The sequence below is a fragment of the Helianthus annuus genome, chromosome 12 (assembly GCF_002127325.2).
Source record: "Helianthus annuus cultivar XRQ/B chromosome 12, HanXRQr2.0-SUNRISE, whole genome shotgun sequence".
Taxonomy (NCBI): Eukaryota; Viridiplantae; Streptophyta; class Magnoliopsida; order Asterales; family Asteraceae; genus Helianthus; species Helianthus annuus.
In genome coordinates, this window is record NC_035444.2 from 83,316,595 (window position 1) to 83,388,683 (window position 72,089).

The 72,089-nt window shown below is 37.2% G+C and overlaps 4 protein-coding genes across 4 annotated transcripts; all 4 read left to right on the forward strand.

Moving 5' to 3' along the window:
- Window positions 1-15,500: 15,500 nt before the first annotated feature.
- LOC118485073 (protein FAR1-RELATED SEQUENCE 5-like) lies at window positions 15,501-16,937 on the forward strand. Its single transcript, XM_035981314.1, has 4 exons — window positions 15,501-15,618; window positions 15,707-15,802; window positions 16,063-16,699; window positions 16,928-16,937. The coding sequence occupies exons 1-4, from the start codon at window positions 15,501-15,503 to the stop codon at window positions 16,935-16,937; spliced, it is 861 nt and encodes a 286-aa protein (XP_035837207.1).
- A 459-nt stretch (window positions 16,938-17,396) lies between these two features.
- Window positions 17,397-18,518, forward strand: LOC110893186 (protein FAR1-RELATED SEQUENCE 5-like). The gene is made up of 2 exons (XM_022140305.2): window positions 17,397-17,756; window positions 17,850-18,518. The coding sequence occupies exons 1-2, from the start codon at window positions 17,397-17,399 to the stop codon at window positions 18,516-18,518; spliced, it is 1,029 nt and encodes a 342-aa protein (XP_021995997.2).
- Window positions 18,519-30,233: 11,715 nt separating this feature from the next.
- Window positions 30,234-34,852, forward strand: LOC110895455. Its single transcript, XM_022142774.2, has 5 exons — window positions 30,234-30,604; window positions 30,690-30,734; window positions 30,872-31,132; window positions 31,375-31,595; window positions 34,530-34,852. Exons 1-5 carry the CDS (start codon window positions 30,385-30,387, stop codon window positions 34,668-34,670), a joined length of 888 nt encoding a protein of 295 aa, XP_021998466.1. The 5' UTR covers window positions 30,234-30,384; the 3' UTR covers window positions 34,671-34,852.
- A 20,248-nt stretch (window positions 34,853-55,100) lies between these two features.
- Window positions 55,101-55,598, forward strand: LOC110893187 (GATA zinc finger domain-containing protein 14-like). The gene has a single exon (XM_022140306.1). The coding sequence runs from the start codon at window positions 55,101-55,103 to the stop codon at window positions 55,596-55,598; it is 498 nt and encodes a 165-aa protein (XP_021995998.1).
- The last annotated feature ends 16,491 nt before the right edge of the window (window positions 55,599-72,089 follow it).

Consider the following 72,089-nt stretch of genomic DNA (forward strand, 5'->3'; position numbering starts at 1 on the left):
TAAGAGAATCATATCAGTGCATGGTCAAGCCAAAACACTCTCTTTGTTCAGTTAGTTAACATTAAGATAAGCATCCTATAACAATTATCGATATTGTTGTCCACATAAGCTCAACTTATCAGATGTAATCATGGCAAGGGGATACGTTGAGGTATGATTTATACTTACCGACCGGTGTTCATCCACATCACGACACATTCCCGTATCAAGGTATGCACGAGGATTCATCTTACCTGTGAGTATACCGATTATCATCTGTTTGACCGTATATGATGTGAGATTCTCACTTATTTTGATTTGAAAACAAGCCCTATGTGATAGAATCACTTATTGATGAGGAACTTGATTTTCATATGCATGAGGGCACAGGAGCAAGTCCGTGAACAGGTCAGTACTTCCGTACAGCAGAGAGACGAACTTGACTCCCGGATAAATGTGATATTTTATCACTTATTTGTTTAGACATGTGATTGTTTATCACTTATTGAGGTCGAATGCAGTATGTACACGTATGTATAGTATCATGGAAGATCTAGACTTGCGTCCCCGTTATTTTTCGGTAAAAGATACAACCATGATACCCAGACGATAAGCAGCATAAAGACCGAATATCTCAGAACCTCGGCAATCTCTCAAACGAAATTTCGGTACTAAGACCATATGCCAATGAATGGTTCCCACCTGGTCTTCAGTCGATTTAAGATTTATATCACCCTGCACACTTTAAAATGATTGTGAGCCTACCGATACATCTTATATAGAGCTGCTTATCGTTTTTCATTTAAGGGTTAAAGAGGTTTGGATAGACCACTGATGTACTATCATTTTCTCTTTTGCTCGCCAGGAAACTCATTTTTGTTTTTCTATTGTTTTTGTGTTTTTGAAATTTTTCGATGTTTTTGGATTTTCAGATTTTTGGATTTACTCCCCCTAAAATCAATAAACTAAGACAAATTTAAAACACAAAGGTATTTACAAAAATGATTTTCCGATGTTGGTTTACTCTTGCTTGACCTTAATGCCGTTTACCAATAATAAAAAGTCAAATCTTGATTTGTCAAACGCTTTGGTAAATAGGTCGGCACGTTGGTCATCGGTGTGGACCTTAACAACATCGATTAGCCTTTTATCAAAGCAATCACGTATGAAGTGATATTTGATATCGATGTGTTTGGTCTTTGAGTGTTGCACAGGATTTCTAGTGATCTGTAATGCAGCAGAATTATCAACGTAAATAGGAGTAGTTAGGAATTCAAAACCGTAGTCGCATAATTGTTGTTGGATCCAAAGGACTTGGGAGCAACAACTTGAGGCAACAATGTATTCAGCTTCGCTTGTTGAAGTAGCGACACACGTTTGCTTCTTGCACTGCCATGTGACTAGGCGATTTCCTAAAAACTGACATCCAGCCGTTGTGGATTTGCCGTCGATTTTGCATCCACCAAAATCAAAATCACTGAAAGCGATCAAGTCAAAGTTATTATCCCTAGGGTACCATAGACCGGTGTCAGGACAACCCTTCAAATAACGAAAAATCCTTTTCACAGCTGCAAGATGTGAGGCCTTCGGGTTAACTTGATATCTGGCAAGCAGGCGTGTTGGGTACATTATATCTGGCCTTGATGCTGTGAGGTACATAAGAGATCCGATCATTGCGCGGTAATATGAGGGGTTAACAGCTTCACCCTTCAAGTCTGGAGTAATTCCGTGATTTTGTGGCAATGGGGTACCAACGGGCGTTGCATCAGACATCTGGAACCGGCTCAAGATGTCGCCAACATATTTAGTCTGATGAATGAATATCCCAGACTCCGTTTGTTGTACTTGTAGGCCCAAAAAGAAGGTCATTGCCCCCATAGCACTCATCTCGAATTTATCCTGCATAATGCGCTCGAAATTCCTACACAAGACATCATTAGTAGAACCAAAAATAATATCATCGACGTATACCTGTACCAGAAGAAGATCTCCATCTTGTTCTTCGATGAAAAGAGTACAGTCGATAAGACCCCTTCGAAAACCGTTCTCCAGCAAGTAATTAGATAAGGTTGCATACCAAGCTCGCGGTGCTTGATGAAGACCATAGAGAGCTTTGTTGAGCAACCAAACCCGATCGGGATGAATAGGATCTTCAAAACCTGGAGGCTGTTCGACGTACACTTCTTCTTTAACCACACCATGTAAGAATGCACTTTTGACGTCCATCTGGTAAACCTTGAATCCTTTGAATGAGGCATAAGCCAGAAAGATCCGAATTGCTTCCAGACGTGCAACAGGTGCATACACTTCGTTGTAGTCGATCCCTTCAATCTGACGAAAACCTTGAACGACTAAACGTGCTTTGTTCCGGATAACAACTCCGCCGTCATCCTTTTTGCATTTAAACACCCAACGGGTACCAATCTTCTTGTAACCAGCAGGTTTCTCTACGAGTTTCCAGACACCTAGCTTCTGGAATTGTTGCAGTTCTTCCTGCATTGCTTCCACCCAGGAATCATCTTTCAATGCCTCCTTCCAAGATCTAGGCTCTTCTTGGCTAACATAGCAGGCGAAAGACCAATCATTTTGTTGTCCCGATTCTCGTATCTCAGCATACAAGCCAGCATTTTCGTTATTTCTGATTTGATTCCTTGTCCTTACACCACTGAGAACATCACCTATAATATTCTGCTGAGGATGAATGTTATGAATTCGGGTTTCAGGAACCGGAGGAATTTCAACATTGGTCCTCAAGTTATTGATATTTAAATTCCCGATATCATTCTGAAGCTGTTGAGTTGTAGAAGATGATGCATTTTCTTCTTGGACAATTGGCGCAGACACTGGATCCGTTGCTTCTGAAGTACCTTGAACCGGACGCGGTGCTTCACCATCATTTGCATCAACATACTCCTCATCTTCCGATGACAAATTGTAGTCGACAGCATTATTAAACACCTCATTTGAAACGAGATTGTTGACAGAAGAAGATACTTGTGAGTCAACAATGATTGGGCGAACTAACTGAGAGCCAGTCGCATTCTCGCTTTCAGACAACATTTGAGCAATTGCATTGTCATCATCAAATGTCGGCAGATTGAATGAGTCGAAAAGACCATCATAATCGAACATCCATGGATCTCCAGAAGGCTTCGGTGGATTAGAATATCTTTGAACTTTTACTTCACCCCACTCTTCAATCTTCTTGGTAGTCAGGTTCCATACTCGCAGATTAGGAGTAGCATACCCAAGAAAGTAACCTTCGATAGCTTTGGCACCAAACTTCCCGTCAGGCTCAATCATGGTACATGGTGCACCAAAAGGTTCTAGATATTCCAAGTCAGGCGTCTTCTTGTGTAGGAGTTCAAAGCACGTTTTGCCATGTCTTTTCACTGTGAGAACCCTGTTTAACGTGTAGCAAGCCGAGGCAACAGCTTCAGTCCAGAATCGAACTGGAAGCTGAGACTCAACCAACATGGTTCTTGCAGTCTCAATTAAGGTTCTGTTCTTTCTTTCAGTGACTCCGTTTTGTTGTGGCGTGTACCGAGTGCTGTATTCATGAAGGATTCCTTTTGCAGTGCAAAATTCATCCATAACCCTGTTTTTGAACTCGGTTCCGTTGTCGCTTCGAATTCGCCTCACCTTTAGATTATAAAGATTTTCCAACAAGGTGATCAAATTCTTTAGAATTTCTGGAGTTTCGCTCTTGTGGACCATGAAAGCAACCCATGAAAATCTTGAATAGTCATCAGTGACTACCAAGCAGAAAACCTCCCCATGCACACTCTTGTGTTTGATTGGGCCGAAAAGGTCCATATGCAGACGTTCGAGTGGCATGTTTACAGTGTTAACCTTCTTCAATGGATGTGATTTCTTGATCTGCTTCCCATTCTGACACGGCACACAGACATCTTGAAGTTGAAAATTCTTCACATTGACACCTCTCACCAGATTGTTTTTGACAAGGTGATTCATTTTTCTGAGGTGAATATGACCCATCCGTCTGTGCCAAGAGATCGTCTCCTTTTCAGTGGCTTTTGAAATAAAGCAAGTAACTTGTTTGGACTTAGTTATTGCTTGGCTCATATCGAGGACATACAAATCATTAACTCTTGGTGCTGATAAGAGAATCCATTCTTCGGGAATCTTGAATCCTGGCTTCAGCACATAACAACCGGCATCATCAAAATGCACGGTGAACTTCTTGTCGCAGATCTGAGAAACACTCAGGAGATTGTGATCCAACTGTTGCACATAATTGATTTTGTCGAAACTCACAACTCCATTTGAGATCATTCCCTCGCCGGTGATATACCCTCCTTTGTCTCCAGCAAATGCGACATATCCTCCTCTTATACTTCGCACATCGAAAAGAAGACGATAGTCGCCCGTCATGTGCCTGGAAGCCCCACTATCAACAATCCAATGACTATTAATAGTTCCTCCTAGAGCCGCCTGCACATGCAACTAACTTATCAGTTTGAGAGGGGGACCCAAGCCTTTGTGGACTTGGGTCGTCCTTGATCATCAAGGAAAGTGATTTCAATCACTTGATGATTAGGAAAAAGAACCTGTGGTGCTTCCCCTGATTGAATTACCTGCTTTTGCTTCCAAGTTGTTTGTCTTTTACCAGTATTTGAATTTATTGTTTTAGCATTTACTGGTTTTACAGTTTCAGGTTTTGCTTGTACAGGTTTTTCTTCTTTGACCTCTGATTTTAAGGCCTTTTCAATTACCTTTTGATTCTTTTGCTTTAACTTCTTTTCCCTTTCTTTCAAGACACGTGGGTCTTGTTTCGGGGAAACTGATCGTTTTTGGTAATCGATTTCTTGGGGAGCACTCGTTTTTGACTTCAGCTTTTGCACGTGTGGGCAATATCTTACAATATGCCCGACTGTGCCACATTCAAAACATGTTCTCCGCTCTACAAACTTCGGAGAAAAATGTTGATGACCAGACGGAGAACCAGACAATGAACTTTGTGATCTAGACGTGCTTGGACCTAAATCACATCCGTTGGTGTGTTGGGTGTAATTATTCTGATCATTTCGTTTTAAAATTCTAACTTGTTTTACAAAATCAACGTTAGATTTATCCTGAAATGTTTCAAGTTTGTCTGAACCCGTGGATCCAACAAAGTTCATTTTCGGTTCTCGTTTCTTAACAGGAGCTCTTTTGTTTTGCACCTTTTGTTGTTGAACCTTAGGTTGCTCAACCTTTGATTGTTGAATTTTAGGTTGTGCAGCCTTAGGTTGAGTAGCCTTAGACTGTTCAACTTTAGGTTGTTGAACCTTTGGTTGTTCAGTCTTAGGCTGCTGAACTTTAGGTGCTTGAACATTCTTGTTCTGAGCCTTCTTTCCCTGTACCTTACCCTTTCCGGAGTTGACTTGTTGTTTTCGCTCAATTGGTAGTTTTTTGTTTCCGTATTGTTTTCTAATTTGTTCACACGGAATTGGATCTCATTGAGTGACGGTAACTTTGCCACTTTTGTTCCCCAAAAACTTATCAGTGCATCCTTCAAAAATTTGCTCAATTAAATCTTGATTTACATTTTTAATTGGAAAATCTTTGTTAGAGTAGATTTTGCTATCTCCTTTGAGCGTGTACAACAAATTATTCCCTTCAAGGCTAGATACAAGGGACTCCATTGCTTTTGACATTTCAGTCTTACTCGGTTTCACTGGTGGATCACACAGGATGTGATTCTCGATTGGAATATCTGTTGTAACCGAGTTAGACTGTTGTTTCACAATTTCTTCCGATTCATCGTCCGAAGAATCAGCATCCTCAACAATGGGAGGACTCTGTTCCTTAACACACGATGAATCTGTCACATTCTCAGATTCTGATTTTCTAGAGGATGATGTACCAGTTGTGAACCCGAGGCCTGCTGCAAAATCATCTAGACCAAGTGGCACAGTAGGTTCAAAACGGGGCATACCCTCGTCATCAGGCAATTTGGAGTAATTGTGATTCATTGGGGGAGGACATGATTTGAATCCAATACATTTTGCATCCCCCTTTTTCTTTTGAACGTCAATGATGTGATCCAATACATAGCAGGAATTGGAATAGCTTTCCAGTTTCTGCTTAATTGTCTCACATTCACATCGAGTTGTTGCTAACTCTATCATTCGCTTTTCAATTGTGTCAATAAGATTATTGTTAGCATGTTGTTTTCGCAAAACAGCTTTTTGTAATTCTGAAACATCATGTCTTAATGACGCAATTGTTGCTTTAAATTCCTTTTCATTTCTGGTTAAAAACAAGTTAGCTTCGGTTGCTTTAGAAAGATCTACAATCAATTCTTGATTGTGTTTGTGTGTGATTTCAAACTGACTTTCCTTTTCAGCATATTTTAAACACTTTGCACATTCAATAGGAACAGAAATAAAGTCAGAATTAGTATCACATACCTGAGAAGTCTGACCTTCTACGTGAGCCATAAAGGCTGTATGAAAAGAAAAGGATCCATCTTCAGAGAAGAACTGAGCAAGCTTCTCGGAAGTTCCAGCAGATTTCTGGCAGAGAATAGATCTCCTCTTGCATAATGCTTCAGCTTCAGCCAAAAGCTCATCAACTTCCAAATCTAAAGCATCACTTGATAAATCACCAGCATCAAGTGATTCCCCATCCATGCTCCCACTATAACCCGAACTATCTTCATCTTCTGAAGATTCACCAGCAGACACGGGTTCTACTACCTTCTCAATCACTTTAGCATAACATGCTGTTCCACCATTTCCTCCTTCTCCAAGCTGAAGGTTCCAGTTGCAGATTTCATCAGCTTGAACAACCAATCCTCTGTGGGGATTAGTGTTTGTGGATCCAGATGCATTTCCAGCAACGGGAACTATTGATCTGACAGAATTGTTGTTCAGTTGTTGTTGTTGTGGCTGTCCTTGATTCCTGAAGGGATTCTGATTTCCTTGCTTAGGTGGCTTCTGACACTCCCGCTTGAAGTGACCCTTTTCACCACAATTGAAGCAAGTGACAGCATTCTTATCAAAACCATACTTGGTGTTGTTATTGCTATCCAAGTTGGTTCTCCCCGTCTTTTCCATAAACTCCTTTGCTCTTCGAATTGCACTAGCAAGAGCCCATTTGATATCCATCATTTCAAACTCTTCTCTACCCACTTGCTGATAATCTTCATTGGTTAGATTGATATTCCCAATCTGACCTGCGACCAATCCACAATAAGCACTAACCAAGGTGTTCAACATCTCCATATGCTCCTTGGCTATTTCGACACTGACTTTGGAAAAGTTGGAAGTGTCTAATTTGACTGTGTTCGGATTGGAAGTGGCTTGAAAGTTTGAAGACTTCCATAAAACCCTTGCTGTTGCGGTTGTTGCTGCTGAGCTCTACTTGGGTCTAAGAAAGGCGGTGGTGTGAATTGCTGAGCTGTCGGTTGAACATACTGTTGTTGAGAAGAAGAATCTGGTCTTGAATACATCATCGTGTATGCTGAAGGATCAAACTGATTTGTTGTGGAAAGTCCGGTGTTTGAGATGAAAGCTGTTTGAAGCTTCGCGTGTTGAGAGGCTGGTTTTTCTCCACTGATACCTCCTGCAATCCCATAGTACATCTCTGGATTTTGAGGAGTTAGTGTTCTTTTTGCCTTAAGCTTTTCTTCTACATCCTTGTTCTCCAATTTTTGAATTAACTCATAAACGGTGATTGTGTCTAGAACACCATTTTGTTTGAGAATTTCAAGAAAACTGCTCCACTTTGCTGGTAAGCTATCAGCGGATCTCTGCACCATTTCTTGTGGAGTGGCAGTGACTCTAAAAGCAAACATCTCGCTCAACAAGTGATGGAACCTTGTAGATAACTCTGCCAAAGTCTCATTCTCCATACACGTGAATCCTTCAAACTCTTTCTTCAGTAATTCTTGCTTGATCTTTCTAGATTGAGCATTTCCTTCACATCGTAACGTGAGCATATCCCACAAGCTTTTAGTAGTCGTGCAGTAAACAAACTGGTGGTAAATGTCTCTGTGAAGAGCTTGTGTGAGAATCATGAATGCTCTCTTTTCTAACTCAAATTTCTTCTTATCATCATCAGACATAGTGCTGTAAGTTGTTGGATTAGATCCTGCAACTTCCAAATCATTGTCAAATGCGGTGAAGAAGCACATCCATAGATCTTGACCTTGCCCCTGAACATAAGTTCTCAGCCTTTCTTTCCACCATCCCCAATCATTGATGTGATTTAGCTTTGGCGGTTTTGTGCTTGTACCAGTTTCACTGTCGTTCTGCATCATTGCTTGAATGCTGCTGCTTTGATTTGTGACCAATGCCCATTGATTTGCAGTTATCATTGCAGTTTGAGGTGGGGCAATAGCCCGCATCCATGCAGTTTTGTTGAAATCTGACGCAGATTGCGTAGCTGATGATTGCGTAGCTGATGATTGTGGAGTCAAAGTTGTTTGAGTCCACGCGGTTGGATCCCACTGACCGTTTGTTCCCATTTTATAAAAATTAATATATTAAGTGAAAACTGATTTAAAATTTGAAAAACAAGTTTTCCCTTTTTAAAAATTTAATTTTCACAAACTATGTTAATATCTCGAATGAAAACAACCAGCCGAAGGATCCCTGATCAAAAGACCTGAAAAACACAAACTTGTTAAACTTAAACAGACTAGGATCGAAGGATCAATAATTGTTCGAAGGATCAACAGTGTTCGAAAGATCACTGTTGAATTTCGAACAATGATTTCGAAAGATTCTCCAATCGAAAGATCCTTATCTTTCGAATAAGAACTGTAGATCGAAAGATATATCCTCCGAAAAGATTCCTTGGATCGAAGGATAAGTCACAGACTTCGAAGGATGTTCGAAGGATGATTATCTATCGAACCTCCTTTGATCGAAAGATGATCATTTGACTTCGAAGGATATCCTTCGATCTGTACTGACACAGTTGACAAAAAGTGACAGGTTGGTGAAAAGGTGATGGGTTGGTAGAAAGCTTTCGGCAGAAGGTATGTTCAGACCATACCTTTTACCAAACCAGATTTGACCCAATAAAATATTACTTAAAAAGGAAGGTTCTTATCCAGAAAACCGGTCACCGGAGTAAGCCGAAATTTGGCCGGAAAAAACCAAACTTCTTAAAAACAAGTTTTTAAGTTACCCAACCCGTCCTTTAACACACCCGGTTAGTTTAGAACACGTTTTTACGTCTAGAAATGCGAGAAAAACACTAAAAACGGGTGCTAAACCATGTGAGTTTTTGTTCAAACACTCCAAAGTCTTGTATAAACTCGGTTTTTAACAAGGAAAAGAGCCACGGCTCTGATACCACTTGTAGGTCCCCCGGAGGTTGAGGTTAAACCTTATCCTTGTTATGTTTAACACACTAGCAAGTGCGGAATCCAAGCTAGAATGCAAACCGGTAGTTTATATGAGAACACAAGCTACAAAGAGAAAGGTAGACACACGAGATATCGAAGTTTTCTCTTGTATTTCAGTGGACACGGTTACAGCCCTTGACCAAACGGAAAATACGCACTCTACAAGACTAAGTTCACTCACACTTTCTCTCACACGCACAATGAAGTGAACACATTACATGAGTATATATACCCATCACAGCTCGTCTGGTCGAAGGATCGGATAGACTGATCGAAAGATCATCTATCGATCTGAAACCTATCGAAGGATCCACATATACCTCGAAGGATGATATCCTTCGAGGTCCATCAACATCCATCGAAGGTTTATCTTTCGAGCTCATCGAAGGATCTAAACAATCCTTCGATGACTCATCCTTCGACACAAACATGTTACAACCATGTTCTAACTGTTTGGCCAAGTCAAACCAGGAGGATGGTTGACTTGGTCAAACTTACATCAAACACACATATTAACAAACCTAAGACGTAACCTAAACTAACAAAAGACATCGTTTTGTATCATGACAAAATACAGACAAAGTACAGACACAAGTGCACCAACAAAATTGTTAAGAGTGTTCCCCGATTCCCCACTTTTTTAGTGTTCCCCAATGAACCTCACACTATATATATATATATATATATATATATATATATATATATATATATATATATATATATATAATTGCGCTAAAATAAGAACCACCTCGAGTTGTAAGAACCGTGAGAACTTTTTGATCCGGGGCGAGGTGGACCAAATTTTTTTAATAAACGTAGATGCGTGTATTATAAACACATTTGTAAAAAAAAATTCAAAAAAAAAATGTCGTGTGTGTAGTTTTGAGCACCACAAGTTTGTGTTTACGGGTACCGTAAATTTTCCGGTAAGATTTACGGTAACCGTAAACACAAACTTGTGGTGCTCAAAACTACACACACGACATTTTTTTTTGAATTTTTTTTTTTACAAATGTGTTTATAATACACGCATCTACGTTTATGAAAAAAAAACTTGCTCCACCTCACCCCGTACGGTGTAGTTCTCACGGTTCTTACAACTCGAGGTGGTTCTCATTTTAGCGGTCCCCTATATATATATATATATATATATATATATATATATATATATATATATATGAACAAGATCAGGAGAGAACCCCTCAAAGTGTGAGAACGGTGAGAACGATTCTCAGCCACAAGATCTTAGTGGTTTGTGGCTAAGATTGATGCGGTGACATTTTTGTAAATAATAGGGGCATTGGAACTTCCAGGAGGGGTAAAATAAGAAGATCCAAACAAAGGTGCACATGCCATCCCCCCCCCCCCCCAATCATATTTAAATGACAATAACTTTTTTATATTTGATTATTTTTCGAAAAAAAATTACACCATAAAACTTAGCGTTTTTTTATCTTTCCAACGAGTATACTATTGATATACTTTTCGAAAAAAATTAACTGGGTTTTATAGCGTTTTTGTAAACCGGGTGTTTTATGGCGTTTTAGACTAGTTATTTTCACGGCGTTTTTCTGGACTAGGTGTTTTTATGGCATTTTAACTAGTTATTTTCATGGCGTTTTTCTAAACTAAGTGTTTTATGGCGTTTTCAACTAAGTTTTTTCATGGCGTTTTTCTGAACTGGGTGTTTTATGTCGTTTTTTCAGTACAAATTATGATTTTTATGAGCTCAAAAGATATTAATTTAGGCGGTTAGACAAAAAAAATGGTTTTTTGAGCTATATGGCTCAAAAAATGGTTTTTTGAGCTGTTGTAAATTATAGCTTAAAAAAATAGTTTTTTTTTTTGGCGTGGCGTTTTAATTGTGAGCTTATGGCGTTTTTTGAGCTGGCGTTTTAACTTGGAGCTTATGGCGTTTTTTGAGCTATATGGCTAAAAAAATGGTTTTTTTGAGCTGTTCTAAATTATAGCTTAAAAAATAGCTTGTTATGGCTTTTAATAAGCTAGCTAAAAAATGGTTTTTTGAGCTGTTATAAATTATAGCTAAAAAAAATAGTTTTTTTTTTTTTGGTGTTGCGTTTTAACTTGGAGCTTATGATGTTTTTGAGCTATATGGCTCAAAAATGGTTTTTTTGAGCTGTTGTAAATTATAGCTCAAAAAATAGCTTTTTTGGCGTGGCGTTTATGGTGTTTTTAAGCTATATGGCTCAAAAAATGGTTTTTTTAGAGTTGTAAATTATAGCTCAAAAAAATAGCTTTTTTTTGTTATGGCGTTTTATTTGAACACACAGTTCACGTGAGTAGTGTAATTTAACATCAATGTCACATGTCACAACCAAAATTGAACTCACCGTTCTCACACTTCACCGTTCTCTCTAAATCCTGACCCTGTATATATATATATATATATATATATATATAGGAGAAGGATCCGTTAGGAACCACCCTTTATTTTGAGAATCGCGAGAACCAGTGTGAACACAAACAGTAATACCTAAAAAAATCTAAAAAACACCCAATTTTTTTTTTTTTTTTGGAAAATCGCTATATTTCGTTTATAATAAAAAAATTCAAAAAAAAAATTTCGAGTCACAGTTATCCATACACATGTGCATTTGTATCATTTATTTGACAAATTCCGTAATTCATTACAAATATTAGACAATTGTACTTCCATTTACACTACCACGTGTAATACACTACTTTTTACGTTAACAAAATAAGAAATGCACATGTGCATCTATATGTATCAACATGAAATAAGGTGTGTTGGTACATTACTTTCTCTTTCATCTATCATTCCATCCATAATACACAAACATGCACATGTGCATTTTTGTCATTTCTTTGACAAATTCTGTAATTCATTACAAATATTAGACAATTACACTTTCATTTACACTACCATGTGTAATACAATACTTTTTACATTACCAATATTAGAAATGCACATGTGCATCTATATGTATGAACATGAAATAAGGTGTTTTGGTACACTACTTTGAATACCTTTTCCCCTTCATCTATCATACCATCCATAATACACTACCATTACATCCCACCATCCATAATACAAAACCATTACCTCATACCATCCATAATACAATACCATTACCAATATTTTCACCTTATTACATGTATGTAAACACCATTTATACCATCCAATCAACATATTACATCATAAATTGACAACTGTAACCAAATCATCAACCACTAGATATAACTAACCAAAAAACATGTATATGGGCCTACTTCTCCATTCAAAATCACATACTTTTTGTACCAAAATCACAAACTTTTTGTATCAAAACACGTTATATCATAGTTATAGCTAATGATGCACATGTGCATTTTGAATATTGGTACCTGATAACGTATTACCGAATTTGTTGAAGTAATGATACATATGCACATGTGCATGAATAACTGTTACTCGAAAAAAAAAGTTTTTTTCTTGGTAAAGAAATATAGCGATTTTTTTTAAACATTAAAAAAATTGAGTGCTTTTTTGATTTTTTTTAGATTTTATTTTGTGTTCATATTGGTTCTCACGGTTCTATATATATATATATATATATATACACACACATATAGGGGGCCGCTAAAATGAAAACCATGCCCAGTTGTAAGAACTGAAAGAACCACTTTCCAACCATTAGATCTTCAAGATAGATGGATGAGATCAAAAGTAAATTAAACTAATATTAAATACTTTTTGTCTTATTATTTTTTAATATTTTAATGCAAAAGGCTAGTTTAGTAAATTTTTTCTTTTTTGTCTTCTTGTCTTTATTGTTTTTTATTATTTTTTCGTATTATTACATTACTTTTTTTTTTAAATATTTTAATGCAAAAGGCTAGTTTAGTAAACCATACCCCGCTTTTACACGCCATTTTTTAGGCCCAGTTTTTACGCACATTTTTGCGTCCGGTTTTTTACACGTCGTTTTTTTATGCCCGGTTTTACACACTGTTTTTTTACCGCGCCGTTGTTCACGTCCCGTATTCACGCCCCTTATTTACGCATCGTTTTATCACCCGGTTTTTTTACAAGCCATTTTTTTATGCCCTGTTGTTATGCGCTGTTTTTTTTTTCAAAAAACAATTTTTGTCAGGATTTTTTTTACAAAAAACGTTTTTACGAGCCGGTTTTTTTACGAGCCGGTTTTTACGCCCCATTTGTTACGCCGTTTTTACGCCCCGTTTTATGCCCCCGTATTCATGCCCCGTATTTACGCGTCGGTTTATAACCCGTTTTTTACGAGCCTTTTTTACGCCCCGTTTTTACGCACGGTTTTTTACACCCCGTTTTTTACGTGCAGTTTCTTTACGCGCTGTCTTTGCGCCCCGTTTTTTCACCCCGTACTTGCGCGTCGTTTTTTTACACACACGTTTTAAATTTTTTTTTACGATTTTAAACTTTTTTGTACGAAAACTTTTTTTACGTTTTTAAACTTTCTTTTTACAAAAAAAAATTACAAAAAAATTTTTTTTTACAATTTTTTTTACAAAAACTTTTTAACAAAGAACAAAAATTTATACGAATTTTTTTTACGGTTTTAACCTTTTTTTTACAAAAATGTTTTTTTACACACACGTTTTTTACGGTTTTAAACTTTTTTTTTACATAAACTTTTTTACCAAAAATTGTTTACAATTTTTTTTTCATAAAAACTTTTTTTACAAAAGATAAAAACTTATACGAAGATTTTTTTACGGTTTTAACCTTTTTTTTACAAAAATCTTTTTTTACACACACGTTTTTAAACTTTTTTTACATTTTTTACGAATACTTTTTTTACAGTTTAATTTTATTTTACAAAAACTTTTTTACAATTTTTTTACAGAAACTTTTTTTATAAAGTAACAAAAAGAGGAGAAAGAAATGTGAATAGAGAGAAATTGAAGAAAGAGAAATTGAAAAAAGTTTAAAAGAGACTTTAATGAGAAAAGAGAGATGATTTGATGATTTTGATTAAATGACTATATTACCCTTTTGGTTGTCATTATCTGATTCGTGGAGGGTGGTTCTCGCAATTAGGGTTGGTTTTCATTTTAGCGGCCCCCATATATATATATATATATATATATATATATATATATATATATATATATATATATATATATATATATATATATATATATATATATATATATATATATATATATATATATATATATATATATATATATATAGGGGACCGCTAAAATGAGAATCATCTCGAGTTGTAAGAACCGTGAGAACTACACCGTATGGGGCGAGGTGGACCAAATTTTTTCTTCATAAACGTAGATGTGTGTATTATAAACACATTTGTAAAAAAAAATTCAAAAAAAAATGTCGTGTGTGTAGTTTTGAGCACCACAAGTTTGTGTTTACGGGTACAGGCCCGTAAACACAAACTTGTGGTGCTCAAAACTACACACGTGACATTTTGAAATTTTTTTTACAAATGTGTTTATAATACACGCATCTACGTTTATGAAAAAAATTTGGTACACCTCGCCCCGTACGTTATAGTTCTCACGGTTCTTACAACTCGAGGTGGTTCTCATTTTAGCGGTCCCCTATATATATATATATATATATATATATATATAGGATAATGCTTAGTAAGAAACCCTATATTCTTAGAAAACTTAGCAAACTATAATAGTGGCCATCATTTAGCCACGTAGCCCTCCCACAGTTATTGTTACTTTTTGCTTCAAGGTTATATATGTAATTTCGTTAGGCAAGATATTATAACCCATTTGAATTGACATCAGCATTTAATACACATCAGCCCCCATCAACTCATTTGTACCATGCACCCACCCCCATACTTCTTTTACAATTTCTCATTTTATATATTCTTCAATAGAACTACATAGTCATCTTCTACTCCCCTGTTCATTTCTCCATTAATATCCATGGAGACAAATCCACCAACCTCAGAATTAATGTCGTCGGTCCATACTTTCCCCAACCGGTTCTTTTGCAGCGACTTCCAAAATGATGAGGAATTTAATGCTCCAGGTTTGTCCATATATGTAATTTAACTGTTCTCGAAGTTCTGTTTTTTTTTTGTCTTTTACAACTTTTTAATCTAATAATCCAAACTATACTGCATGGCCATGTTCACTTTTTCCATTCGAAGCTTCTGTATACACTTATATGCATGTTGATTGTTCTCGGTCATCTGAAGCCCCTGTTAGATCCCCGGATGTTGTGATATCCAACAATTTCATGAACAGCGCGTTTAATGATGACCAGGTTATGGATAATGTAGAAGGTTTGTTTTTTCTATACACTCAGTTTGTTTTTTTCTTCCCCAGATATGGCATTGTTCAAACATATTCCATAATGTTCACATGTAGCAGGGGAAGATTCGCATATGCAGGCCATGACTGTTGCTGTTTCTGGATCATCTCTTGGTCCTTCTATGTTTGCTGAATCATCACGCGGCCAGTTAGACGGTTGTACAATGCACAATGGGAGCCCACTTTATTCTCATATCACAGATTTCTAACCTTTTGTCATGCCATGTATAGCAGATTCCTAACCTTTACGTTTTATGATGCAGGGCCATCGAATCCATACTTTGTTTTTGATACCCCTTAGGGAACCCGTTACTGGATTCCTAACGTCGCTGATAAGTTCATACCAGTGTGTGGGAAATCTTATCCAACTTTTGCGGATGTTCTTTCCATGTATGAACTTTATGCGTTTGAAGCAGGTTTTTCTGTAAAAAAAGGGCAAACTAAAGTCTGGAATGGAATTCCCACACACAAGTATCTTCGATGCTCAAAATATGGAAAACCACAACCAAAGAGGACTTTCGACACCCTAGATGAATCTTCTGTTAAGCACCGGAGGACCAACTTCACATGGTGTGACTGTAAGGCAAGCATGCTAGTCTCGATCTCGAACGATTCATACACAGTTCTGAGTTTCAATGATATTCATAATCATGAACTTGTTGAGAGTTACAACCGTGATCTTGGCAAGATATCATGGAAGCTGTCATTCTCCACGAAACAATTTATTCACAATATGAGTCTAAACCGCATCGGACCAATGAGAGCTTATAGATGTCTTGTAGCTTTAAAAGGAGGGCATCACAATGTCAATGGGACTCCGGTGGATTTTAAAAACTTTAGCCACCAGTTGCGAATTTTTATTGGTGAACGCGACGCACAAGTTTTCCTTGAACGCCTGCGTGAGCGTTTTGACAACCTACCCAACTTCTACTTTGATTACACTGTATCAAATGGAAAGTTGTCTTCTGTATTCTGGGCTGATGAGATTTCAAAGCTAAACTACAAAGCTTTTGGCGATGTCCTCGCGTTTGACGCAACTTACAGCACAAACAGGTTAGCCCCCCCCCCCCCCCATTAACATATGTTAGGCCTGATCCCCAAGTATACAACCTTAACCCCAAAAAGTTTTACATATTGTTAACGTCAAATCAATTTTTTGTTCATAGGTACAAGATGGTTTTTATGCCATTCACTGGTATGGATCATCATTTCCAATGTGTTACATTTGGAGCGGGTTTGATATCAACCGAGTCCATTGAATCTTATGTGTGGTTGCTTAAGGCTTTCTTGAAGGCACACGGTACTCAACCAACTCTCGTGCTCAGTGATCAAGACCCATCCATGCTACAAGCTGTTCCCATGGTCTTTACCGAATCACGACACCGTCTATGCATGTGGCATATAATGAAAAAACTACCCTCCAAGGTTAGCTTGATTTGTTAGCCCTTAACATGTGTTATTCAACATGACACAAATTTTATATGTCTTCTCACACTGTTTTAATCTAACTCGTGTTAGTAACTATTAACTTTTTCAGATCTCTGCCGACGTGCTCGATAACACTGATCTTCGGTCCTGCATTCACCGGTTGGTTTGGAATGTTTATATCAAACCTGAAACGTTTGAGTCCCGCTGGAATGACCTCCTACAAACATTTGGGCATCAAGACCACAGCTGGTTGAACGACATGTACAACATCAAACATCTCTGGGTACCAGCCTACTTCAGGGAACTGCCCATGTGTTGCTTAATGAAGACCACCTCCCGCTACGAAAGCTCTAACGCTGCCTTCAAGGTCAACTCAACAAGCGCAAACACCCTTGTACAATTTATGATGTGCTTTGAAAATAGGGTAGACAGCCAACGATATCGTCAACGTGTATCGGAGTACAAAACCTCATCCACAATGTTCACTGGCAATACTGATTTAGCGATAGAACAGCACGCGTTCGCCATTTACAAAAACGCTGTTTTCGCGCAAGTTCAAAAAGAGATAATTAAAGGGAAGTTTTTATGCTACATCACAAACCAAACCGAGCCCAGCAATTCCAGTCTTCTGATAGACGTCACTCATTTGGATAAAAGGAACAACATCACAAACGTCTATCAGGTAACACATGTTAGGCAATTTCATTATTACCAATCCTCTAACATATGTTAGATCTAAAGGGCTTTTCTTTTTTGCTGTCTATGTTCAAAACAGGTTACGTATAACACTGTAGACCAATCCGCGAGTTGCTCATGTAGGAATTTCACACGTATCGGATATGTGTGTCGCCATGTCTTTTGCGTCTATCGATTGAAAAATGTTGAAAGGATTCCACCACAATACATAAACGATAGGTGGCGTCGAGATGCCCTCCCCAAACAGGTTTTTTCAATTTCCAGTCGATACGGAGTCAACCCACACGCACCGTCCATTATGCGGAATGAAATCCTCGACCTCGTTACTGAATGCGTTTATGTGGCCAGAACCGATGAGGATGCGTTGGCAAAATTGGTTGACCAACTCAGGGATTTCAAGATCAATGTGCTTTCCAAGCAACCATTGTCTACACCTCAAAATGAATCAAACGAGTGTCAAATGGAAGAAATAGTTGGACAGCCAATCAACATTCCAGTCGAAGTTGTTAATCCAGAAGTTGCACGCAATAAAGGATGTGGTACTCATACTCGCATTTCTGGGCCCGGTGAGAAGGCAAAGGCAAAACCACCAAAACTTCCAAAGCAGCTTCGTTTATGCAAGCGTTGTGGTCTGTATGTCGACGACCACGACTCACGCAACTGCCTTAAGGTGGCTGCAATGAAAGCAGCAAAGGCAGCTGCTGAACAACAAAGGCAGACCGCCACTGGCGACTCACCCTCTGATTAAAATCTCTATTATCGTTTTCTAGTACTATGTAATGGGAGACTCTCTTCATTTTGGCCTTCTTACACACATGTAATAGTCTTTTGACATCATCCTTCTCTTCTCTGTTACGTGTGTAAGAAGGTGGAACTATTTGGATCCCATTAACCATAAATAGGATTGTAAGAAACTCTATGGCCTTGGCCACTTTTGTGTTTGTAGGACCGAAGATCTTTGGGGACCTCTGTTTGCTATTAATGGGCTTATGTTAATATTATCTGCATTTTGATAACTGTGTTTTTGTGTTTTATTTTTTTACAATGGCATAAAAACAGCTGCTTAACACATGTTAGTCCCCATAATGCTTGGGTCTTTTCACTTGAAAAGGATCAAAACAATCTGTGTTAACCACACAAAAACAGCATATATATTAAACCACGTCAGGTTATAGAATAAGCCTTCACCTCTAGCCAACTTAAACACACATTCTACTAATAGGTCACACAAAAATAAAACAGTTGCTTAACACATGTTAGTCCCCATAATGCTTGGGTCTTTTCACTTGAAAGGATCAAAACAATCTGTGTTAACCACACAAAAACAACATATATATTAAACCACGTCAGGTTATAGAATTAGCCTTCACCTCTAGCCAACTTAAACACACATTCTACTAATAGGTTACACAAAAATTAAAAAAAAAACACATAATAAAATACCTACAAAACGACATTGGTATGTCGTTTTGTTACAACATAGGGTCATCAGGTTAACACATCTTCAACCATTTTCAACATACTAACTACCCATTGTTATCCTCCATTTGTAACAAGCTTTTCATCATGGTGTGGGAAATTCCTCATCATGAAAGTACAGAGGAGAGGGGCTGCGCTCACTCTCCCATGGGTCATGGTAACACCAGGACTGGATTGTTTCGGGTGAGTATGGACACAACGGGCAACCACATAATTCATGGTCTGGATCCGTCAGCAACCTAACCAACTCATCTGGTAGCCCCTTCAACTTTTCAGCTTCTGGAACAACGTGTTCCCTACGGCGTGACGTTTCTTGCGACACACCAGCTACATCAGTTACATTTTTGGTTCCGCTTTCTGAGGCATCGTCACCAGAAGCTACTCCAGTTTTCCCGTCTTCTCGATTCTTGCGAGACACTTTTCTTTCGTAGCACACCCCGTACCGGCCCTCACATGCTTCCTTCCCCTTTTGCATCCGCTTCTCCATGCCTGGTTGGGTAGCCGTAACCTTACCTTTACACGGGTCCATCACGTTACAAGACTTTGGAACCGTTAACAGTTTATGGTTAAGTGAAGTGGTGAAGTATTACAGAATATGACTTTGGTTCTTCACTACAATACTTATAGAGGTTTTCCCTGGGTACATTTAATATAGGTCCTTGTGACTTGACTTTGATGTGACAATAAGGTGCCAAAAAGCAATGGTTCCTTTTCCCAATAAAGTTGTTTTATAGACACCAACCCCTATGTTTGTAGTCTTCTGCCACCAACTTTCCCCAATTTCCAATATTCGTACTACATTTTTAGAAAGAGTGTTCCCCTTGGAAGCAGCATTTTCTCATTTTCTATAATGTTACACGTACCTTTATATAATTTCAAACAACCTCTAATAAAATATTATCAACTACGTCAATCAACTAGATTAATAGTATTCTAACACATCCAACAACACATCAATATTCTTTAGAGTATAGAATTACCAACTAACTAAACATCAGATTGTATATAGATAGTCTATCCCCCAAAAAGACATCGTGACCATGCCATACCCAACAAAACACCCACCCCGCAATAAGTTTAAAGCAACATCCCCAAATCCATCAAAGTACATTACATGTCTCCAAAAACAAAGCTGGCGCAATTAATGCACAATGTTGCTACAGTAACTTCCATTTCACCCCCCTAACACGTGTTACTCTATTCGGCAATCCTGCTTGATTTTTGGCAGCAGCACATTCACCTCCGAACATAAGATGTGCGCAGCATACCTCTTTCTCAACTTTCGCACCTCCGCCATCTTCCTCGCCCCATTCATGCTGAACCCACAGTTAAAACTTTTGTTTTTCCCCATGTAGCACTCCATGTGCCGCATCAAGAAGACTCCACAATCAGTTGTGTTTGCGGTGGTCGCCCAAGGAACCGGCATACGCTGGATGTTGCAGTACTCTATGTCATCGGCTCGCGGATTCCCAACCTCCCGAAGATATTGCACAAACATATCTTTCTGAATACACATATACAGACCATGGTCAATAAAAAAGCAGATCCTCAATATTATCGCACTGATTTGTTCAACAATTGTCAGTTTAGTAACTTACGATCTTATACGCTGTGTCCTTGTGTAGGTAGTAGACACTATCTTCTATCAACTGACCTTGTCGGGCTTTGTCATTATCAACGACATAAATCCCGGGGTCGCGTAACTCAAACACTAGCAAGTAAAAGTGTTTGTGCTCCAATATCGGGAAGAAAACAATGTCTTGATTTCGAAAGTCAGGAACATTTTCACCGCTGTTAACCGCACCTTTTATTCCAAGCCGAAACTTGTGCATCCGCGCCTCGACTCCGCCTTCCTCAGATGTTAGCATCCACGGAAACTTTAAGCACAACAGAGAAATTAATAAGGTCAAAAAAGTCACCACAATGTAATCTCTATATACATGACACTCACCACAACTTTAGTACCAAAGAATTGCCTACTGTAAGCCTCCCGTGATTTCCGTTTCTATTGGAAGTTTAGCACCTCCGCCCAACAGTCGATAATACCATCTGAGACCTCATTACCAACGTTTAAACTCTTGAACATAGCCCGAGACGCTTCTACATGGGTAGGGCTTCTAAACAGCAACTCCCTGCTGTCAGATGTACAAATTATACATTAAATTGCATACTTTAACACATGTTATTTATTATTTTACTAAATTTTGGTACGGTGACCCCCTACTTACACAACCATGTGTATCGGACTATCTACATCAACCACCGACGACAAACCCTGTTCCCTCCTGCGGAAAAAATCAAAATATAACGAATTATCTAGTGTGGAACTTGGTTGATGGTTTACCCTATTATTATAAAACAATAAACCACGTTGCAGTTCTACTTACACGTTTGCCTCCATTGCCCGCTTCCTACGAGAATGCCCATTTAAAAGGTGCAATGGGCTTTCATCAGCGTATATATACTCCCACAGATTTACCTCTTTCTTAGTTATTGGCTGACCCATGTCAACAGACCTTATATAGTAAGGTGATCTGTTTGGTTCCGCTGCCACTTTCTCTCTGAAAGGGAGCTTCCTTTTTTGGGCCCCCAACTCAGCCAACATACGCACATGGTTTGCAAGCGGAATATTGTCCTCCACCTCATTCATATCACCCCCACAAAATTCCAGACCAGTTTGCCCTTTGTGGATTGCAATTGCCGGGTCATAGGAGCTAACTGTTTCTACCATTATAACCATACTCAAGTCTGTGGTAGCCTCCATATCGCCTAACACATATAAAATAAATAACTCACGTAACGCAGTAAAGAATACAACACTTTTCACAGTAAATGAATGTGTTTCAGCTCACCTGAATGCTCCAGCACTGTTTCTGTCCGAGCAATATCATCCATCTTCCCACTTGTGCAACCTGCACGTTTAATGCAAATAAGTATATTATATATGACTCCTACTAACCCATCAATACTAAGTTTTTTTAATGCTCTATCGTACCGAGGTCCTGTGACACGTCCAATTCACCCCCAATTTGTGTCATTCCAAGACTCCAATTGGGGCCATCTAAATTCCGTTCATCAAAAACCGTATCGCCTTCGCACACTGTGTATATGATTAACACATGTTAACTCACTATATGATACAGGTAGGGAAGCAGTTAACACATGTTAGAGCATGAAAGTCTTTACCGTTCTTTTCCGCAGGCCACACCTCTTCAGCCGCTTTCCCTTTTCCCTCGACATCCTGGGCCTTATCGAAACCTGCGCATGTGACAGAGTCTACCACCGCGCTACTGCACCCTTGCATATTTACATCAGTTGCATGCATCCCATCATGCTCAATCTTACCTTCTTCAGCTGAATAAAACAATCTTATCAAATCTCATGCACAACTTAGTACCAGAAGCTGCATAAATAATTACCGTTAAAATCACGGTCACACTCATCAACAACCCCCTTGCCTTTGCCATCCAGAACCACATGTTCGTCCTTATCATTAACAGCACTTTCCACAGATGCAAACACGACGCCACCACTCTCTTCTTTTCTTCCATCAGATGCAGCCCTAACTTCATTCTCAATCTTACTATCTGTAGTTGCATAAACATTTTTCGAATAAATTAGACATGGCTAAACAAATAAAACGGTTTTCGCAGATTACCTTCATTCTCATTCCCTTCAACCTGTTTGCTATCCTTAACCTCCATCTCGACCATTTTGGCCACCTCTTGATCACAAACAAACCGTGCTTCGTGAATCTCATCGTTTTTTGCGTCATTCGCTTCTAGATCGGTGTTCTGGTGATCATTGTCATTCGCAGCCACTTTATTGTCTGTATCCACTCTATGTTCATCTTTACTAACAAACTGCATGTCCGAACCACGGTAATCTGTCAAAACAAGATGCCCCATGTTAAAACAAATAAAGTAATACAGCACACTTTTAAAGTCAGACATTCTGAAAGGGTACGGGAACTACCACGTGCACCATGCACTTCTGCTGCTTTAATACGCAGTATTGCACGCATTAAACCCAGCGGCTTATGCACTTCTTCAGCATCACTTTTATCCACGCTTCCTGCTCCTTTATTTTCTTCGGCACCACCAATACTACAGTCACCTCCACTTGAATTACCAGCATCATGAACACTCTTATCACCTTCGACGACTTCATTTGTTTTTTGCCCAAATTCACTAAACCCCAGTTCTCTCTCTTCCAGTTGCTTCTTAGTCTTGTTGAACCCTATAACATCACAGAAATATTAAATGGGTTTCAGACACGTACGCATATTAGAGGGTAATAAATTTTAACGAGCAACAAACTACGCGTTTACTTCTAAATCTAAATGTATGATTAAACTGGTAACACATGTTACAGCTTACCTGATTCGGTGCCATCATCCGTTTTTTCCCGATCAATCTTTATATTTGTCTTCGGGCAACTCGGAACCACATAGCTTGCTTTCATTTCAGGAGCATCCTTTAACTTTTTCAGACGGGGAGATCTCCTTACCCGCAACGACATACCACCTTCTTCCAGCTCTCCGGTACACTCAGTTCCATCAGCAACTACGCTTGATTCCCCTGCACCATCTGGTGCAACCACAACAGACGGTTATTCTATACGATAATTATCACTTTAACATGTGTTAGACTAAACATTTCATTCCATAACATATAGTAAAGGTACATAAACTCTTTTCGCGCTATAAACGTACTCTTAAAATGGTAATACATGTAACACTTTACCTTTTTCTTTGCCACCATACGTGTATTGTCCACCAAACTTCATACTTGTCTTTCTTCTTTTTGGGGTCACAAACCCTTCTTCTGTCTCACTAACATGCTTTAACTTCCCGAGCCTTGCAGATCTCCTCACCTGACCCGACTTTCCACCATCTTCCATCTTTTCAGCATAGTCTTCTCCACCATCATCTATGATTGATTGGCCCCCAACATCAGCTGCAACCCCAAAAAAAATATGTCAATCAACTCAGGTTGCCACACCGTCAAATGTGTTACAGTGATCACTTTAAGAATGATAACCAACACAACAGGTATAACATTTAACACGTGGTTCCGTGTTCATTTCATAAACATTGTCAGCACACCTTCTTGGGCATCAAAGTCTATTGCTGAAGATCCTACTGCTTTCAATCTACTTTTACTGATTTTCTTGTTTTGCCGGATAAGCGACTTCCTGTACAAGCTCGCTATTGGTGACCCATCTGAAAAATCGTCGTCCATGCCATCCCCCACGAAATCGTTTGTACAACGATAAATGGATTCCAAATTATTAAACTAAATAACACAAAGAATAACAGTTACTAACCAGCGTTCTCTCCTTCGTTGATGTGAAACCTTTCATCATTTCTCAAATCTCCCAAGACCGAATTGATCTTGTGTGACGCTAAATCTACCGCGTTATCGTGATCCTCACTTTCACTAACTTTCTTCTCAAACATACTTTCAAACGTTGCCTTCAACGTTTGTACTTCTTCGTCTTCATTGCTCTCCACCAATAGCGATTCTAATATACCCTCAATTTTGACTTTGTTCTTCTTTGTCACATTTATTAACTGTCGTACTATCGTCAACCTCTCCTGTTCAAAACAGTTTTCCAACATTTTCATAATAAGAATATATACTAATTGTAAAAAACACATGTTAGAGCATATAACTTTACCTATTTACTTGCCCAGTGTTCCACGTTATAGTTTCTGGGACGTGTTAATCCTTTAAACCGTCCTAGTCCAAACCCACCAGCAAGGATTTCAAGCCTTTCTCTCTCTCTCAGTCTTTTCAAGTTCCAAAAAGCTAAAGGACACACCGCACTGTCTACCTCCATCCCCGTGCACTCAATGCTATCAACGTACAACAACTACAAGAAACAACTATCCGTTCAGCCCGGAAATAATCAACTATTCTAACACATGTTAATTATCTAAAATAATTAAAAGTACAATTACCATGAGAATCGTTAGAGGACCGACGAAGAAACTTTGTGGGTCAAGCCGATTCCAGGTATCTTTGCAAGTTCTCAGCTTTTCTACAACAAGGTCACACCAGTCTATTGTTGCAAACTCCATTTCTTCATCCAGATACTCTAAGATTTCTTCCCGTAAACAACTTTGTTTATGACAATCAACCAGCACTGCCACAAAACACATTACAAAATCCATCCTGAAATCAAAACTGTCTTCGCCATCGGACTCATCTATCATTTTCACCATCTTTGTCTGAGGCACCATTACCCCCGGGTATCTCGCCCTCCAATCCGCAATGGCATCAGTAAGCATCGGCAGCTTACCAATCGAACTAAACTTTTGTCCACCAGTCGGAATCCCTAATAACTTATGTATCACTTTCCTGTTCACCTTGATATCACCGGCAGGCGTACATATCACCATCTTATCGGGATTAAAATTGTCCACAACAAAATAACCTAACTTAGCCGGCAAACCATCAACGCTGAAAGTTAGCAAACGACCAAAGCCCATTTGCCTGACTGCGTCACGTTGTTGTTCTGTCAATGCCCGTACACACTTATAAAACTGCAGTGGTGCAGATCTTGTCCTTATGCCTGGAAATTCATCCTTTTTTGCTCGCTTACGGGCTTTCTGAACCTTTTCCGGTTTGTTACCAACTACCTTTGGTTTCCCTGCTTTATCTTTCCCATTGTCCTCCGAACCCTTCTTCTTTTTGGTCCTTAACGTACCACCCTTCGATGTATCCGTCACTTCTGCCCTACGTACTGAAATAACATTTTATACGAAACAACAACAACCCAAACAATTAGTCTACTTTACAACCACCGATGACAACATGTAACAATTTTTCATTCGTAACATCCAAATTTTTGAAGGGCTTAAAAAATAACTAACCACGGTTTTTTCGCATTACATTGCCAGAATTATCATCGGCGCTGTTTCTTTCCCCTGCTGATTATCACATGTTAGTGAATTTTCAAGGTCATGCCCAATTAACACATGTTAATCAAAGCCATCAATATTTAACTAACCACGTTTTCTTTTGCTTCCACACCCATAACTATCCCCGACAATGCTGATCTTCCCTACAGTTTCAAACATGTTTACTCAGATTTAACTGGATACGCAATTAGCCAATATTATAACAAAAGGAACTTACCACTGTGCTTTTTGTTATGTCCCCGTTTGCTTTCCACATTACCTTCATTTAGCACCGATAGATTCGTAACGAAAACGATTAGCCCAACAAGACATTATACATATTATAAACAATATTACTGGTTAACCGTTACCTGTTTTCCGTCTTTTCCCATGGCTTGGTGACACACTGTCGGTATCATCATACACTGCAAGGCATCCAACAAAATACTGTTATGCACAATTTCTTATCCAACACACTATCCATATACAGGTCACCTTGAACTATGTTAAGTGTTCAGAGACATAAAAATTCTAACCTAACTCCCGTTGGGTCGGACCAAAGTCAGATTGTTGTTTGGAAGGTCCTCGCTTGGGTTCGTCGGATATAATCACAACGCTAGGGCTCTCAGACCTTTTTTGCCCTAACCTGTGTTTCGAAGTCCTACATATATAAAAGAAAACAAACTCAGTTGCCATTTTCCGATAAATCGGTTGAACAAAACCACCTTTTACATGACCGATTAAAACAAACTAACCTTTTAATTGAAGTCTGAATCTTCCTTAATCGTTTCAGCTTCACCGACGACGACAAGATTATGAACGACTTCCTCATTCTCCAAGCTGGACACTATCGGCTTCTGTGTTAGGGTTCCGGAAGTAGCTTCTCAATGTTTCTTTTTGGACGAGAGAGAAACATGAACAGATGATAAATGAGTATAATGGTCAAGAAGAAAATTTTTTGAATTGTCTTTGGAGTTGTTGATTAGACGGCTACTGCATGGCAGTGCTTTTTGTTTTCCAATGTGTATGTTGCCTTCCGAAAATGCCCTTCGATGGTACTAAATGGCAGTACTTTTTATTTCTTTTTAATTTTATTCATACCAAAATAATCATAGCCATTGATCAAGTTTGATGTAAGCTAATCAATGGTTCACAATGGGTTTCCTTAGTTTTCTTAAAAAGATAGGGTTTCTTATATAACCAAGCCCTATATATATATATATATATATATATATATATATATATATATATATATATATATATATATATATACACACACATATCCCCCTAACCCCCCCAAGCTAAAATGCTAAAAACTAAACCCCCAAAAAACCTAAAAAATCTAAAAAAATCAAAAAAAAATAAAAAAAAAATCTAAATTTTTTTTTTATTTTTTTACTATTTTTTATGTTCAAATCGCTACTTTTAGTAGCCAAAAAAAAAAATTTTTATTTTAAAAAAAAAATTTAAAAAAAAAATTTTTTTTTGATACTAAAAGTAGCGATTTTTATATAAAACATAGTAAAAAAATAAAAAAAAAATTTGGGTGTTTTTTAGATTTTTTAGGTATTACTGTTTGTGTTCACACTGGTTCTCGCAATAAAGGGTGGTTCCTAACGGATCTTTGTCCTATATATATATATAGGGAGGAGCTCATACGAGAACCACCCTTATTGTGAGAACCTTGAGAACCAATGTGAACACAAACTAAAATAGCTAAAAAACCTAAAAAAAACCTAAAAAAACCTAACCCCCAACCCCCCCCCCCCAAAAACCTAAACCCCCCACCCCCCCCCCCACCCAAAAAAAACCTAACCCCCCCCCAAGCTAAAAAAACCTAAAAAAAACCTAAAAAACCTAAAAAAAACTAACCCTCACCCCCCCCCCCCAAAAACCTAACCCCCCCCCCCCCCAAAAAAAAACCTAACCCCCCCCCCCCCCCCCAAAAACCTAAACCCCCCCAAGCTAAAAAAACCTAAAAAAAACTAAAAAAAACCTAACCCCCACCCCCCCCCCAAAAAAACCTAAACCCCCCTCCCCCACCCCCCAAAAACCTAACCCCCCCCCCCCCCCACCCAAGCTAAAATGCTAAAAACTAAACCCCCAAAAAACCTAAAAAAATCTAAAAAAAATCTAAAAAAATCTAAAAAAATCAAAAAAAAAATCTAAAAAATTTTTTTTGATTTTTTTAATATTTTTTAGGTTAAAATCGCTACTTTTCGAAGCAAAAAAAAAAATTTTGTTTTTTTTAAAAAAAAAAATTAAAAAAAATTTTTTTTTTTTTTTTGATTCGAAAAGTAGCGATTTTAACCTAAAAAATATTAAAAAAATCAAAAAAAAAATTTTATGTGATTTTTAGCTATTTTTAGGCATTTTTGGTGTGTTCACATTGGTTCTCGCGGTTCTCACAATAAGAGGTGGTTCTCGCATGATCTTCTCCCTATATATATATATATATATATATATGGGGGGCGCTAAAATGAAAACCAACCCTAGTTGCGAGAACTGCGAGAACCACCCTCCACGAATCAGATAATGACAACCAAAAGGGTAATATAGTCATTTAATCAAAACCATCAAATCATCTAATGCCAGTCATATGGCATTTTGTACTTTTTGTTCTTGAAGAAGACTTGGATGAGGAGAAGAGATCAATGACACTGAAGAGTGGGATGATGATAAAGATGAAGATCAACATGAAGAAAAAGCGAAAAACCCACCCACACGTCATAGATCTATGTCCCCAAACATCCACAAAAAAAACCACTTCAACAGACGGGCAGGGAAAATAATCAAACCGATGGGTTTGTTAAGTTTTACATAAAACGCCATATTTTGGTGTCAGTTCTTGTACTATTAAAGAACAGAGAGACTGATGGCAGTGAATATTGTGAAGAGAGATTCGATTAGGATTTTTAATTTATTTTCTTCGCTTGTATTTTTTTTTTACTGTGGCTGAAATATAATCCAACAATTGTAAAACGCAGATAACCCAAACGCCAAAATGTTTATAAAAAATATTAGAACAATCGGCCATCTTGTTTAAAACCCCTTGAAAAACGTCATTCAAATAGATTTCCTGCCTCTGGGTTCCAATGGCATACGATGTGAATAAACGCCAAAATGTTGATACAATGAAACCATTAAAACGCCATAAATTATTGAATTTGGTTAACGCCAAAAATCTTAAAAACCAAAAATTAAAACAATATCGGGAAAAGCGGAACTTGAAAAGCAGAAGATGAAAGGACAAAAAAACCCACCCGCCCTTCTGTAAGCCGGGTGACACGTGTTGGGCCTGGAAGCGTTTTTACTGTTCTCATACTTTTGAGTGTTTTCTCCCAATCCCGTTTCTATCTATCTATATGTATATATATATATATATATATATATATATATATATATATATATATGTGTGTATATATTCCAAGTTTAGAATTATTTATACCAAAATTTTTGATGGTTTTTAGGTCACAAATCCCAACAAATCTAACAAAATTAAATGATCAGTTGAAACAAATTTGTAACCAAACAAAAAACAAAAGTATCGTCCGTGCTACAAATTAAATTATTAGTTTCTTACGCATGAGAGATATGCATTTTCATTGAGCGTTGATTATCAGTTGAGCAAATTTGGCGAAACCAAGTGCGGTCAACTTGTGACGGAGGACAAGAGTACTTGGTGATGCCTTCAATATTATTTCATCTCATATTAGATTAGATTGTTACTTTCAAAACTTTATATTTAATATCATTTTACTTATATTTTAGAAAATAGAAAATATTCCAGATCTATAATTTCCATGTTATTACATTAATTAAATATAGTAGAAAAAACAAAGCGAGTCTTTTTGCTTATACTGATATTAAATTATATTATAACAGTAAACAAATGAATAATTCTAAATATTAATTTACTTATAGTTTTTAAAAATAAATAGATATTCTAGTCGTTTGTCATATTTATTACATTAAATTAAAAAAAAAAAAAAAAACAACAACACAAGTCAATGAGATTATATTGATATTGAATTATAGCTTTACATATAAAAATAATTTAATACTATTCATGACAGAGATGAATTAATGATTTTGGGCTTCTTATGCCATCATCGATATCCGACTAAGATTCAAATAAATGTCACCTTGTCACTTATAAAATGAGCCTTTATCTCATTTGAGGTACATAATAACCTTACACAATCCCAACCTTTTCTCCTCAGCTCCCATGCTCATGGAAACCAATTATTCTTTGAATTCTCAAAGAAAACAAGATCAAGATTTGAAAGATTGGGGTGTCAAAGCCCGAATGATTAGCCGCGATAACACCATGTCAAGACGATTCTCAGCTTCTCATATTACAAGTTTTCGAGACGAGGCATCCAAGTCGTTTCGCTACAACTTCACCATTTCGAGCACTGCATCCTCACCCGGATACACCTTGAAAGGTAAAGTGCAACCACTTGTTTTATTAATATTTCTAAGTGAACCAGAGTTTACTTGATCACTGATCATTGAATTTCCTCTATGCAGACGAAATCGACCCATCTACCTACTCATTCACCAGCGCGCTCAAAGGTGGAGGTCTTTCTTTGGAATCAAATCGATTTATATAAGCGCGATAACAACGACTAACTTGTTTTATAAACAAGTATATATATACATATATATGTGTGCCATAATGCATAATTGATTTGTTTTTTAAAAACATGTAGCATTGCAATTGAGATCAATAAACACATGGGAGTACTTGTCACCAGATGGATTAACGCTGAACTCGAAATGGAATGAAGCGGAAAGATATATATGCAATCCGCTCTCCGGTGAAGTTCCAATGGAGTGTTTATCGGCGAAAACACTGATGAATGGTCGATCATTCCGAAACATAACCAATAGAATGACCATGTCCGCACCTTTAATTCATCATTCTTCAAGAATCCAACCTCAAAAACTTGCTAATATTCATCCAATTCAAGGTTATAAGTTCAAACATACTTGTTTTTGTTTTTACTAGGATCAGTTTTGCAATTCAAAAGGGGGTTGTGACGCAGCTTGTTGCCCGTTTACCTGCCATTTTTTGTAATTTGTTATTTTGGCTTTTTAATAAAAATGTTACAAACCAAAAAAAAAGTTTATGAATATATTTTTCGAATAAAATGTCGATTTTTGGTTTTATGTTTATGTTGCTTAAATAAAGTTGTTCATGGGGAAATAATAGATGAACATGAGGCCAAGGAAAATAAGGTTGAAGGGAGGTTAGTGACTACGATGATGATGAAACGGGACGTCGGAATTCAGAGCAGCGTAAGCGAAGGTAGCCTGAGCCCCGCTTCTACGCCTTCGATTCAAGAGAGGTCGATCAAGTTCGATTTGAACTTGGATTCTTCGACTTCAAGCTCCAAGTCAGAATCAGATTCAAAATCAAAAATGGAATTCAAGGTACATTACAGAACTTAATTGTTATGTTTTTGTCTATATGCAATTTTAAAAAATATATGGATTCAAAGTTGCTAGTGAAATGAATGATGTAGTTTGAATTCAAATTTTCTAAGGTTTCGAATATTATTTATGAAAATTATTGTTGATTTTGAACTCATATGGTTGATAGCAACGTGTAGTATTCTTTATTTTCTTCTTTTTTTTTTGTATGAATTGAATGTTGGATGTATTAGTGAATATTTTAAAGTGTCAATTCATGTTTAATTGGTTGGATATATTAGTGAATATTTTAAAGTGTCAATTCATGTTTAATTGATTATTGTTGCATTAGTATTACAAAAATTGAATTAAAACTTATCAAACATATCGAACTTGTAAAATATCATAAACTAGGTATTCATCATTTGTAAATTAAGAACAAAAATAAATTGTTATTGTAGAAGAAAACAAAATAAAAATTTGTAGGACCCATTATTTTTAAAATCTAGAGGGTAAACTCGAAAGGAATCATGCATGGTAAGTTTCTGCAGTGTGGTACATTCAACAGCTTGAAAAGTTTTGTTATTACTATCATTGTTATTATATTATAATGCTATTATTTAAAATACATATTTATTTTTATTAATTTGTGTAAAAATATGAACCTTTAAAACTGTTTATCATTTTTTTCATCCAACACTTAATTAATAAATTTATTACACATATCCAAACATTCACTCACTTTATAACACAAAAGTTAATACTTGATTACATATCTTGTCTAGCCCCTTGCTAGTTTTTTTTTTTTTTTTTTTTTTTTTTTTTTTTTTTTTTTGCATCGTTTGCTTTGTTGTTTATAAAAAAGAAACAAAACTTAGTTACATATTGTATTAACTGTAGTTTTAAAAATTACCTGTATTTAACTAATATCAATGATATACTATATTATAATATAATATAATGTTTTCATTATTGTCTTAATTTCTATGCTATTTATACAACAAACCTACGTGTTATATGGTGAGTTAAGAAACAAAAAATAAAAACTCAAGCTATATCAAGTAAATCTCAATTGATCGTATAGTCTTATTTTAGAATGGGGTTTATAAATAAAAACGATAAAAGTTTTATTTTTATGTATGGAAACAGCTTTATGAAAAGTAGACCTAGATATGACATACTTTGGGGAAGAAGAACAATACATGAAACAAAAGGGTTCAATCAAGAATTCAGAAGATAGTTAAACGTTATGGCATCTTTTCTCCCTCTTTTCACTTTCACTTATCATTGCTTTTTATAGCTTACATCTTACTTTTTCTTAAAATATTAACCTTCTCGTAAATTTGCTCAAGCCGATTGATATATATATATATATATATATATATATATATATATATATATATATATATATATATATATATATATATATATATATATATATATATATATATATATATATATATATAGAGAGAGAGAGAGAGAGAGAGAGAGAGAGAGAGAAGATCATGCGAGAACCACCTCTTATTGTGAGAACCGCGGGAACCAATGTGAACACACAAAAAATGCCTAAAAATAGCTAAAAATCACACAAAAATTTTTTTTTTGAAATTTTTAATATTTTTTATAAAAAAATCGCTACTTTTCGAAGCCAAAAATTTTTTGGCTTCTAAAAGTAGCGATTTTAACATGAAAAATATTAAAAAAATTCAAAAAAAAAATTTTTAGATTTTTTTTAGATTTTTTTAGATTTTTTAAAGTTTTTTGGGGTTTAGTTTTTAGCATTTTAGCTTGAGGGTGGGGGGGGGGGGGGTTTAGGTTTTTGGGGGGTGGGGGAGGGGGGTTTAGGTTTTTTTTTTTTTTTTTTTTTGGGGGGGGGGGGTGGGGGTTATGTTTTTTTAGCTATTTTAGGTTGTGTTCACATTGGTTCTCAAGGTTCTCACAATAAGGATGGTTCTCGCATGAGCCCCTCCCTATATATATATATATATATATATATATATATATATATATATATATATATATATATATATATATATATATATGGGTGGAGTTCTAGAGTGAACACTAGTGTATTTGCAAACTGAGTGAACAAATCCTGGCCATTGATCTACACACGTGTATGGCTAGGATCTCATCATCAAATCGTAAAATACCTTAGTGTATTTCAACATCTAATCCTGACCATTGATCTACACATGTGTATGGCCAGGATTAGTTCACTCAGTTCGCAAGCTACACCAGTATTCACTCTTAAACCTAATATATATATATATATATATATATATATATATATATATATATATATATATATATATATATATATTTATATATATATATATATATATTCTTAAAATCTAGTTGTATGATATTGGCCAATATCAACATCAAATGTTGATATTTCCCACTATTAATAGCTGTCTCGGTACCACCTTCATCTTCGATTGAACTCTTTCTAATATATTTCGCTTAATTTGAATGATTTTTGTAGTTTGTTTTCTATTTTTAGGCATCTTCCATTTTATGTATTATATGTTTACATACTTATTAACTTAATAATAGAGTTAATTACATAGTTAGTCCCTTTGGTTTGCACAAAATAACATACTTAGGTATTGACAGTTTAAAATTATCTTCTAGGGTATTAACTTTTCATTTTGTAACGTTTGGAAGTATTAACTTCTAGGGTATTAACATAGTTAGTTCCTGTGGTTTGCACAAAGTAACATACTTTGGTACTAGTACCAAAGTATGTTACTTTGTGCAAACCACAAAGACTAACTATGTAATTAACTCCTTAATAATATTTATAAAGTTATAACTATGTAAATTCAACATATTATAACAAATAATTCAGACATATAATGTGGTAACAACTTGTGGTTTATATATTTAAGATAAATATTTCGGCCAAATGAAAAGCATGTGAATATATTGAGTTGTACCTTTCATGTACAGGAAGAAGATGTGGGGGGAGAAGAACAAACAAAAGAAGATGATGGAGATGAAAGGAAGAGATATGGTTGCATGTGCAAGCAAAAGAGTGGATGCTTGTCCTTGAAGAATTTCTGGCCAAGAAAAAATAAAAAAAGTTATTAGAATTTTAATTAGTATTTAAGGAAATAATTAATGTGTGATGAAAGAATGGTATGGATGTGAGGTTTGATCGACTGTATCGGTACCGTCATCATAGTGTTATGATTTTCCATAGCCTAATGAAAATTGTAATAAATTTTGTTTTAGTATATTTTGAGAAAATTTTATTATTCTGTTTTCATTTATTTAACACCATATTTTTTTCCGAAATTGTGGGTTTTATAAGTGTCAATATAATTAAATAGTTATCAGTATTTTTATTGTATATTTTTAATCGATTTGGTACTTATATTGCTTTAATGGACACTATATCATGGTAAGTCATGAATGTTTGGACATCTTAAATTGTTAACATGATGGTTTTGTATTCTTTACGAAGACATTATTCTCAGATTCATCACTACTATCATGATATATGTGATTACATATAATCTGTAATCACAAACATATTTATAGCATATGTATTGTTATTGTATGTTTGAAATTTTGTCTGGATTTACCAGTTAATTGTTTCTTACAGCGAAGAACCCTATCGGTAACGATGGTGATTGCGTTAGGCACATATCTTATTTAAAAGTAATATTTACTAAAAGTCCAGAACAATTGCTTTGTAAGGTTGGTTGGTTTCTAAAAGAACTTTCGCATGGCCAACTATATGTGGCATTGTCTAGAGTAAAAAGTAAAAGTATCCTTAAGCTATTGATACTTGATAAAGATGGTCAAATTACAAACAAAACTACAAATGTCGTGTATAAAGAAATGTTTAGAGATTAATATACCGTGTATTGATTTTATATTGTTTGATTTAATAAGAATAATTCATTTATGTAAATTGGTTTTCACATTATAAATGTAAATCCTAAAATCTATGTAATACGCAGGTCTACAAACTAGTTTCTTTATATAGGGTGTGTTTGAGATTGCTTTTTCAACCTGATTTTTTTATTATTGTGTTTTGAAATCGCAAAAAAAAAAAAAAATCTATTTTGAGTGTTTGGTAAAAAAATTAATAAAAACTGATTTTTTACGTTTTGTAAAGACCAAAACGTGATAATCCAAAAGTAGGTCACCCCTTATTGCAGAAAAACGTAATAATCCAAAAATTGATTTTTTACGTTTTGTAGATATCAAAATATATATATTTGCCAAACACTCAAATAGTTGATTATGTGATTATTGTGATATCAAACAACATAATCAAATTCTAACACTATCTTTCTGGCAGCACGTTTTTTTTAAAGCTAATTATCTTATTCTGATTATTTAAAACGCATAATCTATTTTCAAAACTCAACGCTAAACACCCTACAGTATTCTTAATTTTAAATTAAGGATTTGATATTGTATTAAGAAAAGTGTTTGGTTCAATTAACAGGCATGCACTTTTAATATAAAGATAACATTTAGTAACATAAAATTGTTAAAAATCAAATTTTAAGAAAGCAGTATATATTTATGGTTAAAATGGTCATGCAACTGTCAAGTTGGGTGTTTCGTTCTTTTGGCCTTATTCATTCGAAATTTGAATTATAAGGATCAAATTAACAAAAAGGTATAAATCAACGAAAACAGTCTTTTCTAAAAAATAAGTTTGCTACATTGTTTAACTTCAAAAATGAGATAAAATTAACTTTTGACTGAATTTTAACTCTTTCTAGTGGAAATTTTTTTGTGTTGAATCGGAAATTGAGTAAGTATTAGTTTGGTTTATTTCTGTATTTGTATGCTATCAACAATCGGTAGAGAAAACCAAAAAAAAAAAAAACAAATTGTGATATGCCCTGATTGACACATGTATTACATTGATCGAAAACCATAAAAACGATTATAATAAATGGTTAGTACTAATGGTGTTCGGTCGGAAGTGGTTCGGTTCGTCATGCACCGGTATGCTACCCGCACTCGCTATAGTGTACGATACAAATAAAAAGTTCTACTTTGAATACAATTACGATTTTAACATTGTTCAGCCAGAATCGGTTCGGCCTCCTTACACGACGGAAACTCAGTCAGTTTGAGTTTCGCTTCACTATGGTATCTACACTTGCTGGAACAACTGAAAGAGAAAAAAGAATACTGATATCGATTCCGATATGATATTACTGATGACGGTATCGATGTTGTTAGATCAGAATTGGTTTAGGTCGTCATGGTAGAGGAATAACACAGTCACTCGTATAGCTTACGATACCAAACAAAATACTCTATTTTGAATACAACTACGTTTATAGCGAAAATTTTCCTAGAATGTAAGAGAAAATAAATAAACATGTTGGCGATGGGCTTTCCATCGGTATTAGTTCGATTCATTAAGTATTGTACCATGCCACCACTCGGTATAATACCTGAAAGATAAACAATTGTTGGGACAATTTCTTATAGTAAGAATTTTAGAAAGCATTACATTATATTATATTATTAGAATAACTAAAATGGGTAAACATCTTCTATTTATAAAAAAATGTGAGATAGTTTTGATAACATGTATGTTTGTGGCCTAGGGGTGATTATCGAATTGAATAACGAATTTTCGAATTACTCGAATTAAAATTTTCAAATATTTTTTATTTTTGTTTGAATTTGAATTCGATTAAAAACTGGCTAATTCGATTCGAAATAGTATTTGAATAAAACCTCTGATTCATATTTGATTCGAATTCTATTAAAATTTCGAATTTGAATCGAATTCGATTAATTTCGAATTTGAATAAATTTGTTTTGTTTCAAATTCATTAAAAATATGTAACAACTATCAAAATCATAACTTTAACACCAAATATAGATTTTGAAGTAGATATAAATCACAATATCACATTAAAAAGTTTACAACAAGTGTGGTGATGCGTGATAGTGGCGGGTACGACGATGGGGATGGGGGATGGTGGTTGGTGCGCTGATAAAGGATGCAGAGCTGTGATGGGAGATGGGGAATGGTGGTTGGGAAGCGTCGCTATGGCCGAGGTGTGTTGGTGGCGTCGTTATCTCAGTAGGTTAAGTTATAGTGGTGGTTGATGCAAATAAGTTAGGTTAGAATTGATAAATTGAAGATAAGTTTAACTTATGGGCTATTTGCACTTGGTAATGTGCTCCTTTAAGACTTAGAATAAATTTATAGATGTTGGATATGAGAGTGTGTGTAGGGTGTGTTTTTCAAATAAAACAGTTAATCAAATTGGAAATTCAATCAAACACTAATAAACAAACACATTAATCTAACACTACTAGATTTGTAATTGATTGCAAAATGATTTCACTGAAGTCATACGATGTAATACAATCACAAGGTACAGTTTGTACTCCCTCTCACCAGGTGAACACTTTCTCACTTAGTTCTTTTGCGCTCAGGCTCTAAGTGATGGTTATTACAATTACAATGAAGAACTATATATAGGAGGAGTGAACTGCTGGTGACGTCATCATGAAAGCGACCCTTAACAGCTTCATTAAATGATTTAATTGCCAGCAGCTATGAAAACTGCTGGATCGTTACACTGTTGCATTGAACGACTACTTCTGATGTGGGTTAGTGTGAACATCTAGATTTCACAAAACTAGTGGTTGTAGACCAGCACTTCTGGAATTCTAGAATTTCTATCTTTGACTTGTTAACTTGGTCTTCTAGTCTTCAGTCTTTGACTTTGGTTGACATGACTGTTGACTTGTGTAACCATAGCAACATTTCAAGTTTTCTAACCTTTGATCATTTTCGTATTTTTTAAAATACTATTTCTTATTTACGTGTATCGGTATTGTACGTTAATGCAAAATGATATACACAACATTTCCGATACAAAATCTAAGTTATACATGCTTTGATACCATTCACATAACTTAAATGACAAGTTAGAAAGGTTAAAAAGGTCAAAAAACTAATAATACAACTCCAGGGGCCAAAACTGTAAAAAATCAAAGTTTTGTATTTCTGAAGGCCTTATGAACCGTAAGGCCTAACTCCTAAGGTCTGTAAGGGGTGCCCAATGTGTAGAATTGTGTTGGCAGCAACCTTGTTCTCTAAGTATTGCCACCTTGCACGAATTTTGCCACCTTAAATATGATCTTGATACATGTTGAACACTAATCAACATTTAATCCTCAATTAGTATAAATAGGTTCCTTGTTCTTGAGTTTCATTCACACCTTTCATACTCTTCTCCTTTAAAACACTCTTGGAGCTTGCTTCTGGATCTGAAGCCTCCATTTCTGAGTTCTTAGCACTAGTAAGGGTTCTTTCATGCTAATTTCAGTTTTGTAGTTAGTTTTTACTTGAAAGTCAATGCAGTTTGACTTTTTCTTTAACTTTCGGTTCTGACCATTTTAGTTAAGTCAAAGTTCAATTAATTTATGTTATGTGGTCATTATATCATAGGGTATAGTTCCCTGCAATTATACCCTGTGATCATCACGTTAAGTGAGTCAAATGACGAGTCAAACATAATTTTTTAAAAGTTAAACGCAGCTTTGTGCATTTTGCAACAAATGCGTTTTCAAGTATTAAAACCAAAAGTTTTGACACCAAATTAGTTTGTTTAACATCATAAAATATATTTTGATGTGTCGGACCATCATAAGACCCATTTGACCATCTGGACCCGTATTTACGCATACGACCTGTTAAAATGGAGCAAAACCATTTTCACAAGTCGTAACGGGTTAAAACACTTCCAAAACAGAATGTAAGGATTAATAAATCATAGTACATGAGATCCTTCGCTTGTTTGATTATAAACCACATTCTATCTGATCTTCCGTAAAAACCATAAATATACACTAACTATATAATTATTCAAATTGTTATGAAAACTTGAGCTACTCAGGCACGCTTAAAGTACATAATCAATAACCAAAGATAGTCCTCACTTTTCCATTTTCAAAATGTTTTAAGGTGATTCATATATGCCTACTACTTTTCCAAAATTTACAACGCCTATTACATATGGTTTATATATACGATATGCTTTCCATTTTGTATGAAACTTGGTGATGCGTCATCCACAACACAAATACGTTCTTTAACTTTGGCCAAGCCGACCGGTAGTATGTTATGACACTATAGGATGGACAACCCATTCCCGTTTCCTAGGTTTGTTTGGAAGTTTGCTTAGGGAATGACAGAAACTGTGCAATTTTTGACGAACCCTTCTTGGGTTTCTCCAACGAGTCACCAAAGGCTTGAATGTATTTCTAAATGGCCACACTCGTTTATACAAAATCACAAATTTTTTCAACATATAAACCATACAATTCAAGTTTAAACAATTTATTATCATACAATCTTGACAAAGAAACATTTTTGACATATTCATGGCTACAAACATATTTGACATACATTTGGCTACAAGGTTTATTTTACTTATCGGCTCTTGTAGTCGGACAATGTATTGCAATACCAAATTCATAGCCATGAATTTGACCACAAAACCTATGTTACTCACCAACTTTATTGTTGACATTATATTTTCACATATGTTTCAGGTACTAATGCATGATACTTAAGTATGCTACACATAGGAACAGACTCGGGCCTTAGTTTGCTTAAATCTAAAAACAATTACTTGTAATCGTTTGTGTTTTGAAAACAATGTAATGCATTGTTTAATATAATGAAACTTTAAGCTAGTACCATGCGTTGTGAATAATTTGTAATGTCACTCCCAGATGTTTCCGCCACAAGTTCCACGTGGTCGGGGTGTGTTATAGATTGGTATAAGATCCATGGTTATAGGGAATTAGGTTATTAAAAATGCTTTTAACCAAGTGTCACACCCCGACCACGTAAAACATCAAATCGTGGCGGAAACGTCGGGGAGTGTTGTAACAGAATTATTGTTTCACAACCATGGCATTTAAAGTTATATTTTATTTATCAACAAAAGAGATACATTGTCTTAAAACAACTGAAACATAGAGTACATAACATGTTTTAACTAGTCTAGCTTCATTTTATAGTCACTAAGGCCCAAGTCCACCCTAGCGTATCACGATCAAGCTATGCATTAGCTCCTGAAACACATGTGAAAATAAAGTACGTCAGCATAAAAATGCCTGTGAGTAACATAGGTTTTTGTGAAAATAGGATTCATGACTTAGGTTTTAGAAAAGGGTTGTTTAACAAAGTCAGTCATGATCCTTGTAACATGTTTTGTTTTATAAATCATTTGAAAAGCGATGATAAAGTAGATGATATGTGAAAGAGTAATGTAAGGTTAAATGAATAACTAAGTAAAATGAGTTTGTATATAACGAACAGTTTTGTAAAACAATGCCTTGTGAAAAATAAGTTATTTGTAAAAATGTATAAGTCCACATTGAATGATTTAAATAACGCTACGACATGTAATATAATACAAGCACTTATATATATAGGAAGTACCAGCGGCGTATCCACCATGTTTGTATCACATTACACACGTCTCGTTACTTAAATCACTTACCCAAACAAACCACCAATGTAAGTTGCCCATGTCTAAACCATTTGTCCAATGTTATTGTGAAAGCCATGTCAAAATGTGTATATCAATATCAAAAATGTCAATGTTAATTATCAATCATGTAATGTGTAATCAAAATGTCATGTATGGTTGGTGAAATATGTATCAACTAAACCATAGGCAAAAATGCACAAAACAATGTATTGAAGTAAAACATGGTTTAAATCAACGCTATGTTTTGTGGGAAACGCATGCTATAATGAATACAGACATTTATGCGGTATTGTGAAAATGCATACATCCAAGCCTTGCAACTGTGGTGATAAACCTTTAAACAAATTAAAGGTCTATCTGTCTAAATGTTTTAATCGAATTCGGTCATTCCTTCCATCCAAACATACCCAGGATGTCAGGAACGGGAGTTGTCAATTCCTATGGTACCATTACCTACTAACGAGCGGCGTGATCAATGTTAATGAATGTATATGGTCCCACTTAAACAAACCAAATGTCATACCCAAGATGTAAGCATGTAAAACAATGCACTAAGTATGATGAACATACATAGCGTGAAATGTCATGTAAAACAAATGCACTATGATGTGCGTGAAGTGTGTTATATTTTTTATGTATATTTAAGCCCCTTTTTACACTTTTAGCCAAGTTTTAAATTTATAAAACACGATATTTACTAACACTAAACACACATATGGGCAAGTGCACCCATCGTGGACGTAGTATAGTGTTGGTAAGATACCGAGGCCGTCCAAGGACACAAGAGCTTTTAATACCGGTTTATCCTCAACGTCTAATCAAATCAAAAAGTGAGAAAAATGTTTTAAACTAAGAAAAATAAAAACTAACTAAATGCTGAAAATAAAAATAAAATAAAAACAGATAGACAAGATGAATCACTTGGATCCGACACGTGTATTAGTATAACCTTTGATTATTTTCGCACTTTTGCACTTGTTTAAGAGATTATCTTAGTTATTGTAGTAGGCCCCTCTTTTGAAGGCGACGTTACCCTCAACCCAGTAGTTTGAGTCAGCAAGGATACAATCCTAAAGGGTCGGATTATTGAAAGATAATGAACTAAGTTATTAATGCAAATTGTGGTAGGCCCCGCTTTTGGCGGTGACGTTACCCTCGGCTAAGTAGTCTGAGTCAGCAGGGATACAGTCCTAAATAGCCGGGTTATAGTATTAATAGTAGTTAACTTATGAGGGGGTCAAAGAGTTTGGATCCCCGCCATCCAATACCTATGGGCATTGAAGGATATCCTACTAAATTTGACCCAGGTCCCAAGCAGGACCTCTAAACGCTGAACAAGGGCAAGACCCTTACCAAACCATTCCCTTAACCCCCGACCAGGTAGCCAACATACCTCCATATAGACCGTGGAGATATGAATGGTGAAAATCTTTTATCTTATATAGACAGTAAAATAATGCCTAGACACCACGGACAAATGATAAGGAAAGATCACCTTCAACATAAGTAACTAGTTATTAAAGTCATTAATACAAAACCAAATAAAAAGTGCAAAAGATTAAAAATAAAAAGTATTATACTAAACACTTGTCTTCACCAAGTGATGTAAGAGACTTAGGCAAACATGGCCTTGATTGTCAAGAACTCTTACGATCAATCTTGGATCCCGAGACGACTCACACACTCTACGATGGACAATGGATGATGGTGGTGGATGATGGTGTTATGGTGGTGGTGGGTGGTGGATGAAGTGTGAGAGAGGTGGTGTGCCAAGGGATGAGAGAGAATGAAGCCAAGCTTTTCTATTTATAGGCTGAACAGAAGGCTGGACACGGCCCCGTGTCCGCTGGACACGGCCCCGTGCCCGTCTGACATTCTCTCACTTCATTAATTGTAATTGCGAATTACAATTAATGCGCCTGCTGTACTTTCACCACGCCCCCGTGCTCGCTGGACACGGCCCCGTGGTGGGCAATGGAAGCTTCTACTGGTTTGTCTTTTCTGCTGCTTCCTGGGCACGCCCCCGTGTTCGCTGGACACGGGGCGTGTTCAGACTCTGTTTCTTCTCCTTTGCCTTGGGAGGTGCCGTTGAGGGTCCGGGCAGTCCACTTTATGGTAGAATTAGTTGTCTTTTTGCTTCTTTTGTGATTTTGAGCTCATTTCATCCTGAAAATACAAAAGGAAGACAAAAACACTCTTTTTCCAACATTAGTACTTAAAAAGGGTTAGTTTTATGCCTTAATTGATGTGATTTATATGTTGCATTTTACACACATCAAATACCCCCACACTTGAACTTTTGCTTGTCCTCAAGCAAAACTCTTTAAATGTGGCTTACACTCCCAAATGGAATAGGTAGAAGAGAAAGTTTTTGGCTTGTCATAGAGTGTCGGGAATCCAAGGTCTTTGTAAGTTTTATTTTTATTTATTTACAATCCTATTCGTTATGATTTATTTTGAACGTTTCATAAGATAAATTACTTATTTGGCATAGCATGCCTTATTAAAATTCCATTTATATACAAGTTCACATACCTCACGGGAGATCACTCAACACTCGACCGAAGGTGTATATTTTAGTGAATCACTCGAGAGCGGCACGGAACTTACGCCTTCCATAGGCTTGCCAAGCAATCAATCCTCCTCCTTTTTAACTTTTTACATTTGTAAATATCAAGAGGACTTTTGGGGTGAAGGGTTAGGCTTGGGTTAAAGGTGGGTGGTTGGTTAGTGGTTAGTAAAAAGGGCGAAAATCGTAACAAGCGTCGGTTTTCGTGAAGTACCTTGTTTTTAGTGACTTTTTATTTTGAAGTATTTCTCCAAACAAGCTTTTATAGCTTTTGTTTGTTTTTGACTTCATCATCATTTTTTTTTTCGTCACATAAAAAGGTGAGTTTACGAAAAAGCGAGCTTGTTACTAAAATAAAGGGTGAAAAAAAATAAAAAGGTTTTTGGTGGGTAAAAAGGGTTTTGGGGTAATGAAATGAAAGGTTTAGGCTCAAAGGGGCTATCTAGGGGGATTTTGGGTAGGTAAAAAAAATGAAAAATAATGGTTTTGAAAGAAAAATGGTTAGTCCTAATGCCTCCATCATTTACTTACTTGGGTTTAAGTTGGTAAGGACCGGGAATGTATCGTCGTGGCAAGTTCTAGATTTGTAAGAACCGAGCGGCTATTCACACAAGAAACGAAAAAATGAGCATTTAATCTAAATATGTGTATTTTTATGCTCAATAAAGGCTCAAAACTCACTTTTGTGGGAATGGGTTTTTAATGTGACCAAGTATATATAATCGAATTTTTAACTAGACTTGTTATACCGTTTCATAATTTTCTTATGTTGGTTCTTTTTTTATCACGATGCTATCGGTTGTAAACTTGTAAAAATATAACCTTTTTAGAACTTGTTATTCCCAACTTAAACTAAGACAAGTAAATAAAAAAAAATGAAAAAGTTTTTGAAAAAAATTTGGGGTGTTTAGCGGTTCCAATAGAGTTTTGTGTAAGGCTTGTGTTTAGGATTTTGCAAAATTTCAAGGTTTAGCATCCCCCCCACACTTAAATTACACATTGTCCTCAATGTGTCCAAAAATAAAGTTTTTGGTTGATTAGAATGTATAAAAGTGGGTTAAAAAGCAAAGATTTATGTTACTGGCATCCTGGACACGGCCCCGTGTTGACCGGGCACGGCCCCGTGGTCAAGTGCCAGTAACAAAAATTACAGAATTGAAACAGAAGCCTGGACACGGGGGCGTGTCCGCTGAACACGGCCCGTGTCCAGTTACCTGAACTGGGTGATTTTCTGCAGGGGCTCAGCACGGGGCCGTGTTGGTTGGGCACGGCCCGTGTTGAGCCTTCTGTGATGGAGAGTTTTGTCGGGTTGCTCTGTTCTTCGTGCATGGTTCCATTTTTCTCGTTCCCTTTTTCATCCATTACCACCATGAGTGTGTTTTATTCTCAAAACAACCATCAATCTTAAAAACCATCATAACATTGCTAATAGAGAGACATTACATAAAGATAAAAATTACATAAATATTAAACTTATGGAGTTCTAGCCCTATGTTTTATTTTAATTTAGCAAAATTTCCAAGAAGCTACTAATCTTGGTTAGATAAGGCTTTGTAGAACTCCTCCTTTCGGGTGTGGTTCTCCTCATATGTCGGCAAGCCACTCCTCTACCTCCCTTGGAAGGAGAAAAGAGGGCTCGTTCGCATTAGTTTGAGGAGTTTCAACTTCCGCTGGAACTTCTTGTGGGTTTTCCATAGGAGGTTCTGCGGGAAAGTCTCCCCACCCGGTAGGGTTGTTAACACCGAGTGCCAAGTTCCAGTCTTGTTGTGGAAGGACTGGTTCCATAGGAGGTGCTACCAAAATGTTTAACCTTTGGTGCAAAAGGTTAATCTCTTGGAAGCTGCTTTCAAGTCCCATTGTAAGATCGTTAATACGGTCAATGAGGACCTCCTCTACTGACGTCATTTCGTCGAGAGCTTCCCTCAGTGCTATCACGTAGTGCACAAGTGTAGCTTCAACGGAGGGCCTCCTTCCCCTTCGGCTGTTTGAGGAATGAACGGATGATGTTTCGCTGTTTTCACTCGCCATTCTACGAAAAATAAACCAAAAGCAGTTTATATGACGAAACAGTTTCTGGACACGGCCCCGTGCTCATTGAGCACGGCCCCGTGTTCATCTTTCTGCAGAATTTTGGAGCAAGGAATCTTGGGTTTTTAAGTTATTTTCTGAGTTTATGCAAGCTTTTTGACAGTAAATAACTCTAAACAATGTTACATAACATGTTTTTACCAAGATTCTATGATCAAAACTCATTGTTCCCTACCACAAAGATTGAAAATTCAAACTTTTCATGGTAGTTCTTGAAGAAAGATGAAGAAGAAGGAAATGTCTAGAAGAGGAAAGGACAAGATGGGTTGTTGGAAACTTCTTTTAGACTTACCTAGGATTGTTTGAGAGAAGATTCCTTCAAATCTCTGTCCCCAAGTTGGTCCAAATGTGCAGGATTTTCGGCTGCATTTATAGAAAACGACAGCCTGCTGGACACGGCCCCGTGTCCGCTGGACACGGCCCCGTGTGCAGATAAAATTCTGACACAGTTTGTCCGTATTCTGACGTTCTGATCAGAAGGGAATCTTTTGGTGGACACGGGGGCGTGTTGGCCGGGCACGGCCCCGTATCGGAAAGCTGTTTTATGAAGTTTTGTCTTTACTAAGGAGCTAATCTATATCGGGTGGCTCTTGACTTGTTGGAACAACCCCAAAGTGCCTAAGATACCTTAATTGTCCTATACTAAGGCGAGAACGCAAGAGGTTGTCGGTGAGGGTGATTCCTATTTTCATTCTAGGTGGACAAGTCCAACCCTTTCCCGGGCTCTCGTTAAAGAAGGTGTATGCCGAATCGCTCAGGTCTATGTATGCATCGAACGAAGTCGATGGGGAGTCCTTCACGGCACAATCGGCACAGGGACGACTATCGTCCGCGTCTTTTCTAGGTAAGAAGGTATTTTCGGGAGCAACGAGGTTGTCGGAATGCGGTTCCAACATTTCCTCATGGTCATCATCTTGGGATGGATCTAAAAAATCCTTCCTAAGTTCTTTTGACCAATTGAGAAGTAGTTCTTCTAGTTGAAATAACTCGTCAAGGAGCATTTCTCCTAGAATATCTGGCTGGGCGCATTCGAGGGAGAAATAGTGCTTATTTTTACTTTCGCCCCTCTTAAGGTTACAAGGAATCGGTGGGTCTATATAGTGGGGTCTATAAGTGAGGAAAAAACATTTTAATTCCTCATGTTCGCCTCCACATATTCGACACCACAAACCATAAGAGTGCCGAAAGTAAAAAGAATTACTATCACTCATGTTTGTGTCAGAAATTACCAACCGCCGGGATCTAACGGTTCTGTTTTCAGCAACTGAATCTTGGGCACGGGGGCGTGTTGAGTGGACACGGCCCCGTGTTCAGCCTACTGTCTGACTTAAAACAGGATTGCCAGTTCCAATGATTGAGCACGGGGCGTGTTCAGCGGGCACGGCCCCGTGTTGAGCTCTGCAGAAGCTAAAAATCTAAAAAAAATTCCTAAAAATTAAAGAAAAATAAAAATATGTTTAGGCCGTTGATTCCTAACTTTCTTAAAATCCTTGTGTCCCCGGCAACGACGCCAAAAACTTGATGTGCGTGAAGTGTGTTATATTTTTGATGTATATTTAAGCCCCTTTTTACACTTTTAGCCAAGTTTTAAATTTATAAAACACGATATTTACTAACACTAAACACACATATGGGCAAGTGCACCCATCGTGGACGTAGTATAGTGTTGGTAAGATACCGAGGTCGTCCAAGGACACAAGAGCTTTTAATACCGGTTTATCCTCAACGTCTAATCAAATCAAAAAGTGAGAAAAATGTTTTAAACTAAGAAAAATAAAAACTAACTAAATGCTGAAAATAAAAATAAAATAAAAACAGATAGACAAGATGAATCACTTGGATCCACACGTGTATTAGTATAACCTTTGATTATTTTCGCACTTTTGCACTTGTTTAAGAGATTATCTTAGTTATTGTAGTAGGCCCCTCTTTTGAAGGCGACGTTACCCTCAACCCAGTAGTTTGAGTCAGCAAGGATACAATCCTAAAGGGTCGGATTATTGAAAGATAATGAATTAAGTTATTAATGCAAATTGTGGTAGGCCCCGCTTTTGGCGGTGACGTTACCCTCGGCTAAGTAGTCTGAGTCAGCAGGGATACAGTCCTAAATAGCCGGGTTATAGTATTAATAGTAGTTAACTTATGAGGGGGTCAAAGAGTTTGGATCCCCGCCATCCAATACCTATGGGCATTGAAGGAGATCCTACTAAATTTGACCCAGGTCCCAAGCAGGACCTCTAAACGCTGAACAAGGGCAAGACCCTTACCAAACCGTTCCCTTAACCCCCGACCAGGTAGCCAACATACCTCCATATAGACCGTGGAGATATGAATGGTGAAAATCTTTTATTTTATATAGACAGTAAAATAATGCCAAGACACCACGGACAAATGATAAGGAAAGATCACCTTCAACATAAGTAACTAGTTATTAAAGTCATTAATACAAAACCAAATAAAAAGTGCAAAAGATTAAAAATAAAAAGTATTATACTAAACACTTGTCTTCACCAAGTGATGTAAGAGACTTAGGCAAACATGGCCTTGATTGTCAAGAACTCCTACGATCAATCTTGGATCCCGAGACGACTCACACACTCTACGATGGACAATGGATGATGGTGGTGGATGATGGTGTTATGGTGGTGGTGGGTGGTGGATGAAGTGTGAGAGAGGTGGTGTGCCAAGGGATGAGAGAGAATGAAGCCAAGCTCCTCTATTTATAGGCTGAACAGAAGGCTGCACACGGCCCCGTGTCCGCTGGACACGGCTCCGTGCCCGTCTGACATTCTCTCACTTCATTAATTGTAATTGCGAATTACAATTAATGCGCCTGCTGTACTTTCACCACGCCCCCGTGCTCGCTGGACACGGCCCCGTGGTGGGCAATGGAAGCTTCTACTGGTTTGTCTTTTCTGCTGCTTCCTGGGCACGCCCCCGTGTTCGCTGGACACGGGGCGTGTTCAGACTCTGTTTCTTCTCCTTTGCCTTGGGAGGTGCCGTTGAGGGTCCGGGCAGTCCACTTTTGTTCCTTTTCTTGTATTTATGGTAGAATTAGTTGTCTTTTTGCTTCTTTTGTGATTTTGAGCTCATTTCATCCTGAAAATACAAAAGGAAGACAAAAACACTCTTTTTCCAACATTAGTACTTAAAAAGGGTTAGTTTTATGCCTTAATTGATGTGATTTATATGTTGCATTTTACACACATCAAATTTTTACAGAATATGACAAATGTTCCAAAATTTATTGTGTAAAAATATCAAAGTCCAATTAGTTACCCATATTTTATAAAAAATCATTTTCTCGACTGCAATCAGATTTGTTACCATTCTGATCGCAGTTTACGGAAATATTCACTAAAAATCAACCGTAAGTCCGTTTGACGAAATTCCAGTTGGAGGGTCGTCCTGACAACGGTGTCCATCTACTGTAAAAATTTCATTGGTTGATTTTATTCAGGTTTTAAGTTGTGACCCCGAAAATGTCATACTTTTTCTGCAATAAAAATGCAGCTTGAGCTGCTGTCCAAAAATAACCTTTTAAAAATAGTAAACGGTCTCGAAAAATTATGATTCCAGTGCCATTTGCTTAGTTATTCCAAAACACTCATTTTAGGCTTTAGAAATTCCGTTTTTCGACTTAAAATGACCCCGTTACAGCCTGTTGAAGTTGGCTGGAAATCCAACTCAGCAAGCTGTTTGAGTTTTTGTGTGTGAAAAACAATCAACAATCGAACAAGAATCGAAGTGAGACAAGAGTATGAATGGACTTACTACTAGCACAAGGCTAGGGTAGAAATTCTAGTGAAGATGATGGTGAGAAAGATGATGAACAAGACTAGAACAAAGCTCCTTTGAATGCCCTTCAACTTGCAACCTCCATGGATCACCTTCAAAGCTTTGAATGAAGAACAAGTCTTGAAGATTTGAAGGTAGAGAGAGAGATGGGGGACGATTTTGAGGAGAGAGGGAGAGTTAGAGTTGAGTGTGAATGATCTTGGTTAGATTGTGAAGATATATGTAGGAGATTTTGTAGAGATATGGACATGGCATGCACTAACACTTGGCAATACAAAGATCAAAGGAGATATTGCCATATCTTGCAAAATTTGGTGGGTCCCCATATATATATATAACCGTAAGATGTATGGGGGGAGGGGGTGAAGTGTAAGTTTTTATATAAACATGCCATATGTAGGCTAAAACGAGTGTTTAACTAGATACCGGGTATTTTATCTAGCGTTTAAATCCCGGTTATGGCGTTCTAAAATATTTTTATTATACTATAAAAATAAACTCGCCAAAATATTACTAGAAGTAAATTTCAGTTGCCAAGACTGGCTGCATTGTCTGCGTTTTGCAATATAAGCACTGTGTCGCGCGGAAACACGTGTTACGAGCTTACACTTGAAAAATAACGTTTTTAGGCGTTTCAATTTATTTTCCAACACAGACCTGTTTAAAAAAATAAATTTCAATCATAACAGAATATCTTCTGGATTTAATTATTATCCGGGCGGTTACCAACGTTCGTTTCGCAGTTTTGTCGTAATTAGTTCTTTAGTTCAAATAGTCATGTTTTTGCCATACCGAATCCTTCAAAACTTATTTCTAAGTTATGTATAGGATATTTAGGGTATGTTTAGCTTTTGTCACGGTTCCGGAGTGTACGTTGCGTTAAACTGATTGCATTTAAGCACCAGTTTGCGTATAACCTTCCAGAAGGTGATCTAAAGCTTGAAATCGGAATCGAATCAAATTGTAAAATTGTCAAACACAAATACACATATATTAACACTAAAACACATAATAACACCAAAGCATATTGTTTTATTAATAACGGACATTGTTTTACATAGTACGATGATTACAGATCACAGTTGTCACACCAAGACTATAACCTTCCTAGGACCCAAACGTGAGGTAACTCGCATCTGGATTCTTAGTACTACAAATATACAGAAAACTATCACTTATCCTTAGGTGATTCCAAAATATAAAAAGTCATCCTTCATCCTTCAAAGTCAAATTTACAAATTATAGAAAATCATCATATATCATTAGATGATTTATTTTTAGGCTTTTAATCCTTAAATGTTTTTCAAAATCTCGTTGAAGTTTTGGTTCTTAATAATGTGAACACGTGCAATCTAGAAGAGTGAACGCCTATACCCTGAGTTTTTTTGTCTAACGCTAGAGTGTTCGTACAAATCCATATAATCGGATTAGTCACTCTTACCAGGGAACTCTTGGGGTGAGTGTCCACTTATAGGCTAAAGCATGTCTCGCGAAACATTATAAAGACCCATTTACTTTGATTAGTCACCATTATTCGTTTAAAGTAATGAATAAATTATTACAATCCTTATGCTTCATTGATATTTTGTTTTTACTATTCTATAAACTCATAAATCTCACTCGTTTACCTTTGTGTTTATTCACTCCTTTTAGAATACATCCTCGTCGTGACAATACCAAAAACTCTGAACTGGCAACTTTGATCGCCCAACAAATGGCTGCGATACTTCCAAACCTTGTGACCCAGCTCAATCTAGCCAACAATAACAACAACACAAATGTACTCACACCTTGTAATTACAGTTCAACTCGGCTAAACCCATCAAGTTATATGGGCCTGAGGGAGCTATTGGGCTCCTGCAATGGCTTGAAAGCATCAAAAGCACTTTTCGCCATTGCTAGTGTTCCAATGATTGCAAGGTAGAGTTTTCTTTGATTGTTTTTCAAAAGAGAGCACTCACGTGGTGGAATGGAATTATGAGGGATTGCGGTGCGAAAGAAGCTTTGGCACTAACTTGGGAAGAATTTAAGAATCTCAAGATGAAAGAATTATGTCGACGAAATGAGATAAGCGCTCTTGAAAAAAAATTCATGACCTTAAGCAATATAGTGGTGAAAATCATGCCTACATTGATCGATACAAAGAGTTGAGCCTACTTTGCCCAACCATGGTCACACCTTTAGACCGGGCCATTGAGAAGTATATCGAGGGCCTACCTGAGCATATCCAAGATATAGTCACTTGTAGCAAACCAACTATTGTTATGGAGGCTATCGAACTAGTCGCATCCCTAACTAACTCTCAAGTCAAGAAAGGAAAGCTCTTCCGCAAAGGTGGTAAAAAGCAACCTGCTAAAGTTACCCAAGGAAAACCAACAGAAACAAAAACTGACATCTCCAAAAATTCTAAGAAACGTAAAGCTTCAAAGAATTTTGTAGTTGTTACCTCAGCCCCTATCAATTAAGTTTCTCCCAACTAGATAACTCTATCACCTGCTAGAAAACCATATGATGGTACTTCACCCATGTGCAATCGATGCAATGGTCACCACCAAAATCATTTACCTTGTCGTCAATGCACCCTTTGTGGGCAACTCGGTCATTTGGCTAACATTTGCCCTTTTTTTGCTACTCCAAATCAAGTTATCACAAATCCCGTCCAACCACAAGCATTTCCTGCTCATCCTCATTTTCCACCTAGGTCTTGTTACAATTGTGGTGATATCGACCACTATAAAAACAATCGTCCAAAGCTTGTTAATGCCAATCCAGCCCATGGACGTGCATTTAACATCAATGCTAATGAGGCTCGTGCCAATAACGACATGGTTAATGGTACGTTCTTTGTTAATAATCAACCTCCCTCTATTCTTTTTTACTCGGGTGCTGATAAAAGTTTTGTGTCTATTGCTTTTGAACCTTTTCCATCAACACCTCGAACTAATTTAGGAAAAACTTTATAGGTAGAAATAACTAGTGGCGAAACTCTTATACTCGATTCTATTATTTGTAATTGCCAACTAAACCTCAAGAACCATCTTTTTCCCATCGACTGCACGCCTATGTAACTTGGGAGTTTTGACATCATCGTAGGTATGGATTGGTTAACCAAATACCATGTCGAAGTTATCTGTTTCGATAAAATCATTCTCATGCCTCTTTCATCTAGTGATGTCTTGGAAGTTCATGGAGAGAAACCTTCTAGAAGACTCAAACTCATGACTTGTACCCAAGCCCAGATTGTTTGGGATTTTCGCGAGGTGTTTCCCAAGAACTACCTGGCTTACCCCCTGTACGCCAAGTGGAATTTCGCATCGATCTTGTGCCTGGTGCCAACCTGATTGCCAAATCCCCTTACCGTCTTGTACCATCAGAGATGCAAGAATTGGCAAGACAACTCCAAGAACTTTTGGACAAAGGTTTCATTCGTCTGAGTTTTTCATCTTGGGGTACTCCTATGTTATTTATGAAGAAGAAAAATGGATCTTTTCGCAAGTGTATCGATTATCGTGAGCTTATTAAATTCACGGTTAAAAATCGATATCCCCTACCTCATATTGATGATCTTTCTGATCAACTATAAGTTGCTACGTAATTTTCCAAGATGGACCTCCATTCTAGGTATCATCAACTTCATGTACTCGAAGAAGATATTGCCAAAACTGCTTTTCATACCCCATACAGCCGTTACGAGTTCACTGTCATGCCTTTGAGTTTGACAAATGCTCCTATCATTTTCATGGAATTAATGAATAGGGTTTGTAAACCTTATTTGGATATGTTCATCATTGTTTTTTGAAGACATCTTGATTTATTTAAAATCTCAAGCGGACCACGAACATCACCTCCGTTTGACATATGGAACTGTTAAAGAAAGAACAACTTTATGCCAAATTCTCCAATTGTGAATTTTGGCTTAAGGAGGTTTAATTCTTGGGACACATTGTCAATGAAGAAGGTTTACATGTGGATCCCGCCAAAATCACAGCAATTAAGGATTGGAGTACACCCACTATTCCTAGTAAAGTTTATCTTTTCTTGGTCCGCTGGTTACTACCGTTGTTTCATCGCATACTTCTCCAAGATTGCGGTTCTCCTCACTTCTTTTACCCAGAAGGGTAAATTTTTGAGTGGGGACCCAAACAAGAAGAGGCTTTCCAAACCTTGAAACAGAAACTTTATAATGCTCATATTCTATCCCTACCAGATGGCAACAATGGTTTTGTTGTATACTGTGATGCCTCAAATCTAGGCCTTGGATGTGTTTTATGTAAAGAGACAAAGTCAAAGCCTATGCTTCAAGACAATTAAAAATCCATGAAACTACACAACTCATGATCTTGAGTTAGGTGATGTTGTTTTCACTCCCAAAATTTGGAGACATTACCTCTATGGTACCATATGTGTGGTTTTCACTGACCATAAAAGTCTCCAGCATATTTTCAATCAGAAGGAATTGAACATGAGACAACAATGTTGGGTCGAACATCATCCATCCAATCCATCCAATCCACAATCATCATTAAACAAACAACATCCATCCAATATATCCAATCCACAATCATCATCAAACCCTAACCCTAACCTTCATCATTTCTCCAAGACTCAAGATCATGGCTCGGTGCTCATACTCATCATCCGGTGTTCATGATTCATCAACCATGAGCGGCTAGTCTCTTCGAGCTTTACCCCAGTGTAGATTTTTGCAAGAATTTCTAGGGTTTCAACCTTTGTGCTTAATTTGATTTTGTGATAAGTTATTTTAAACATTTGAACTTTATGATAATTGTCTTGCATTTTTATTGCATTCGTAAATTGTCGAGGGAAGATTAAATTTAACGTTTTATTAAATGTTTATGTGTAATTATGCCTTATCATATAATAGAATTTACATGTTCTTGGTAGCGAAGTGCATTGCGATCCCTTCTTGCAACGTTGATAGTTCTTGGCACGTAAGCCACGTGAAACTAAATTCACTAATCACCAAATTCAACTAAATCAAGTTAAAACGTGTAGGAACCCTAGGTCTTGCACTTTTCCAACTAGGTGTTAACCTTTTTTCAAATTATAATTTCCAATCAAGTAATCAACTTTGGTAATAGTTTAAGTAATTTCGTTAGTAATTCATTATAAAATTTCTGGTCTAATCCTACACCCATTTTCCAAACTAACAAAAGAATTAATCATCATTTGCAAGCTTCACAATTGTTTCAATTTAATAGTTGACCAAGTCCCGACACAGACCACAGACTCTTCGTGGTTTGACCCCTTGCTACCACTAACTATTAGTTTAAGGTAAATTGGGATTATAAATAGTATCTTTTACCAGTGCACATCATTTCAATCAAATTTTGGCGCGGTTAACGGGTAGTTACTTGTGCTAGTTAAAGGTAGTGCATGCATACAAGGAATTCCGGGAGGACCTCTCCATTAGTGTTCGAACTCGAGGTTGAGCATCTTATGTGAAGAAACCTAGCCAGCCGGTTAGAGGCAACACTTGCCCCTACCCCACCCAACAAGAACTTACCACATACCCCATCCTTGTGAACCGTCCAAATGGGTAACCAAACCCTAAACCAATCCAACAACCAACACCAACATCAATACCAAGACTACCCTCCCCAAAACCAAAATAACTGTAATAACCAATCGGGAGGTAGTAACAACCAAAGACCACCGACACCACCACATCTAACCCATACCCAAAATTTACGCCAAAACCAACGAGCACCTACTCCACCAAATCAAAACCGTCCTCAAAACCAACGTCAAAATCCACTTCCACCAAACCCCAATAACCGAAATGTTAACCCCAATCATGGGGCTAACCAAAATTGTGGCAATCCCACGAATGAGCCTCAAATTCTCGACCCCAAAGAGTTGAGAAATAACATCAGTGATGCCAAGCCATATAGTGTTCTGGGCTATCATTCACCGGAACGGGTCAGTGTGCATTCGGAATATTCAGGGGGAGATGGGAATTATGAATATAGGAATTTTAATGGGTTTGAAGACGATGGTTGGGATGAGTACGACAACAATGGAAACTTCTAGAACGGTAGAGGTTATGAAGATGAAGACGAGAGGTATCAAAATGCTAACTTTGTGGGTGTAAGCAAAGATTAGAGGTATGGTTATTCTCGTAATGACAGTTATGACAATAATCGTCAACCACAACAAAGCAATCAAAGGAACCGGGTTGACAGTAACAACAACAATGCTAACCGCAACATGATTCCCCAATTCATGGGCGGGGTAACCAAAGGGTTAACCGTAGGCCGCAAGTGCATTAAGAGGTCAACGGTCCACCACGAAACTGACCACAACATCAAAACCAATTGCAACAACCTAGAGGTGTTAACGGTCGGTTTAGACCGAAGATCTCCGATAATGACTCACCCATTCTTCCACCACCCACGGGAGAGATTCTTTTGATTGCAAGCAGAACTACATCAACATCTTACTGTATTAAATAGGCTCTCCAAGGATGAACCGTACACGCACTTGGCTGAATTTTCAGCTTTGTGTAGTACGATTGAAGGACACAATTTCTCCCAAGACAAGATGAGATTGAGGCTTTTTCTGTTTTCACTGAAAGATAAAGCCAAGCAATAGTTCTTGACATTGCCAACTAATAGTATTAGTACGTGGCGAGAAATGCAACAAGTCTTCCTTGGCGAATACTGTTCAATGGCTAAAACCAACGATGCTAGGGATGAAATTTGGTTGTTCCGACAATTACTGAGTGAACCGTTACGTGAAGCCTTCACCCGTTTTAAGGAGTTGATCAGAAAGTGTCTACACCATCAAATTGAGCAGTGGGAGTTAGTGAAATGTTTTGTGAAAGGGTTGGAGATGGAAGGGTGGAAGTACCTTCAATCCACTAGTAAGGGTACTTTGTTGAATAACCATGAATATGATGATTGAGAATTTTTGGAGCGAATGAGCAAAAATTCAAAAGCCGTTGAGTTGGCCGATAGAGCCATGAAGAACCAATTTAAAGATCTCTTCCTGGTCTCGATTCCGACTCTACGGATAAGATCGCTACTTTGGAATGGGAATTGGTCCGGATGAAGAAGAAGGATGTGGGGGTGGTGCAATTCGTCGTTTGTGAAGATTGTGGTGACATTGGTCATGGGGCCGAAAATTGTCAAGTGAACATAGCCCAAACCACCGACTAGGTGAACCAAGTGTATGGAGACCAGAAACAATATAATATGAACTCCAACACTTATCACCTCGATTTGAGGAATCATCCTAATTTTAGGTATGGTAATGCCTCAAACCAAATGAATCTGAACTTTCAAATGGGTAACTAGTGTGGCTCATCATACCAAAACCGACAAGGTGGTAACCAAGGGGGTTACTAACGCAACAATCACAACCAAGGGTATCAAAACCGTGACAACAACTATCAAAGGGGTGACAACCAAGGAGGTAATAGTAGCTGGTTGGCGAATAATAAAGGTGACGGTAACGCCTTTAGTGCAAAGATGGACGACATGTTGAGTAGGGGTGTACAATAACTAAACCGTTAACCGAAAACCGACAAAACCAAACCGAAATTAACCGAAAGTCGGTTAACGGATATTTTTTTTTTACCATCGGTTAACCGAAATTAACCGAACCAAACCGAATCATTTATTTTTTATATATTTCTAGCTTTTATACCTCTATTTCATGTATTTCATGTTTTATACTTTCATTTCAGGTAAATAATACCACTATTTCATTTATTTATGCCTTCATTTCATTTATTTATACATCCATTTCATGTATTTATACATCTATTTCATGTATTTATACCCCCATTACATGTATTTCTAAACAAAAAAATTAGCCCTTGTTTGAATTGGTTATTAACCGAGCCGAAACCGAAAACCGAAAAATTAACCGAACCGATTAACCGATGGCTTCGGTTACGATTACGGATAATGCTAATAACCGAACCAAACCGAACCGTGCACACCCCTAATGTTGAGTATGATGAAAGAGACAAGAAAAGAGAATGAGGTGCGGGAAAAGCCGTACGAAGCTTTGGCGAGGCAAATGGGTCAATTAGCCGAAGATATGGCCCAACTCAAAGGAAGTGGAGGACGAATCCCGAGGGACACCACAGTGAATACAAAGCATTAAGGGGCGGCTCCGAAAAACACACGTGAGGTACCTATTTATAAAATTACTTTACATAGTGGTAAAATTATTGATAACGGAGCTGAGTCACCATCACCCTAATTTGTTGAAGGGGTGGTGGAAGATGTTATTGACGATAGTGAGGTAGAGGTTGAAAAGGACCAAAATTGTCAAAGTTGTTAAATGGGTCAAAATAAAAGGTTTTCTGGAAATGTCAAAAATAAACCCATTGTGACCACTTCCGTTCCAAAGGTTAAGGATAATGGGTCGGAGGGTAATACTGCCTCGTATCCCGAACCTTTGTTGGAACCATCTAAGAGGGTGGTAAAGAAGCATGGTCCGGAACAAGAAGAAATGTGGGAGGTTTTTAAAGAAGTGAAAATTAATTTACCCCTCTTAGATATGATAAAGCAAGTTACCTCGTACGCTAAATACTTGAAGGACTTGTGCACCCAAAAGAGGCCTCACAAGTTTCCTAAGAAACTTAATTTTACTGAAAATGTGAGCTCCATTCTTATGGGTGCATTTCCACCTAAGCTCCAAGATACATCCATTTTTATGGGTGCACTTCCACCTAAGCTCCAAGATACATGGGCGCCCACCATTTCTATCCAAGTGGGCGAGTTTAAAATGATCCAGGCACTTCTAGATCTTGGTGCTAGCATGAATATTTTTCTTGATAGTTTATATGACCAATATGAGTTGGTCCAATTTGAGAGGTGAACACCACTATGGTGCTAGCCGATTTGACTCCAAAACTACCTCGCGGAATAGTCACAGATGTATTAGTGAAAGTCGAGGACTTATATTACCCAGAGGATTTTCTTGTAATAGACTATGTCTCTTTAGACCAGACCAAACAACCGACGGTTATTCTAGGTAGATCGTTTTTGGAAACTTCAAATGCCCAAATAAATTGCAAAACTGGTACGGTCGACATGTCCTTTGATAATTGAAGGTTGAGGCTTAATGTCTTTTTAGGACTGACGAATCCTCTAGTCAATGATGAATGCTATATGGCGGACATCGTTGATACGTGTATGCCCTTATGCGACACTGTTGTCGATGAGAAGAACACAATAGATGAGTGTTTCATGTTTGACTGGTCACAGGGGGAGGTTAGTCAAAGCATGGATGAGGAGGAAAAGAAGTTGGAGGTGTTGGCTATAAAAGAAGGAAGGCCTCCATGGACTTACCAGGTGGAGACTCTCCTGGACAGAATAGACACCAAACTAAAGCCTTCTTTGTTAGAGCCTCCAACGGTGGAGCTGAAGGTGTCGCTAAAACATTTAAAATATGCTTATGTGGGTGAAGGCAACACGCTCCCGGTTATCATTGAGTCTAACTTGACCAGATAGCAAGAAGAGAAGCTTATGGAGGTTTCTGTCACCAATAGGGAGGCTATTGGGTGGTCCATCACGGGCTTGAAGGGTATTAGTCCTTTAGTGGTGATGCACAAGATCAGCACGGATGAAGCGGTAACTCCAGCACGAGACACGCAAAGATGGTTAAACCCGAACATGTGGAAGGTGGAGAAAAATAGGTATTGAAGTGGCTAGATGTGGGTATCATTTACCCCATCTCGGATAGCCAGTGGGTGAGCCCGACGCAAACTGTCCCCAAAAGGGGGGGGCATTCAAGTCGTCAGAAATGACGCATAAGAAGAGGTAGCCACTCGGTCGGTAACCGGGTGACGTATATGTATTGTTGTAGGAAGTTTAATTCCGCAACTTCCAAAGATCATTTCCCTTTACCATTCATTCACCAAATAATTGAGAAATTGGCCGGTAAAAAGTTTTACTATTTTCTGGATGGCTATTCCAGTTATAATCAAATTGCCATTCATCAGGAGGACGAATCCAATACCACATTTACGTGTCCGTACGGCACTTCCATATTTAGGTGAATGCCATTCGGACTATGTGATGCCCCCGTCACCTTTCAAAGGTGTATGATGAGTATCTTTTCAGATATGGTGGGGGGGGGGGGTCTTTGGAAATCTTCATGGATGATTTCTCAATTTTTTGGTCATCTTTTGATACTTGCCTTGACTAGTTAGAAAAAAATTTAAAACGTTTTGTCGAAACTAACTTGGTCTTGAATTGGGAGAAGAGCTATTTCATTGTTCAAGAAGGGATTGTGTTGGGGCATGTCGTGTTGAGTTGAGTCGTGGGATAGAGGTTAATCATGAAAAAGTGCAAGTCATCTCTACGTTACCCTATCCCACGAGCATTAAGCGTGTTAGATCATTTTTGGGTCATACAGAATTTTATAGGAGGTTTAGATTTAGTGATATTACAAAACCCCTATGTAATCTTTTGTTAAAAGACCAAAACTTTAATTTTGACAAACAATGTGAAAATGCCTTTAATCTGTTGAAACAAAAATTTGTCGAGGCCCCAATCTTGCAATCACTGAATTGGTCATTACCATTCGAAATCATGTGTGATGCAAGCGATTATGCGATTGGGATCGTTTTGGGTCAACGGGGAGAGAAAAAGCCAGTTGCCATTTACTACGCAAGTAAGACTCTCTCTGGTGCACAACTTAATTATACAACAACTGAGAAAGAGCTACTTGCGGTGGTTTATGCATTGGATAAATTCCGGGATTATATATGGGGTAGTAAAGTAATCATTTATTCTGACCACAATGCTGTGAGGTACTTCATGGAGAAAAAAGATGCTAAGCATCGGCTAATCTGATGGGTGATTTTGCTACAAGAGTTTGACATAGAGATAAGGGACAAAAGGGAAGCGAGAATGTGGTGGCTGACCACTTGTCCCAGTTGTTGGTAGATGAGGGCTCTACATGTGTAGAAATTAATGAGACCTTCCCGGATGAGTACATTTTGCATGTTTCTAATTCACCATGGTTTGCTAACATTGTGAATTACTTAGTAACAGGTGAACTTCCGGCTAATTGGGATAGGAGGAAGAGACTACACTTTATCTCATAGATAAAGTTCTAAAGATGGGAGGAACCAAACTTGTTTTGAGTTTGTCCGGTTCAAGTCATAAGAAGATGCATACCGGATGAGGAGATTCCGAGTGTATTAATGCACGTGCTTTCATTTGCATGTGGATGCCATTTTAGTGGTTAAAAGACTGAGCAAAAAGTTTTGAATAGTAGCCTTTATTGGCCAACTATATTTAGAGATGCTTTCGAGTTTTCTAAAAATTGTGTAGAGTGTCAAAAACTTTGTAGTATAGCTAAATGGAATGAGATGCCCATGCAACCGATCCTTCTTGTTGATTTTTTTGATGTGTGGGGGATCGATTTCATGCGCCGATTCCCGAATTATCATGGTAACTTGTACATTTTGGTGGCGGTCAACTATGTTTCTAAATGGGTCAAAGCGATTGCCACCAAAACAATTGACCATACCATTGTTTGTGCCTTTGTCCAAACTCATATTTTTTCAAGGTTCTGGATTCCACGGGTCATTATTAGTGGAGGATCCCATTTCAAAATCTTAAAGTTTGGCAAGCTACTTAACCGGTTTGGAGTTGACCACAGAATAGCTACTCCATACCACCCACAAACTAGTGGTCAAGTGGAAGTGTCTAATAGGCATATAAAGGAGATTTTTCAAAAGACCATTAGGATTGGTAAAAGAAGTTAAACTATGCCTTGTGAACCTACCGAACGGCACATAAACTTTTATTGGCACTAAACCTTACCACTTAGTTTACGGTAAAAATTGTCACTTACCGGTGAAATTGTTCATCGTGCCTTATGGGCTATAAAGGAAGTTAACATTAAGTATGATGATGCAGGTAGAGAACGGAAGCTGAAATTGTGTGAGTTGGAAGAGCTCCGGGAAAAGGCGTACGAGTGTGCTTCAAATTACAAGGACAAGATGAAGCAAGCACATGATGCGAAGTTGCGAAAGAAGGAGTTCGTTGTGGGTCAAAAGGTGTGGCTCTACAACTCAAGGTTGTAGTTCTTCCCAGGGAAGCTAAAGAGTAAGTAGATGGGCCCGTATGTGATCACACGTGTGAGGTAGTTAGGTGATGTTACTATCGAGGACACAAGAGACGGGTCAAAACCAACGGTGAACGGTCACTGGTTAAAGTTGGGTTTGGATGGTAACTCAAAAGAAAACAAGCACAAAGAGTCTGTATAACCCTGGTCAATACGACACATATGACAATGTGTCTGTGGTGATGGCCGAGGCGAGGGAAAGAGAGGAGCGAAGATTCAAGGCTAAGCAAGAATGGAAGGCTCAACAGTAGGCGCATTTGGCACCCCAACAAAAATTTTGGAATGAACGAGAAGCCTATAGGCTACATGAGGCGGATTGTCAATGAGCATGGGAAGACGAACAAGACAACCTCTGGATTGAGCGGAATGCCTTAGAGGATAGGCGTTGGATGATGATGGGCACGACACATGAAATAGCTATTAACAATGCCCATCTCCTCCATTAGCAAGAGAGGCACCATCGGGACTTCCAGGCGAGTCTGGCGTATCAAGAGTACGCCCCATGGACGAATTATGCCACCATTTGGGACCAATCCGATGCAACTAAAGCTTTGGTTCATTGGCCTCAGGGAGTAGCTACAAGTTTCTTTCTGATACCTATGTCGCCGCTGGTCGAAGGGGGCCTGCTCGACAACTTTAATTAGATGATGTCTACCCTCACTGGTTACCCGTACCAACCATTCTCAACAGTGGACCAAAATAAGCGATATCAACGCTAAGGTGAGGTATGTTGATGTGATTAAAATACAACATATAAATTATGTCAAATACGGCGTAAAAGCAACCCTTTTTTAGTATTAATGTTGGAAAAAGCTCGTGTTTTCGTTCCTTTTAGATTTTCAGGGATAAAAGAGCTTAAATTTGCAAAAGGACCAAAAGACAACAAAATCCAACATAAATGTAAATAAGAAGGAATTACTGCAGCTCGCTAAACCCCGAATCACATCCAAACCTCAAAATAACAAAGAACAGAAGGCTGACACGGGGCTGTGTCCAAGGGTAGATTCTAGGCAGAAGAAAAAGACAACTGCAAAAGACAAAAATGGCAGCCAACACAGGGTCGTGCTAAGCCAACACGGGGCGTGGTCAACTCAAGGATTTTCAGAATCTAAGACAGTACAACAAGTACTTTAGCCATGGGTCGTGCCATTGACACACGTGGCCGTGTTAGTACAACATCTGACAAGCAGTTAATGAGGAAGGGAGAGAGAGATGGGCACGGGGTCATGCCAGCTGAGCACGGGCCATGCTGAAGGTTCTGAAGACAACTATAAATAGGAGTGCTTGGTTCCACTTCAACTCATCCCTTGGCAAACCACTTCTCTCTCACTTGCCACTACCCCACCACCACTACAACACCATCATCCACCACCATCATCCATTTTTCCATCTTTAGAGAGTGTGTGTAGTCTCGGGATCCAAGATTGATCGTAAGAGTCTTTGTCAAACAAAGGCCATGCTTGGCTGAATTCTTACATCACTTAGTGGTGAAGGCGTATTTCTTCAAATACTCTTCATATGTTCGTTTACTCAACATGTTCATGTCTTTACGGTCTATATAAAACATGTAAATTAACCCGAAAGGGAGATACAAGGGTGATTTGGGTAATTCTATGTCTCGTTCAGTGTATAGATCCTGTGAGAACCTGGTTCAAGCCTAGTAATACCTCACGAGTCGGAGCGGGCATTACCCACCACGGGAGAGGTGCAAAAAACTTGAATCCCTTATTCTTAAACTACTATTAAAACTTTAAACCAACCCCACGAGGACTGTATCCCTGCTGACTCAGACCAACGGGTTGAGGGTGATCGCCGCCTCGTAAGGGGGGTCCACCACATTTTGCAATAATAACTTACTTAATTATCTTTCAAAATTCTGATCTAGTGGGATTATATCCTTGTTGGGGAGAAATGACATGTGATTAGCATGTGCACCCTTGTTTGGATCTTCCTATTTTACCCCTCCTAGTAGTTCCAAGGCCCCTAGTATTTATAAAAATGTCACCGCATCAATCTCAGCCACAAACCACTAAGATCTTGTGGCTGAGAATCGTTCTCACCGTTTTCATACTTTGAGACGTTTTCTCCTGATCTTGTTCCTCTCTCTCTCTCTCTCTCTATATATATATATATATATATATATAGGGAGCCGCTAAAATGAAAACCACCCCCAGTTGTAAGAACTATGAGAACCACTCTCCACCAATCAGATTTAGCCAACCAAAAGGGTATTTAGGTAAATTACTTTATATATCACTTTCAATTGTCAGTTGTCTTCTTTCTCATTAATACGGTCATTTCTCACACTCTCTCTTCATCTTCCATTTTTGAAACTCTTTCTTCATCTATGAGATCTTCAGAGATCTTCATCTTCATAAGTCTTCAGCTTCTGAAACTCTCCCTTCATTTCTCACCACCGGCACCACACCCACAAACTTTGTTTGTCTCCGACCCCCATTATTTCTCTGGCAGAAACGACACCCTCCACCGATTACCAACAACCACCACCGTCGAGCACCCTCAACGACGGCAGTTTCCATCATTGACTACTCTCCCGTCTGATCGAACATTATAACCACTGGTACCGCCGGCGACGACCGACCACCCTCATTTACCACCGACGCCGTCAAATTGGACCTCCGAGAGACCATCCATCATCTCAGATTAAGCATAAAGTTTCAAAGGCTTTTTGTTATCTTTCAGTTACAAGTAAATCCAGGTATGAACGATTGAAAATTTATTTTGATTATTGAAGATGATTGTGAGTTTTTTTTATTGGAAATTGTTATGATAAATGGGTATTGAAAGATATGCTATCTGTTGAAAACTTGATTAGCTGAGTTAATCAAAACTTGAGGTTGAAGAATTGTTGTTTTAGTTGATTTTATTGAAGGTTGATGTTTGACTTTGAACGAATAGGATTTGAATGTCAAATGACTTCAAACTAATAGGATTTGAATGTCGATTTTGACTTTAAACAGACAACTTTCAACTTGATTAGCTTCACTAATTGTTACATATTGATGTTGTTGAGGTGTACAAATTGTTGTTTTATGAAGGTTTTTCCCGGTGGCGGGGGTGGCCCGACGCTGTTGGCGGTGGTGGTTTTGGAGGTGGTGGCTGTGTGAGCGGTGTTGGCGGTGAACGATGGTGCGTGGGTGGGTGAAGGGGGTGGTCGATTTATTGGCAGTGGGGGAGATGAGTTTTGCGGTGGGTTTGAATATGTGGGTTTTGATACAATCGATTGGGTGGCGATGATGAAAAAAAAACGTAGATTTTGATGACGATGGCGCGGCAAGGACGGCGGATGGTAGGTTTTTTGAACCTACAACTCCACTTTTGCAGCCTTTTTATTATCGGATAATCTGAGCCAAACCTTTTTTTCGAGATACACTTTGTTTTGATGTTGTTGGTTTTTTATTTTTCCCCCTAGTCGATGATGATAACAATATATCTGATACACCTCCCGAGTTTGCGATTTCTGGGTGCGTTCGTTTTTGCGTTAAAAAGTTTTTGTAAAAAAAAAAGTTAAACCATAAACTTTTTAACGTAAACCGTAAAAAGTTTTATGTAAAACGTAAAACGTTTTTCGTAAAACGTAAAATGTTTTTCGTAAAACGTAAAACGTAAAATTTTTAACGTAAAACGTAAAAAGTTTTAGTAAAACGTAAAATTTTTACGTAAAACGTAAAAAGTTTTACGTAAAACGTAAAAATTGACGTAAAATGTAAAAAAATTTACGTAAAAAGTTTATAAAATTTAACGTAAAACGTAAAAAGTTTAAAAAACGGCGCGTTAAAAAAATGTGAAAAAACGGCGCGTTATAACGACGTGTAAAAAACGTATAAACAACGACGTGTAAAAAAAGTGTAAAAAACAGCACGTTAAAAAAACGTGTAAAAACGACGCTTGAAAAAACGGCGCGATAAAAAAAGACGCTTGAAAAAGCCTGGCGTAAAAACGGCGCGTTAAAAAAACGACGCTTGAAAAAGCCCGGCGTAAAAACCGGCGCGCAAAAAAATTGTCTTGTTAAAAAAATTTGAATTTAAAAATTCTTTTAATAAAAAAAATTCTTTTTAAAAAATTAAAAGTAATATAATAAAACAAAAAAGTAATAAAAAAATAATAAAGACAAAAAGACAAAAAAAGTAATTTTACTAAACTACCCTTTTGGATTAAAATATTAAAGATATAATAAGACAAAATTTATTTAATATTCATTTTAGTTACTTTTAATTTCATCCATCCATCTTCTTGATCTAATGGTTAGGAACTGGTTCTCGCGGTTCTTACAACTGGAGGTGGTTTCAATTTTAGCGGTCCCCTTTATTGCGAGAACCGCGAGAAACAGTGTGAACACAAACAGTAATACCTCAAAAAATCTAAAAAACACTCAATTTTTTTACTATTTTTTTTGGAAAAATCGCTATATTTCGTTGATAATAAAAAAATTCAAAAAAAACTCTAGTAACAGTTTTCTATGCACATGTGCATATGTATCATTTCTTTGACAAATTCCGTAATTCATTACAAATATTACACAATTGCACTTTTATTTACACTACCACGTGTAATACACTACTTTTTACGTTAACAATATTAGAAATGCACATGTGCATCTATATGTATCAACATGAAATAAGGTGTTTTGGTACACTACTTTAAATACACTTTCTCTTTCATCTATCATTCCATCCATAATACACAAACATGCACATGTGCATATGTGTCATTTCTTTGACAAATTCCGTAATTCATTACAAATATTAGACAATTGCACTTTCATTTACACTACCATATGTAATACACTACTTTTTACATTACCAATATTAGAAATGCACAAGTGCATCTATATGTATCAACATGAAATAAGCTATTTTGGTACACTACTTTGAATACACTTTCCCTTTCATCTATCATACCATCCATAATACACTACCATTACCTTCTACCATACATAATACAATACCATTACCTCCTATCATCCATAATACAATACTATTACCAATATTTTTACTTTATTACATGTATATTAACACCATTTATATCATCCAATCAACATATTACATCGTAAATTGACAACTATAGCCAAACCATCAACCACTAGATATAATTAACCAAAAAACATGTATATGGGCCTACTTCTCTATTCAAAATCACAAACTTTTTGTACCAAAACACGTTATATCATGGTTATACATAATGATGCACATGTGCATTTTGAATATTGGTAATGTAAAAAGTAGTGTATTATGAATGGTATTGTAAATTATAGTGCAATTGTCTATTACTGATAACGTATTACAGAATTTGTCGAAGTAATGATACATATGCACATGTGCATGGAGAAGTAATGATACATATGCACATGTGCATGGATAACTGTTACTCGAAAAAAAAATTTTTTTTGCTAACTAATCATAGCAATTTTTTAAAAAATATATTAAAAAAATTTTTTTAGTGCTTTTTGATTTTTTTAGATTTTATTTTTTGTTCACATTGGTTTTCGTGGTTCTCGCGGTTCTCGCAATAAGGGTGGTTCTCAAATGAACCTTACCCTATATATATAAGGGATGGTTCAAATGAAAACCACTTTTATTGTGAAAACTCGAAAACTAACTAAAAAGCCTAAAAAACACACAATTTTTTTCCCAATTTTTTTTTATAAAAATTGCTGGTTTTTATATATGAAAAAAACTTTTTTTCAAAAAAAAAAAAGATTTTGTAGTACACATGTGCACTACACAATTTTTTTTTTTTTTGAATTTTTTTTTATATATAAAAACCTGCGAAAATTATTATGCAAAAAAAAAAGTTGGTATGTTTTTTTGGCCTTTTTAGTTAGTTTTCGAGTTTTCGCAATAACTAGTGGTTTTCATTTGAACCTTCCCCTATATATATATATAGTGGAAAGTTCAAATGAGAAGAAATTTTTTGTAAGAATAAAAAGAATAAGTTTTAAACCAATAGAAATGCTCCATTTTACTTGATTTAATATGTGTATTTAATGTTATTAAAAATGGCATATAGGTAAATTTATAATTGTAATTAATTAGCTAACTAATTCAACTTGTAACTCACTTGTAAATATATACTCTTTCAAGATAAAATAATTTATAGTGAAGGACAATTTTTGACACATGTAGGATAAATTTTAATATGTGTAGGATAAATTTTGAAATGTGTATGATAAATTTAGATATGCGTAGGGTGAATTTCGGAAAGTGTAAGATATATGTAGCATAAATTTTGAAATGTGTAGGATAAAATGTTTTTAACTTTATTAATGAAAGATAGCATAATTAATGAGAGGAGTTATAAACTCTGTAATGTTTTACCATTATGCTCTTTCTTTTTTTTTTCACATTAAATTTATTCTCAAATGAACCTTCCCATATATATATATATATATATATATATATATATATATATATATATATATATATATATATATATATATAGGGGAGGGTTATCTTGAGAACGCTAAATATTGCGAGAACCGTGAGAACGAAACAAAAACAAACGTTGACGAACACAAATGAGCACAAACTAATGTTCATGAACACAAATGGAAAGAAACGAACACAAATAATCGTTCACGAACAAAATATATAATACACTGACACTTATTAAATATTTAATTTTTTGGAATTTTGAAGTATTTAAATAAATATAAAAACTAAAAACACTAATGATCTATCGAACACAAACGAACACGTTACCGAACGTTCACAAACATAGACAAACGAACGCGACCTCTGTTCATGTTTGTTCGTTTAACTAAACGAACGAAATTTCTTGTTCGTGTTCGTTTGTTTAATAAGCGAACGAACACAAACAAACTTCCCGCCGAACGGTTCACGAACTGTTTGCCGAATGTTTTGTTCGTTTACAGCCCTAGGAATATCTAAATCTGTGGTATATAATTTACCTATATATTATTTACCTATATATTAATAACACAACTAAATGAACAGTAACAAACATAGGTGGTATCAGGTATTGGTATCAAATTTACCAAAACGAATACATTTTCGGTACCGATTTGGGTTGGTTGTCAAGATTGTTCTTAATTCATTATATTTTATGTGTTATTCATGTTTGTATTGTGTTAATATAATGTATAAGTACATGTTAAAAATTGGCATACATTCGTTGCAAATCGGTCGCTAATAAATGTAAAGAGTATAATAAAAGTAATTTAACTCTTTACAAACTAACATCACTAATCATGTCAATTACAATAAGATATGCTGGACACGAAGTACGTCTCATTTGGTCAAACAATGATCAATCATGGTAAAACATGTTAGCATGACCTGTCTTGATCATTGTTGGGTCAAACATAGTAATAGTTGACTCACTATTAGTTATTAAGATTAATCAAATTTTAATTATCGTATCATGTGTTTCCGGTGTAAGTGTAACTATATCTTGATTTATTAATTAATTGTCGACTAACCTTCTTGATTTTATGTTATAACTCAATGAAGAATATGTCCCCCTATTTGTGGTCTAGTGGTAAGAGGTTTGGGTTTTTCAATAGAGACTCAAGTTCAATTCCCACTTGTGTCATATTGGGGTGGATATAGGCAATGAAGGATTTGGACTAGGCCTTGTGTGAGGTCGTCAGTTCAATTCCCGAGCCCAACTGGGTTTTCGTCCCACCATGTGTTACACCAGAGAGCTCTGCTTTTGTGGTGACACAACGACAAATGACAGCCGGCAGTATGGTTTCCCGAGTGAAAGCCCATAAAAGCAAAACTTTGAAGCCAACGTAGGCCCATTTAAGACAACATAGTCTGGACAAATTGGGCAATATGGAACTCTCCGATTTGGAGAGTGTGTTAACCTTTTACATGAAGTTTACCGTTAAAAAAAAAAAAAACCTCAATGAGGAATTTGAATATAAATATAGAAACCACCGTCATGAATTGAAATGTTATCCAAGGGTGGGGTAGGGATGGTAAAACAACTCGAGCCTGATGGGTATAGCTGAAACCCAAAAAATATGGGACGGGTGCACCCGAATCCTATTTACAAAATTCAAATGTATTGCAATTTTAATATCAAAGTTTCTATTTTATTGTGGTTTTGATTTACCACACTAATTCCATCCAAACTTATAGTTAAACCCGTGAGTAAACTACGATTTTGGTCCCTATCGTTTGGTCGTATGTACAATATTTTACAAAAATGAAATGCCTTGCTAAAAATACTTGGTTTCTAATCTTTGAATTTTCAATTTAATCATTTAACTCCATTTATTTTTGTCTCTTAGAATAAAGGTATTTTAGCGTTTTTGTTTAGTGCACCATTTTTAAAATAAAATATACAAGGTTTTTATAAAATTAAACTAGCATAGAACCCCGTGTATTACACGGGTTAAATAAATATAATTTTATATATTAAATAATAAAAAGTTATATTTTTATGAACCCCGTATATTGTACAGGTTAAATAAATAAATGTAATTTTATATATTAAATAATAAAGAAAGTTATATCTTGTGTATTACAAAGATTAAATAAATGTAATTTTGTATACAAAATACTTGAAGAAACACAGAACTAATTTTAGGTTTATTAGTTGGGTTTATGTTTCAAACAAAAGGGTTAATCTTCTTAATTCTTCCTGAGCTTGAATGTGATCCTTCCTGCAAATAGTAACACCCCGTTAAGTTCGTTAAGAGGGGAATATGGGGGTTTCCCTCTTAACCACTCTCCGGCGTGAGAATAAGTAACTGATTTGAAGAAAATAAGTGTGTGTTAAGAGTGAGATTATAGAGAGCAGAATGTTTAACCTGTGTATGAAGGTCCCTATTTATAGCCAGAGTGGTGCAAGAGAAGATGGGCTGATGGGGCTTGTGCCGAGAGGCGACAACAAGGAATATCCCCTTTGTCTCTCTAGTATCGACCGTTAGTGACTTCTAGAAGATCTTCGGTGCTGGCGCACCTTGATTGGAGCCACGTGTCCGGGTTGTCGACCCTGTTGTCCCTCTGACATCAGCAGGTGAGTGGAGATCATGGGGCAGTTGTCGCCGCCCCCTGATTGGTGCCACATAGGCGTCCTTGTGTACCTTTTGTCTCCTGCACGATTGTTAATCGTGGAGCACGATAGGGTACAGCCTGCTGGACGCTGATTGGCTCATTCTTCTGCCACTTGTACCTTTGATGCTTCCTGAAATGGCCCTGCGCCGCTACACTCGTGCGACCTTTGGTGTGTGTCCAAGTAGTCGGCGCAAGGTTCGGGGGTTGAGGGCTCTTATTCAGGACGTTAAGTGTGAAACATGATGTTGTATCTTGCTTGGACCTCGCGCGGAGCTTAGGTATTGACTAAGTAGTTACCGCGGGGTCTGTAGAATAATCAGGTTAGTGAATAAGGAGTATGGTTCAGCGCGCTACCTGATTGGTCTGCGCAGCTTTTTGAGACCATACCTCTTCAAGTCCCCCCAGTCCAGTGCTGCTTCCATGCGCGTAGTAAATGGTTGGAGCTCTGAACTCAGAAAAAAGAAAGTGTGCTAGATTTTAAAGCGTTTGCTATGCCATGGTGGCCGGCGCGCTTGTAATTGCTTGTCCATTACTACGGCGCGGCTATCGGATTTGCTTACTGATAGATGTTGCTTTTGAGGGTTAGCGCGCGAGCTCATTCGCTAATGATTTATGCGGCGCAGTCCTTGCTAACTTCTTCATGAAGTTTTATTGTAAATTTAGGCGGGAAAGTCCTCGAATTTTGAATTCTGACAAGTTGGTGCAAATGTCCTTGATGGCGACGGTTGAGTTGACCGCTGACATGGCGATCATCATGCTGTCACTGACGGTTTGTCTTTTTATCAGGAGAGTGAGGCCCACGCGCGCGTGGTAATCGTCACCTCGAGATTCCCGCCTTACGTGGCAGTTGCTGATTGGTTACGCGCGCGGTGATCTCAGCACGTTTACCCATCGCATTAAATGTGATGGGTATATATCCGGAGGTAGAGAGAGAATTGCACAATCGTTCCTCTGCATTCTCTTCTTTTCTCTCTCCGATATTCAAACCTCCTTCAAATCTTCAAGAATTTCTTGAGTAGTCTTCAAGTTTTTCCAGAAATTAGAAGATCGTCATCTGACTTTTATTTTTCTTATACACATGGCTGAATAAGAAGCAGTCCAAGTTGAAGAAGGTCTGGTCCCGGTGTTGAAGTGGGATCAGGGATTATTCGAGCAAATCGTTAGAGGATACCAGTTTCTTCCGGAATGGGATGGACGTTATCCCCGGCCAAGCCAGACGGCCGCAGACGCACCGTCGGGATATATAATGTTGTTTTCTGACTTCTTTCTTGAAGGGAACTTCCGGCTGTCGGCCACTAACTTCATGGCTTCCATCTTGCACTTTTTTGGATTCCATGTATCGCATATGAGTCCGGCAGGGATGGTTAGGGTTAGA

Bases quoted from the DNA above. Each gene is read 5' to 3' on its own strand.
- LOC118485073 (XM_035981314.1), top strand. From the start codon at position 15,501: ATGCATGTTGATTGTTCTCGGTCATCTGAAGCCCCTGTTAGATCCCCG. The intron at 15,619-15,706 runs GTTTGTTTTTTC...CACATGTAGCAG, and splicing joins GGTTATGGATAATGTAGAAG to GGGAAGATTCGCATATGCAG. The intron at 15,803-16,062 runs GTTGTACAATGC...CGTTTGAAGCAG, and splicing joins ATCACGCGGCCAGTTAGACG to GTTTTTCTGTAAAAAAAGGG.
- LOC110893186 (XM_022140305.2), top strand. From the start codon at position 17,397: ATGAAGACCACCTCCCGCTACGAAAGCTCTAACGCTGCCTTCAAGGTC. The intron at 17,757-17,849 runs GTAACACATGTT...TGTTCAAAACAG, and splicing joins ACATCACAAACGTCTATCAG to GTTACGTATAACACTGTAGA.
- LOC110895455 (XM_022142774.2), top strand. From the start codon at position 30,385: ATGCTCATGGAAACCAATTATTCTTTGAATTCTCAAAGAAAACAAGAT. The intron at 30,735-30,871 runs GTGGAGGTCTTT...AAAAACATGTAG, and splicing joins ATTCACCAGCGCGCTCAAAG to CATTGCAATTGAGATCAATA. The intron at 31,133-31,374 runs GTTATAAGTTCA...GGGAAATAATAG, and splicing joins TAATATTCATCCAATTCAAG to ATGAACATGAGGCCAAGGAA.
- LOC110893187 (XM_022140306.1), top strand. From the start codon at position 55,101: ATGGGTAACCAAACCCTAAACCAATCCAACAACCAACACCAACATCAA.